The 50,473-nt window shown below is 48.0% G+C and overlaps 2 protein-coding genes across 2 annotated transcripts; both read right to left on the bottom strand.

Annotated features, from left to right (window-relative positions):
* Nucleotides 1-843: 843 nt before the first annotated feature.
* LOC116953004 (opsin-5-like) lies at nucleotides 844-25,743 on the bottom strand. The gene is made up of 5 exons (XM_032972804.2): nucleotides 25,330-25,743; nucleotides 19,952-20,242; nucleotides 6,946-7,042; nucleotides 5,161-5,395; nucleotides 844-2,191 (listed from the first exon to the last, which is right to left on the bottom strand). Exons 1-5 carry the CDS (start codon nucleotides 25,415-25,417, stop codon nucleotides 1,562-1,564), a joined length of 1,341 nt encoding a protein of 446 aa, XP_032828695.1. The 5' UTR covers nucleotides 25,418-25,743; the 3' UTR covers nucleotides 844-1,561.
* A 5,070-nt stretch (nucleotides 25,744-30,813) lies between these two features.
* SCCPDH (saccharopine dehydrogenase (putative)) lies at nucleotides 30,814-49,886 on the bottom strand. The gene is made up of 12 exons (XM_032972904.2): nucleotides 49,552-49,886; nucleotides 46,816-46,928; nucleotides 43,052-43,132; nucleotides 42,369-42,498; nucleotides 38,757-38,806; nucleotides 38,135-38,265; nucleotides 35,255-35,372; nucleotides 34,369-34,488; nucleotides 33,305-33,361; nucleotides 32,494-32,605; nucleotides 31,654-31,735; nucleotides 30,814-31,039 (listed from the first exon to the last, which is right to left on the bottom strand). The coding sequence occupies exons 1-12, from the start codon at nucleotides 49,739-49,741 to the stop codon at nucleotides 30,922-30,924; spliced, it is 1,302 nt and encodes a 433-aa protein (XP_032828795.2). The 5' UTR covers nucleotides 49,742-49,886; the 3' UTR covers nucleotides 30,814-30,921.
* Between the last annotated feature and the right edge of the window lie 587 nt (nucleotides 49,887-50,473).

Raw genomic sequence — 50,473 nt, 5'->3', positions numbered from 1 at the left:
CTGCCTTCGCTCTCAATCCTTCTCAGCCTTCCTGCCTTCGCTCTCAATGCTTCTCATCCTTCCTGTCTACGCTTCCAGTCCTTCTCAGCCTTCCTGCCTATGCTTCCAGTCCTTCTCAGCCTTCCTGCCTTCGCTCTCAGTCCTTCTCAGCCTTCCTGCCTATGCTTCCAGTCCTTCTCAGCCTTCCTGCCTTCGCTCTCAGTCCTTCTCAGCCTTCCTGCCTTCGCTTCCAGTCCTTCTCAGCCTTCCTGGCTACACTTCCAGTCCTTCTCAGCCTTCCTGCCTACACTTCCAGTCCTTCTCAGCCTTCCTGGCTACGCTTCCAGTCCTTCCCCAGCCCGGATCATGTTTAACCTTCCCCACAATGGCCACTGATCTACTTTCACAACTTCACCGGCTCCCCGCCTGCTATCGCTGTCGGCCTCAATGCATCGCTCGAGCCCGCAACTTCTCTCCGTGGTCTTGCCCCACCCAAAAATGTCGCTTCTCTCATCTCTCGACTGCTCTGTCCCATTCACGTCCTTTGAGGCCGTCCATAAATGACGTCACGCGATTTTTTACGATTTTTGACTCCCCCCCCCCCCCCTTCGTCACACGGCGTCACAAAAAGTCAGGCCCCGCCTCAAATATGACGTCACAACGCTCTGCCCCGCCCCCATCAACAAAAAACTTGCTTCAAATCGCTTTAAACTATAGTCATTGTAGTGCGTATTTAATGTGGCGCTGCACTCTGATGTTGTAAGAGAAACATGTATTCAAAAGTCTATTTAATTAAGTAGAACGTGTCGTCTATATTTATTTAAAGTTGCGAATTTTGATGTGACGTCACATTTCTAACCCCCCCCCCCCTCTCGTCACACATCGTCACAAATGTCTGACCCCGTCCCCCCCGAGGTGCGTGACGTCATTTATGGACGGCCCCTTTACGTTCCCAGTCTCTGCTGTCCCTCCCTGTGCCTCTCTCGCCCTGCTGCGCCCAGTCTCGCTCTCTCGCTCATTCTCCCTTCGTGTTTACATTTCACTGCAGTCGCCTCTCCCTGCACTTGACACAACCCCGAGGCCATCATCATCCTGCTACTGCTGTTACTCCCTGCCCGGTCCCCCAGCTGCGACCAGGCCTACCCCTACCCCCATCACTACCCCTACCCCCATCACTACCACTACCCCTACCCCCATCACTACCACTACCCCCATCACTACCCCTATCACTACCCCTATCACTACCCCTATCACTACCCCATCACTACCCCTATCACTACCCCCACCACTACCCCTATCACTACCCCAACCCTTATCACTTCCCCAACCCCTATCACTACCCCTATCACTACCCCAACCCCTATCACAACCCCTACCCATATCACTACCCCAACCCCTATCATTAACTCTTAACCGCTCCCACCTGTCCTCGCCAAAAGCTACACCACCACTTTCAACACCCCCCCCCCGCCACCACTCCTTATTATCAACAACTACACGATTATCTAAACGAACACGTGTTGTAATCGCTATAGAAACCTACGCCGACGCGAGACGCGAAATCTCGTGGCGCGGCCAGGAGCTACGTCCCTCTCTTCCCTCGCTCGCACCCCGGAGGCGCCCTCTCGAGCAGCACGCGGTGCGCGCCCTCGACGGAAGGCGGCGGCAGCAGCCCCTCCGAACTCGCGGCGGAGGAGCCGCCGCCGCCGCCGCCGTCGAAGCTGACGAGCGGGATCATCGCGGCGACGTCCTTCGGCGGGCACGGGCCGTCATCCGTCGTGCCCTCCACCGCCTCGTCGTCGGCGGCGGCGGCGGCGTCGCGAGCGGCGGCGGCGGCGGCGCTGCCGCGGAGACCCGCGCCGTCGCCCGGCGGATGGGACCCGCCCCCGGGCCTCGCCTCGGTGATGCTCCACACGCGCTGGGAGTTCCTTCGCGCGCCGCGGTGGGGCACAGGGGGCGCGCTCTCGCTGGACGTGCTCGGGCGCCGCGCCTCCAGGCAGGAGCAGGGCGTGGAGCGCAGCTCCGCGCGGAAGGAGCGGCTGAAGAGGTAGTAGATGAGGGGGTTGTAGACCGTGGAGGATTTGGCGAACAGGCAGGGCAGTAGCGACACCAGCGGGGAGATGGAGCCCGGGCTGCGGAATAGCCACCACAGGCTGACGATCGCGTACGGAGACCAACAGCCGATGAAGCCCACAGTCACCAGCACCGCCATCTGGAAGAAAGCGTGGGCACAGCTCACGTTAATGCGCAATGGTGGGGCGTCTGCAGTGTTCGTGGTCACGCAGAGATCAGCTGTCGCAGGTGGCTGTGAATCACAGGCAGCGGCTGTCCCTTCAGGGAGAACAGCGGCGCCAAATGGTTGAGACATCCCGTGACAAGCGTCTGATTTATTTTTTTGTTTTCATTCAATAATTTCACCTGAATAATCCCCTGGAGGTGGGAACGTCTCGCTCTGCTACGGTGCCCCCGTCGTCAAGCGACTCACACACACGCCAAGCAAGCTCACAATCGCGCCGACACAAACGTCTACAACGTATACATTTTACGGGTATACAATGTAAGATACATTTTTTATAATTGGTGGCTTGCACATCATACAATCTGTAAGGTCTGCCTTGGCTGCATGCATACAATGTATGTGATATTGTGTTGCTATAATGCCAGGTACATTGTATAAATACTGCCTTGTACATCGCATTAAGGCTTCGACTGCCACTCCCAACCTGCACCGCAGCCTCATCAATCGGCCCTCGCCCAGTCACGCTGTGCCCAGCCCAGGCGCGCCCTTGCTGTCCCAAAGTCGCAAAGAGCGACGTCTGATTTGGGTTTGTTCCCCCCGTTTCACGCGACCATCCCCGCCCCCCTCTCTCTCTCTCGCTGGCTCTCGGTGGAATTCCCAACACGCCACCGCCGCACGCTTCGGCTTCATTGTTCAATTGTCTTTGTCAGCGTTTCCTTATCCGGCACGGTCACCCACGTTTGTCTCGAGTAGCCACCGTTGGCTACGCACGGTGCGAAAGAAATTCGTCTTACATACGTTAGATTTTTTTTTAGGGCGGAGATCACACGAATCGAAGCACAAACATCTCTCCGCGTGTATTCCTGGGAGAGGGGGTGGGGGATATGCACTACTGCGCGCTACAAACTCCTTCTTCGGGAGGACACGCGTGTTAGTATTTATTTTGGTTCTTACAACAAGTCACCGGGCGAGAGAACACTTTGACAGGCTTCAGAACGCGAGGCTCACGCCGCTTGACGTTGACGCTCGCAGAACCCGACGTCGCTGTTACGTCAGAGAGAAAAAAACGAACGCGGCCACCACGTGAGGCCGGCGACGGTCTGGTGACGGTCGCGGGCACGTGGCACGCGAGATGCCCACGGCACCCCCACCCACCCACACCCCCTCCTCCACGACCCCCTTCCCCCCACCCCCTCCTCCATCGCCCCCCCCCCATCACCATACATACACCCCTTTCCCCAGTCATCATATTCAGCCCTTTTTTCAATCCACTGCACGCGATGTAAGTCATGGGGGTTGTTTGACCATGCTTTACCACGCCGCTCACCGCGGGTTGGTGAGGACGCAGAGCCACAGACGTGGCAGCATTTTCTTGAATAAACACATTTTGTTTGTTATTATCTGCAGATAAAATGTATCCTCAGTGCTCGCACGCAGATCGATGGCGTCGTTCAAGTAACCGATTTTTTAATTGCAAACATTTTCCTTGCGGCGTTGAGTTAGTGGCTTTAGGTGATTTAAATTCAATAATAATAATAATACCAGCCTGGTTGGACAATGGAACAAACAGTGTCCCGGATTGAGTAGGGGGACCATTGATGAGATTTTTTTAAGTTTTTATTTAGTTTTATTATTTTCTATAGTGTATGTATTCTTTGTCTCTTAACTGCGATTCTTAAATATGTTTTTTTATATATATTAGTTTAGAAACACTCAGTCTGTGCTCTCCAATTGCCTGGGTGAAACGTTGGGGCTCGGTTTTGCCCAATCCTGGCCAGGAAGTTCCACAAACTTCATCATCTGATTTTTTTTTCTCTCTCAGAATCAGACAACTTATTTATATTGGAGGAATCCGATGAATCACGAAGCTTCGTATCACAGATGCCCGGTAGTTTTACAGATCTCCAGTAACTCATTACACTGAGAGCGTACAAGTGCAGTCCGTCACAATGGATTTTGCTGGCCTGTTCCCTTGCTGCTCGTCATGCAGCGGCCGCACGCAAGCCCCCTTGCGACCTGTTCCTGCACGGTGGTCGCCCATCCACGCACTACCCAGGCTCAACACCTGCTGAGCTTCCCAGATCTGAAAGGAGTTGCAAAACAAAATGATGCCCATTGTGACGGACGTAGCTCCGCACGTCTCTTTGTGTACGGCTTCAAAACACGAAACGTGATAGTGGCAAGAGAGGGCCAATGTGGGCCCTCACCCTTCCCGTCCCCCCTCCCTATTAATATTTACCATAGAAAATACGTTTAATGTTATTCATTAATGTAGGGCCCTACATTATTTAAATAATTAGACGTTTCGGGATGGCCCCCCTCCAACCCCCCACCCTCCTCTGCCTGTGAACAAATAAAGTAATAATGACATCAAACAAAACACTGCACACAACAGTGGGGAGGCCAGGAACAGCTCAGATATTCGTCGGTGTTGCTGGCTTGTTCCACAAAAATTTATTTCATTCCACTACCCCTGGGATGGATTTCATTCCACTATCCATGACAAGGATTTCATTCTACTACCCCTGAGATGGATTTCATTCCACTACCCCTGGGATGAAATTCATTCCAATACCCATGACAAGGATTTCATTCCACTACCCCTGGGATGGATTTCATTCCACTACCCCTGGGATGGAATTCATTCCAATACCCATGACAAGGATTTCATTCTACTACCCCTGGGATGGAATTCATTCCACTACCCCTGAGATGGAATTAATTCCAATACCCCTGGGATGGAATTCATTCCACTACCTCTGGGATGGATTTCATTCCACTACCCCTGGGATGGAATTCATTCCAATACCCCTGGGATGGAATTCATTCCAATACCCATGACAAGGAATTCATTCCACTACCCCTGGGATGGATTTCATTCCACTACCCCTGGGATGGATTTCATTCCACTTCCCCCGGGGAAGGGGCAGGGGGCGAGCCACCTTGGTGAGGCGGCTCTCGACGTGCCGAGCGGTGGGCGTGCGCCGCTTGCTGCGCCCTTCTCGGTACGCGCGCCGCAGCTTGCACACGATGCCCGCGTAGCACAGGCCGATGGCGATCGCCGGCAACAGCAGGCACAGCACGAACATGGCGTACAGGAAGGCCACGCCGCCCGGCGTCAGCTGCAGCTCGGCCCAGGCCAGCGTGCAGGACACGCCGAACGGCTCCACGCCGTACCTGCTCGGCACACGCGCACAGATCACCATCCGCGCGGGCCCTGAGTGGACGGTTCACGCGTGTACGTGTGTGTGTGTATGTTGAACTTCTTGGGAGACAAAGGTGGTCGGGCGTGGTGCTGGCCACCCACCCCCTCGTGTACCGTTCCGGCCTTCATAGGTGCTCGCTAACAGCACTTGCCCCTACAGTCTGTTAAGGCTGTACGGGGGATCTTTGTCTTTGTGTATGTTGAACTTCTTTCGCACCGTACGTAGCCAACCGTGCTAATCGGAGGTGCGGGGGAAGGACGGCGGGCGAAACACAAAAAGCCAGTTCGAACAAAATAAAAAAAAATAGTTTTTCAATCTAGATGATGATTTAAAAGTGCATAGCTCGAGTGGATTCCGATTATCGGGAAGGTAGAGCATTGAGGACGGCCGCAGAAGCGCATCTGAAAGTGCGCGCGATGCGGTGACCGCCGTCTTTGTTCAATGGTCAGCCAAAAGCTTCTGCTGCTGCTGCTTCCTTTTATTCACAGCCACATGTTGGGCTCGGCTGCTCAGATGCTCCGTTGCTCTTTCTCCTGGCCAAGGCGAAGGGCCGCAGTGAGACTGCACCGGTTCTGCCCCTTCCACCGCTTGGCCAACTTGTAATTGATCAGCGCGGTGAAGTCTGGCAAAAACCACCCCCCCGTGGCTGACGTGACGTGGGGGAGCCATTGAATCCCACAGGTGAATTGTCAGTGACTGATGATGATTGCGATGGTGACGTTTAACAGAGCTCATTTGAATTCAGTGGGAATAAAATGCGTGCGAATTTGTATTTGCGATGCAGTGATGGGAAACCAGGATGTAACTCATGGGGACCTCGATAACCACAGTGCAGATGATGATCATGACTGATGATGATGATGATATGTAGATGATGAGACCAGTTGGCCGTTTCAGTGGTTACTGCACTCCGCTATCAACCCAGCCACCTGAGTTCAGATTCCCGGCCGTGGCTAACGGCCGTGGATTACGAGCAAATACCTTCGCCGATTCTGCCACTGCTGCCCACAAACTTAACCAACTCACTTGGAGAGGTTAAATATGGTCAAACGACCCCCAATTGACCGACGCGGCGTGGGGAGGCCTTCGCCCACACAGCAGTGGGTTGAAAGCGCTCTGGTGCGCATCGATGTCATAAAAAACGAAACTATAAAACTATTTATTTTATTTTACCAGGTAAGGCCCACTGTGCGTAAAGCTCTTTTTCAGAAGCGACCTGGCCACAAATGATCGCTCAACGAAGTGGGCTTATTACGTGGAAATCTAGAGCAGATACATTCTCTAAACGCGTGACGTTTCTTCTAAATGTGGAGGAAATAAACGAAGGAGCCGGAGGAAAAAAAAACTCCAAATATACAGCAGCAGGCGTCAGGGTCGCGATCAGAACCCACGACCCCCTGTACACCGGGCGAGGGAGTTAACATCTCGCCAGCGTGGCACTGTGAATGTGGCCCAAAGGGCTGTTTGTGCTATAGAGGTGGGGGATCTTTGTCTTTGGAGGAGGTAGAGACGAGAGGGCACCTGCCCCATCCCAGGAGAGGGAGGCAGGACCAGAGCAGCGCGTAGGCCCACACCGCCACGATCACCGCCAGCATCGCTCGCTTGGTGATTTGCTTCACTGCGGACGAGAAACATCGATCGAGGTTAACGACAAACCTCCGATCGGCACGGTTGGCCACGCACGGTGCGAAATAAATTCAACGTACACACACACACGCAACAATAATGATTATTATGTAAACACTTACGGGTGCACACACGCCCCCCCCCCCCACGTCCCCCGCGACCTTGTTACGAAACAAAGTTGTTGAAAGATAACAATCGGTAAAACCTGCAATTGTGTTCTGAAATTATTACCCAAGCTTCGCCCATTCTACGTTTCATTTTAAGGCCTCGGTATTATTGATGAATGCGTTGTGGGGGGGTTTTTTCCCGGTTCACAGCACTTTGTGCACCACTGCCAACGCAGCAGTTAGCAGCATCACACAATCGTTTATTTCATTGTAACAGCATCTTAGACGTGTGTGTGTGTCACTGTGTGTGTGTCACTACAATGAGGGAAAACAAGTATTTGATCCCCTGCTGATTTTGCACGTTTGCCCACTGACAAAGAAATGATCAGTCTATAATTTTAATGGTAGGTTTATTTGAACAGTGAGAGACAGAATAACAACAACAAAATCCAGAAAAACGCTTGTCAAAAATGTTATAAATTGATTTGCATTTTAATGAGGGAAATAAGTATTTGACTTCTCTGCAAAACATGACTTAGTACTTGGTGGCAAAACCCTTGTTGGCAATCACAGAGGTCAGACGTTTCTTGTAGTTGGCCACCAGGCTTGCACACATCTCAGGAGGGATTTTGTCCCACTCCTCTACACTATGTGTGTGTCACTGTGTGTGTGTGTCACTGTGTGTGTGTCGACTCAGCCTCAAATGAGTACCTGGTGCGGTGTGTAAACATTGCCACTAGGGAGACAAAGGCGGTCGGGCGTGGTGCTGGCCACCCACCCCCTCGTGTACCGTTCCGGCCTTCATTGGTGCTCGCTAACAGCACTTGCCCCTACAGTCTGTTAAGGCTATATGGGGGATCTTTGTCTTTGTTTTGTGTCACTGTGTGCGTGTGTCACTGTGTGTGTCACTGTGTGTGTGGAAGCTACCTGGTCTGTCGCTCCGCGCTAAGCTTCAGGTCTTCTCGGCCATGGTCATTCCCTCCCTTCTCTACGCTTGCGAAAACGTGGACCCCCTTAATGGAACATCTTCGCCGGTTAGAAACATTTAGGCTAGCCTGCCTACGATCCATCCTGGGTTTAACCAGGCTGGATTGTGTGAGGAGCTCACAAATCCTTGAAAGATCTGGCCAAGGTCCCCTCGGTGAGCTCCTCCGGCAGGCAAGGCTGCGTTGGCTGGGTCATGTAGCCCGCATGCCCAGCCACCGCATGCCGAAACAGCTTTTGTTCGGCCGGATCGAGGGGGCTAAACGGGCGCGGCACGGGCTAGAGAAGAGATGGAGTGATGTGGTACAGGAGGACGTGGAGCTGAGTGGACTTGCCGATAACTGGTACCAGCGGTGTCAAGATCGGCCTCTGTGGAGGAGGCTCGTGAAGGACGCTACTGGGCAGTTGGAGGCAGTCGCCCTCCAACAACAATGGAGGGCGGAGGAGCGACGCTCACAACAACGAGCGGAGCGCCGGGTGACTAAAGCACAGCAGGTTGGCACAGTAGGGGGCACAGGTGGTGCATCAGCCAGGCATCTCAGTCAGTCGACCCGTGGCACCTGGGTCTGCCCCGTGACCTCCTGCCAGCGGGCGTTCAACACTTCTCGTGGCCTCAAGGTCTGTCACAAGCGTCGTGGTGACGTCACCGCCACTTAGTGGCGAATGGCGGTTGTATCCCCAAATTGTGTGTCACTGCGTGTGTCACTGTGTGCGTGTGTCACTGAGTGTGTGTGTCACTGTGGGGAGCGGTAGTGTAGCGGTTAGCGCGCTGCGCTATGAACCTGGCGACCCGGGTTCGATTCCCGCTCACGGCCAACACCAGTGACGATGATCTGAACCGGTCCCGGGCCTCCCCTAGGTCGACTCAGCCTCAAATGAGTACCTGGTGTGGTGTGTAAACATTGCCACTGGGGAGACAAAGGCGGTCGGGCGTGGTGCTGGCCACCCACCCCTTCGTGTACCGTTCCGGCCTTCATACGTGCTCGCTAACAGCACTTGCCCCTACAGTCTGTTAAGACTATATGGGGGATCTTTGTCTTTGTTTCGTATCACTGTGTGTGTCACTGTGTGTGTCACTGTGTGTGTCACTGTGTGTATTGACTTGGGGAGCGCTAGTGTAGCGGTTAACGCTATGCTGCGCTACGAACCTGGCGATCCGGGTTCGATTACCGCTCACGGAAGACACCAGTGACGATTATTTGAACCGGTCCTGAGCCTCTCCTAGGTCGACTCAGCCTCAAATGAGTATCTGGTTGTCATGTGTAAACATCGTCCCACTCGGGAGACAAAGGCGGCCAGGCGTGGTGCCGGCCACCCACCCCGTCGTCTGCCGTGCCGATCTGCGTAGGTGCTCATGAACAGCACTTGCCCCAACAGTCTGTAAAGGCTACACGGGGGATCTTTGTTTTTGATGTTTGGTTGTCCACCAAAGGTTAAGGGGCCGTTCATAAATGACGTCACGCGATTTTGGACGATTTTTGAACCCCCCCCCCCTTCATCACACGACGTCACAAAAAGTCAGACCACCCCCTCAAATATGACGTCACAAAGCTCTGCCCCCCCCCCCAAAAAAAAACACGCTTCAAATCGCTTTAAACTATTGTCATTGTAGTGCATATTTAATGTGGCGCTGCACTCTGATGTTGTAGGAGAAAACATTTATTAAAAAGCCTATTTAATTAAGTAGAACGTGTTGTCTATATTTATTTAAAGTTTGCGCATTTTGATGTGACGTCACATTTCTCAACCCCCCCCTCCCTCGTCACACATCGTCACAAATGTCTGACCCCCCCCCCCCCCCCCCCAGGTGCGTGACATCATTTATGGACGGCCCATAATTTGACCTCGGACAGCACACGGACATGTGTTGTCATTGTCAGTTTCAAACGTAGCCTTTCGCGACCAATATTATTCATTATTAAGTGGGGGGCTTTTGGGGGTTGTATGTAAGTTGAACTTCTTTCGCACCGTACGTAGCCAATCGTGCTAATCGGAGGTGCGTTATTGTTGTCATCCCACCGCCTCCCTCGCCTGCTAAGGCATTCGACCAACAACAGAATGTGTGTCCATAATAGAGGTTTATTTGGGTGAGATCGCGTCAATAGAAATGTGTCGTTAACCCGCCACCACCCGACACATCCAACCATTAAGGTTTGTCACGTAAACAAAGCAGCCCACCGGTGTGTTGGAGAGTAAATCCACAACATTTAGAATTTGAGTTACGACGTTTCGCCGGTAATTACATCCAGCATCATTATGTTATCGTTGTCATCATCGTTATCATTGTTGTCATCATTACGATCGCTCTCATCGGGTCTATGCGAGCAGGGGTGAGATGATGGCGTGAATATTAAATAAAGAGTCCGCAATTGGCGAGGATAATTTAAAAGGACACGTGGAGACAACCCTTTCTCAACCGGTTCCATTATACCCATCGCCCGGCTCCGTCAACTCTGGCTGGATTCAATCCATTCCCCGGCTGCCCTCCAGTCCACGATTTAACTCAAGCACTCGGCTTAGATCTATAAAGGCTGTTATTGGCCACAATATCCAAATGCTGAAAAAAATGACTCTGCAAATTACTCAATTGGGATCACACGCAGTAGCAGCAGCAGCAGCAGGGGCTACATCACGTGCCTTACTGCAAAAAACGTATCATGACACCTCCTGAACGAGAGTCTTGAGACTCGGTGAGGCTTTCCTGGGTGAACAAAAGCGACGTAATAAGTAAAAAAAAAATTCCTTCAAATTACACCCAGTAAACATGTAACGTTGAGCCAACGTTGGCCTGTTTACCGGCTTCAGAGGCAATTGTGTAACACCACTTATGTGTGTGTGCATGTGCTCTTGTGGAAAATGTTCAAAGGTGAATATCTCTTCAAATCAGTGAACAGGTTCTGTCGAATCAGGGGAGCAGCGGTGAAAATCCATAGTGCCGATCCATGTGAAACGACATTCGCTTCAAGAAAATTGGTGAACCATTGGACAGCCAATTTTAGTTGTCAGTTTATGGGACATTTTCTTTGGGACAAAAAAAATCAATTTAATATATATTTATATATATAAAATAAATATTCTCGGTTGAGTTTTCGGTCACAACAATATTCTTTCAATATCTTTCTTTTTCCCAAAAAAATGCTTTTCAATAAACTGTTTGTGAATTTACAGACTGATCTTTCGCATTCATGAATTAAATATTTACACAATCGTATACTGGTGGCATTACAGCACTTATGTGGCTTGCGTCTTTAATCTCCCATGCATGAAGGAGATATGAATATCGGCTTGACTTAAAGCCGATAAAGTCACGTAGTTAGGTTGTTCTTTACGCTTTACGCACATTTACAAACTTGCGCTTTCACAGGGTCCACACGAGCCACATCGCGCCCCGACCCGTGCGTTGCGGCTCTGCGATCTCCCATCAACATGCTAATCTCTCATTAACATGCTGATCTCCCAACAACATGCTAATCTCTCATTAACATGCTGATCTCCCAACAACATGCTAATCTCTCATTAACATGCTGATCTCCCAACAACATGCTGAACTCTCATCAATATGCCAATCTCGCATTAACATGATAATCTCTCATCAACATGCTAATCTCTCATTAACATGCTGATCTCCCAACAACATGCTGATCTTTCATCAATATGCCAATCTCGCATTAACATGATAATCTCTCATCAACATGCCAATCTCGCATTAACATGCTGATCTCTCATTAACATGCTAATCTCCCAACAACATGCTAATCTCTCATTAACATGCTGATCTCCCAACAACATGCTAATCTCTCATCAATATGCCAATCTCGCATTAACATGATAATCTCTCATCAACATGCTAATCTCGCAGTAACATACAAATCTCGCATTAACATGCTAATCTTTCATTAACATACTAATCTCCCATTAACGTGCTAATCTCTTATTAACATGCTAATCGCACATTACCATACTAATCTCCTATTAACGTGCTAATCTCTCATTACCATGCTTATCTATCATCAACATGCTAATCTCTCATTAACATGATAACCTCTCATTAACATGCTAATCTCTCATCAACATACTAATCTTCCATTAACGTGCTAATCTCTTATTAACATGCTAATCTAACATTGACATGCTAATCTCTCATTAACATGCTAACCTCTCAATAACATGCTAATCTCTCATCAACATACTAATCTCTCATTAACATGCTAAACTCTCATCAACATGCTGACCTCTCATAAACATACTAATCTTCAATTAACATGCTAATCTAGCAGTAACTAGCTAATCTCTCATCAGCCTACTAATCTCTCATTAACATGCTAATATTTCATTAACATGCTAATCTCTCATTAACTTGCTACTCTCTCATTAACAGGCTAATCTCTTATTAACAGGCTAATGTCTCATTAACATACTAATCTTCCATCAACATGCTAATCTTCCATTAACAGGCTAATCTCTCATTAACATACTAAATCACTCATTAACATGCATATCTCCCATAAACGTGCTAATCTCGCATTAATATGCTAATATATCATTAACATGCTAATCTATTCATTGACATGCTGACCTCTCAATAACATGCTAATCTCACATCAACATGCTATTCTCTCATTAACAGGCTACTCTCTCATTAACAGGCTAATCTCTCATTAACATGCTAATCTCTCATTAACAGGCTAATCTTTCATTAACAGGCTAATCTCTCATCAACATGCTAATCTCTCATTAACAGGCTAATCTCTCATCAACATGCTAATCTCTCATCAACATGCTAATCTCTCATTAACAGGCTAATCTCTCAATAACATGCTAATCGCTCATTAACAAACTAATATCTCATTAGCATGATAATCTCTCATCAACATGCTAATCTTTCATTATCATGCTAATATCTTATTAACACGCTAACCTCTCATTAAAATGCAAATCTCGTATTTACATACACATCTCTTATTAACATGCTAATCTCTCATTAACTTGCTACTCTCTCATTAACAGGCTAATCTCTTATTAACAGGCTAATGTCTCATTAACATACTAATCTTCCATCAACATGCTAATCTTCCATTAACAGGCTAATCTCTCATTAACATACTAAATCACTCATTAACATGCATATCTCCCATAAACGTGCTAATCTCGCATTAATATGCTAATATATCATTAACATGCTAATCTATTCATTGACATGCTGACCTCTCAATAACATGCTAATCTCACATCAACATGCTATTCTCTCATTAACAGGCTACTCTCTCATTAACAGGCTAATCTCTCATTAACATGCTAATCTCTCATTAACAGGCTAATCTTTCATTAACAGGCTAATCTCTCATCAACATGCTAATCTCTCATTAACAGGCTAATCTCTCATCAACATGCTAATCTCTCATCAACATGCTAATCTCTCATTAACAGGCTAATCTCTCAATAACATGCTAATCGCTCATTAACAAACTAATATCTCATTAGCATGATAATCTCTCATCAACATGCTAATCTTTCATTATCATGCTAATATCTTATTAACACGCTAACCTCTCATTAAAATGCAAATCTCGTATTTACATACACATCTCTTATTAACATGTTAATCTCTCATTAACATGTTACTCTCTCAGCAACATGCGAATCTCTCTGTAACATGCTAATTTCACCTGGCAGCCCTTTGATTGGTGGAAAACCCAACAACCGTCGGGTTGGGCTGCCCAACACTCACATTATCATTGGCTGCTCACATTTGGGCTACGCCCATTTCAAACCCCGAGTTTGTCTTGGAAGCTATAACCCCCTTTTCCTGAAAACGAACGCTTGTGTTGCGATAGAAACGTCATCGTTTTTGTTATGTTTTAAATTATTTTCTTTGAACCTATCTACGTGATTTTACCGAAACACCCAAGAATATACTCATTGTTTTTTTCGGTAAAGTCACGTATGTAGAAATACAATAAAATTATATTAAAACAAAAACCAATCACGACGTTTCGATCACAACGCAAGCGATCTTCATCAGGTGTCAAGAACAAATCACGGAGGTAAATACAACACATAAAAGATGAGAGACGAGAATTCAACAAACCTGAAAAAACATTATGTGAAGCACATCCAGTCAGGCCAACAACACAGTTAGACACTTCCTGGCGGACCACGAATTTCAGAAGAGTGTTAAATTTCGTGTTCAACCTTTGGATTGCACATACCAGCATAGATAGAATGAAAAATACGAGGTACACGGTCGGTATTTTTTCATTCTATCTATGCTGGTATGTGCAATCCAAAGGTTGAACACGAAATTTAACACTCTTCTGAAATTCGTGGTGTATTGCACATACCAGCATAGATAGAATGAAAAATACGAGGTACACGGTCAGTATTTTTTCATTCTATCTATGCTGGTATGTGCAATCCAAAGGTTGAACACGAAATTTAACACTCTTATGAAATTCGTGGTCCGCCAGGAAGTGTCTAACTGTGTTGTTGGCCTGACTGGATGTGCTTCACATAATGTTTATTTCAGGTTTGTTGAATTCTCGTCTCTCATCTTTTTGTTGTATTTACCTCCGTGATTTGTTCTTGACACCTGATGAAGATCGCTTGCGTTGTGATCGAAACATCGTGATTGTTTTTTGTTTTAATAAAATTTTATTGTATTTCTACATACGTGACTTTACCGAAAAAACCAATGAGTAATTTTATGCAGTCACGAAAGCTTTAATACTTTATTACCCAAGAATATGTTTTAATGAAGTTACATTCATTATCGGAGACTTGTCTGAATGTGCAGTAATGTGGTAATTGCCCCCCCCCCCCCCCCCTCTTGCTTATTTATTGCAATCAGAAGAAGGAGACGAAGAAGATCAAAATACAACAACTGGACTCTGACAACGCCACTCGAAAGATGGAGCGAGAACTTCAGCGACTGCGATGGTCGGAACACCAAAAGCGTGACCGAGATCGAAGCAAATTGGGCACAGCAGCTGTGTGGGGGGCGGGATGAAGCCTCTCGCGGGGGAGTGGACCTGTGTGAGCGATCATAAACCTGAACCCTGGCTGACGGTGCGGGTAGGGGGGAGGGGGGGGGGGTCCCCCGGGGGAGGGGGGGTCACGGTCACAGTCGCTGAACGAACGAGAGGAGATGTGAAAGTGGATGGGAGCTGACAGAAGCGCTTTGCTTTAACACCTCCCGTGCGCAGCGGGGTGAATTGCATTTTGGGGGGGGCCGTGGGAGTGTGGGGGGAGGGGCGTTGTGGAGGGGGGGGAGCCGTGGGAGTGTGGGGGGAGGGGCGTTGTGGAGGGGGGGGAGCCGTGGGAGTGTGGGGGGAGGGGCGTTGTGGAGGGGGGGGGGCGTGGGAGTGTGGGGGGAGGGGCGTTGTGGAGGGGGGGGGGGCCTGGGAGTGTGGGGGGAGGGGCGTTGTGGAGGGGGGGGCGTTGGAGTGTGGGGGGAGGGGCGTTGTGGAGGGGGGGCGTGGGAGTGTGGGGGGAGGGGCGTTGTGGAGGGGGGGGGGGGCCGTGGGAGTGTGGGGGGAGGGACGTTGTGGAGGGGGGGCCGTGGGAGTGTGGGGGGAGGGGCGTTGTGGAGGGGGGGGGCCGTGGGAGTGTGGGGGGAGGGGCGTTGTGGAGGGGGGGGGCGTGGGAGTGTGGGGGGAGAGGCGTTGTGGAGGGGGGGGCGTGGGAGTGTGAGGGGAGGGGCGTTGTGGAGGGGGGGGCGTGGGAGTGTGGGGGGAGGGGCGTTGTGGAGAGGGGGGGGTCTGTGCTCTGCACCCCCCCCATCGCCAATTAATGCACCGAATGGCCACGAGGTTCGGATTTTTCGAGGGTGGGGGGCCGGGGGAACCCCCCCCCCCAAAAAGCCATCGCCGCGTGTGTCTCTGCTGTGGTTCGTGTAGTCCGCCGCTCTTGTATCTGATGCGAAAGAAGTTCAACATACGTGAGTACATCCTCAGACGGAGGTCACCGCATGGCGCGCTTTCACGCGCGCTTCTACGGCCGTCTGGAACGCTCCCCCCGCACCTCCGATTAGCACGGTTGGCTATGTACGGTGCGAAAGAAGCCCAACATGCGTACATTACACTGGAGGAATCCGATGTGCTATAAAGCTCTTCTTCACAGATGTTCAGTGGCGAGTGATATCAGAGTCGGTCCCAGGGGCAATCCGTCACAAACACCCTCGCTGTGCCGGTGTGGTGAAGTATGGTCAAACATCCCCCATGGCTAACACAGACGGCATGAGGAGGCACATCATCTTGCAATGTACTGACCGCTGGCTTTTGTATTCTTATTATGAATATAATCAATATTTTGGCCGACAGGCATTCAAGAAAGGCATTAGCCGAATGTTCTTCACTTATTTTCAGAGGTGGGCCACTTTCGCCGGTGAGACATCATCAGTGTGAGGGTCACCACACATTTGAAGCCATTGGGTGTTTGACAGCAGCACGATGATGATGGGGGGCGGGGGGGGGTGTTCACTCTCTGTGTCTTGGGTGATGATGCTGGGTGATGATGCTGGGTGATGATGCTGGGTGGTGATGGTGCTGTGTGATGATGCTGGGTGGTGATGCTGGGTGATGATGCTGGGTGATGATGATGGGTGATGATGATGCTGGGTGATGATGATGGGTGGTGATGATGCTGGGTGATGATGATGGGTGGTGATGCTGGGTGGTGATGCTGGGTGGTGATGATGCTGGGTGATGATGCTGGGTGGTGATGCTGGGTGATGATGCTGGGTGGTGATGATGCTGGGTGATGATGCTGGGTGGTGATGCTGGGTGGTGATGATGCTGGGTGATGATGCTGGGTGGTGATGCTGGGTGGTGATGATGCTGGGTGATGATGCTGGGTGATGTTGCTAGGTGATGATGTTGCTGGGTGGTGATGCTGGGTGATGATGCTGGGTGATGATGCTGGGTGATGATGCTGGGTGGTGATGCTGGGTGATGATGCTGGGTGATGATGCTGGGTGATGATGCTGGGTGGTGATGATGTTGTGTGATGCTGGGTGATGGTGTGATGTTGCTGTGTGATTATGCTGTGTGATGCTGGGTGATGATGCTGAGTGATGATGCTGCATTAGAGTAAAAGCACGTTGACGCCTAGGCCCCGTGCACCTCCAAGCATAGTGGGATGTGCAGCGGGTGCTATGGGGCGCACTATTCACACTATTCACACTATTCACTCTTTACCGGATAATATAAATAAATGAATGCGTATGAATGCAGGGGACTCTGTAAGAAGCTTGACATTCACGACCACTCGCCACCCCCCACCGCCCACCGGGTTAAGTTACTAAATTCGCCTCTATCGTGATTCCGAATTTGAGACATCGAGTGGGAGGGGGGGCGTGGAAACTAATCATGACATAATCTGTGTAGCCCCGACCCCCTCTCCAACGAGATTTGCTGCTCCTCATGGGGGTGCATTGGCCAGCTGACACGCAGATGGGACATTAAGCAAAATGTAACGTGACGGTAACGCACTGCCGCAGAGACCTCTGGTTTCTTTGTTGTGGCCCAGAGAGCGCGGTTTCAATCGCTCGCCCAGTGCGTCTGGCCCCAGGAAGCCTACGGGCAACGTGCGGCGACCCCGCGCGGAGCCATCGCCACGCATCCGTGAGCTCGCAGCGCGACGGACAGCACGCCGAGCGCGCGGCGGGCTCACGACCACGTTGCTCGACTCGTAGGGGTGACGATTCACGGCGTTCTGTCCGCCGCCCGCGGGATGATGACCCCCCCCCCACCCTCCTTATCCCACGCGGCGTCGTTCGTTTCGAGTGTACTTCAACGCGCCGGTCAGTGCGGTTCATGAAAATTAAAGGCGATCCACAGCAATGTGATTGTGGCCATGCAAACTCAAACTGCGGGCCATGTAGTACAGCACCGTCGTCTCCCGCTCCTTCGGCAGCAAAGGAATAGCAAAGCTTCGCGAACTCTCTTCCTGAAAATCCTCTCGCGGCGAGCAGCAGAGTCCGACAGCTGTCGCATAGCTCCTGAACACATTTGCTGCCACGCGCAACAGCAGAAGAATAGCGCAGTGCGGGTCAGCGACGTGGATGAACCAGAAGTGATTCGGACGTCACTTAACAAATGGCGTTAGCCGTGGCCGAAAATTGAACTCGGGTTTGTAGCGCAGCGTGGTGGAACCACTGTGCCACCGTGAGCTTGGGACATCGCACAAAACAAATGACGAATATCCGTTATTCAGACAAACCTCACTCAGGCTTTTAACGGTATTATTTTTGCACAAGGGTTCTGCATTATGATTGGCCATATTTAGTTATTATTATTATTATTATTGGTTCTTTCGGTAAAGTCACGTTGAAGGGAAACAATTAAATCATATTGTTTTATTTTGTATTATTTTATTGTTTCCCTTCAACGTGACTTTACCGAAAGAACCAAGAATATGAATCACTGCAGTCACGAAAGCTTTAAATCAAAATCTAGTTATTATTGTTGTTGTTTTTGTTAACGAGTTCATTGCCTGTTAGAGGACAGCGGAGGAGCCAGAGATTACCCAAGCGAGTACCCTCGCTAATTGCACAAACCGAGATTGGCCAGCAACCTTTTTTTGTTACTTGACCAGGTAAGGGCCCACTGGACCGCATCGCTCTTCTTTCAGAAGCGATCTCGCAATCACAAGGGACAGCACGACGAAGTGGCTCATCATCGCGTGGGCATTTATCGCAGCAGCCAAATACTCTGAACGCGTGACGTTGAATTATGAATGTGGAGGGTAAAAACCGGAGGACCAGGAGAAAAATCAAACGCGACCACGGAGAGACATTTAACTCAAAATATACAAGAGATAGGGTTGAGATCGAACCCACAGACCTCCTGTATACCAGGCGAGATAGTTAACACCTCACCAACGCGGCGCCCCTACTTTCCGTGCTGTCGTTCACCGCGCATTCGGAGTATCGCAGCGCACGACTTTCCCCGCGTGTTTGTTTCCAAAAAAAACCCCAAAAAATGTTGATTGGCTCTCCCAAGAACTCGCTCGGATTACACCGCGAATTTATTTGTCGCGTTGTCCATTGCGACAGCGACAAGAGGCAGTGCTGCAAGACGGCGTCTCTCCGGGTAGAGGATTTAGAGGGTGATGATGTTGATTGGCTCTCCCAAGAACTCGCTCGGATTACACCGCGAATTTATTTGTCGCGTTGTCCATTGCGACAGCGACAAGAGGCAGTGCTGCAAGACGGCGTCTCTCCGGGTAGAGGATTTAGAGGGTGATGATCTACAACTAAGCCAACGATGGATAATTGACAGCAAAAAAAAAAACCGTGTCGACCCGAAACCACCAGAGATGGGATGGGGGGTGGGGGGGGCAATCCATTTCACTTACCAAGGGCTCTGTCGTAAGAAAAAAAGGCACAGGTAAGGAAACTATTGACGTGTAAAAAGACGCATCAAAGCTTTCCAATCCATAATTACCAACACCAACGAGTGAATAAAACAGAAGTGCTCCAAGCTTAACCTCGTGGAGAGCCGTGAGAAATGTATTTATTTATCCATGAAAACTTCTGTACCTGCTGCGTTCCTTCGACCGCTGCATAGCGAACCCGGACGGGTTTACGTGCCGGACAATTAGGGCCAGCCGGAATTTCAATGGCACCTTGACCAGGCACGCACGATCTCCCCCAACCAACCGGTCCTTCGTTCGCTTTGCGTGGCCACAGTCGCGTCACTGTGACCTCGCGTCTTCGATGTTCCACCCATGAAGGAGATGCGCGCATCGGCCGTGTTGTTGACAACAACCACAAACACTGACTAAAAACAACGCGATGACCCAACTCTCACCGTGGACCTGCGTCGAGGTGCCCTTGTAACGCACCCCGGCCATGGCCGTGAGCGTCCCCATGCTCGCCGTGCCGAAGAAGAATCCCGCGAAGGCGTAGTAGGTGCACACGGGCTGCCCTCCCAGCCAGCGGTGGTTCCACGCCGAGGCCACCGCTAGGGGGTAGATGGAGGCGGCGATGCCCAGGTCGGTGAGCGCCAGGTTCACGGACAGCAGCTCGGGAGCCTTGAGCTTGGCCCAGCGGCGCGCCGCCACTCCCAGCACGGCGCCGTTGCCCGCGAGGGACAGTACCGCTACGGGGAGGGCGGGAGGGGGGGGTGCGCCACCACGATGGAACTAATTGGTTCATTCACTCATTCGTTCATTCACTCATTCGTTCATTCACTCGTTCGTTCATTCACTCATTCATTAATTCACTCATTTGTTCATTCATTGATTCATTCATTCGTTCATTCACTCATTCATTAATTCATTCATTCGTTCATTCACTAATTCATTAATTCACTCATTCGTTCATTCACTCATTCATCAATTCATTCATCCGTTCATTCACTCATTCATTAATTCATTCATTCGTTCATTCACTCATTCGTTCATTCACTCGTTCGTTCATTCACTCGTTCGTCCATTCACTCATTCGTTCATTCACTCATTCAATAATTCATTCGTTCATTCACTCATTCATTAATTCATTCGTGCATTCACTCATTCATTAATTCACTCATTCGTTCATTCACTCGTTCATTAATTCACTCATTCGTTCATTCACTCGTTCGTTCGTTCGTCACGCGTAGTCAGCGGTGGAACGTTGCGCCGAACGCGTGACCTCTTGCGACAGCGTTCGTGTAAACTGCCCTTGGCTGCCGTACACCGGCGTCCCGAGCGATGTGTTCAATCCGCGGATCACGGAGGAGGGGGTGGAATGGGGGGGGGGGGGTTGACCATGGGGGGCGGCGCCATTCCTTTGAGGGTCGCAGTCCATCTCGAACGTCGACCGCCGACTGAAGTTGCGCAATTTGCTGCAGGAGTTTGCGCATCAGGACGGAGGGCGCGAATCGCGTTCACAAAGTGACACCGCAGCCGTCTCCCTCCAACTGACCTCTCGATCGCGAGGAGACCGGTCGCGGATGCTGACGGTGACATTTCTGACGAAGTCTAACCGTAGGATGCCATGAAGGCGCATTTGGCGTCTCCGCAGGCGGAAACGCGAGAGGTCGTACATCGACATCGTCCCGCACTGCGAACTCTGCGTTGTGGCCAAGGCCCGGCTAACCGGCGCGTCTCGGGTGCACGATCCGGCAGTGGAGCTGCGACGTGACAACGGCTCACCGCGAAGGAGAGTGGACTCATCCTTTGGTTCTTTCGGTAAAGTCCGTGTAGAAAGAAAATCAATCAGATAATGGAATGCGACGTTTCGATTGCAACGCAAGCAGTCGTCATCAGGTAGAACTCAATTTGAGAGAGAGAGAGACAAAACACAGACACGGAGACACTCAGACAGACACCGAAAGAACCAAAGAGTAATTCCTGCAGTCACGAAAGCTTCAAATCGAGAGTGGACTTGCCTGGTGGCAACGTGACGTTTCAGGGTGCTGAGCTGGTGGTCCTATTTGTAGGAGCAGGTGCCACTACCTCGCCTGGTGTAGGGGAGGGCGTGGGTTCGAGCCCGACCCTGACGCCTGTAGGCTTGTAGTTTGTGTGTCTCTCTCCCCGTGGTCTCGTGGATTTTCTTCTGGGTCCTCCGTCTATTTTGCACTCCACATTTTGACACGTGCGTTTAGAGTATTTTGGATGCTGTAAATGTCCACGTGACGATAAGCCACTTCGTTGAGCTATCGTTTGTGGCCAGGTCGCTTCGGAAAATTCAGCTACATAGCTCAGTGAGGCTTATCTGGTAAAATTTTAAAAAATGTTTATGGTAGGGCCGGTGCTATGAAAGGTGCAGGGCTGGTGCCCTATGTTGTAAAGCCAGTGCTAGGTGAGTGCCGTGCTAGGCTGGTCCCCTATGTTGTTGAACCAGTGCTAGGTGGGTGCCGTGCTAGGCTGGTGCCCTATGTTGTAGAGCCAGTGCTAGGTGGGTGCCGTGCTAGGCTGGTCCCCTATGTTGTTGAACCAGTGCTAAGTGAGTGCCGTGCTAGGCTGGTGCCCTATGTTGTAGAACCAGTGCCAGGTGGGTGCCGTGCTAGGCTGGTGCCCTGCACCACCACTGTAGACCAAACTCAGCCATTCTTCTTAGTCGGCCTAAGGTCTACCAACACTGTGCAGTAGTTTAATGGAATAAAGGCCAACACCAGTACCAGATCTCGCTACAAATCAATCAATCCCTGCCACCCGAAACACAGATGCCAATTTACCGACTATCGGAGACAGAAGTGGCAACCCTGGTTCGGCGCGATGTCCGACGTTTCTCCACGTTTGCCAGGGGGATTATTTTAAAAACTGAACACGAAAACATTCGCCCCGATTTTGGAGGAATAGAAGTTCAGTTTAACAAAATAAACACGTCAGATAATAGCACCCCCTTCACCACATATCTGTTCATTCATGTAAAACAAACATTTGAACACATCACATCAGCCATGCAGCATTATGCGAATGAACAGTTGGTCACATTTCATACATTTTTAAAGAATCATGCACCTCCGATTAGCGCGGTTTGGCTATCTACGGTGCGAAAGAAGTTCAACTCTCCCCTCGGGGTGACTCAAATTGCCTGCTCTAAGTTTCTCCTTCATTGTAGAGATTCCCCAAGGTCTCCCGTCTGCATCATCATGGGTTCAAGCATCCTCGCGTGCACAAGACAAAGATCCCCCGTATAGCCTTAAGATACTGTTGGGGACAAGTGCTGTTAGCAAGTAGCACCTATGAAGGCCGGCACGGCACACGATGGGGTGGGTGGCCAGCACCACGCCCGACCGTCTTTGTCTCCACAGTGGCGATGTTACACACCTCGCCAGATAATAATTTTTGGGGCTGAGTCGACCTAGCGGAGGCCCAGGACCGGTTCGGATATTCGTCACCGGTGTTGGCCGTGAGCGGGAATCGAACTCGGTTTGCCGGGTTCACTCACACTCCGCCGTGGTGCCTTGCCCGATGTATCTTGGGGCCAGTATTTTTTTTATCGGTTCACTTTCCATTGCCAGGATTCGAACCTGCCGACCTTTCGGCTCTGGAGTCACCTCCTCGGCCCTCTGAGCGCTGTGAATCACGACCCACGGGGGGTGGTGGTGGGGGGCGCTTCTCCTGGTTGTTGCTCAGTGTTTATTCACTCATTTTCAGAGGGAGGGAGGGAGGGACACTTTCGTCGGTGAGACATCATCAGTTCGAGGGCCCACCACAGATTTGAAACCATTGGGGTGTTTGACAGCAGCACGATGATGATGGGGGGTGTTGTCACGTGTTGTGCATTGTCACGTGTTGTGCATTGTCACGTGTTGTGCATTGTCACGTGTTGTGCATTGTCACGTGTTGTGCATTGTCACGTGTTGTGCATTGTCACGTGTTGTGCATTGTCACGTGTTGTGCATTGTCACGTGTTGTGCATTGTCACGTGTTGTGCATTGTCACGTGTTGTGCATTGTCACGTGTTGTGCATTGTCACGTGTTGTGCATTGTCATTGTCACGTGTTGTGCATTGTCATTGTCACGTGTTGTGCATTGTCACGTGTTGTGCATTGTCATTGTCACGTATTGTGCATTGTCACGTGTTGTGGATTGTCATTGTCACGTGTTGTGCATTGTCACGTGTTGTGCATTGTCACGTGTTGTGCATTGTCACGTGTTGTGCATTGTCACGTGTTGTGCATTGTCACGTGTTGTGCATTGTGCATTGTCACGTATTGTGCATTGTCACGTGTTGTGCATTGTCACGTGTTGTGCATTGTCATTGTCACGTGTTGTGCATTGTCACGTGTTGTGCATTGTCACGTGTTGTGCATTGTCACGTGTTGTGCATTGTCATTGTCACGTGTTGTGCATTGTCACGTATTGTGCATTGTCACGTGTTGTGCATTGTCACGTGTTGTGCATTGTCAGGGGGCCGCACTCGAGGCCAGCAGGGGCCGACAGTGGCCACGCGGCCTTGCGATGAAGAGCACCGATATTCATAAATAAATTATTCAGTGATGCTGCTGCTGCTGCATTAGAAGCGGTGCACAAGCACAAATAACAACAGAAACCCACCTTATCACATTCGCCAATAACACTGTGGTCTCAAAAGGGGGCAAAATAAGCCGCGGTGTTATTGATGAATCTGTTGAGGTTTTTTTGTTATCGTCTCCAGTAATTTAGCGACGATTACAAGATTGACATTGGTGATTGTCTAAAGTGTGGCGATGTTCAAACCATGAAATATAAGAATATACAATCACACGTGGCAGAAAAAAAAAGTAAATAAATATACATAACGTGCATCAAGGGGCAGGAATAACAAATAAGACAGACATAAGCCGATACAGAAAGCAGAAAACAAAGGAAGGTGAATGCGCCTCGATGCGGGCTTTAAACGATAAGACATTTCACTCTGAACACGTCATCTCAGAACAAAATCTTTTTCATCACCGATGCGTGCGATTTTTCCTACGTTCAAACAAAAATCAACTCTTAGTTATTCTGAACTGCTGGACATCTGTGAAACAAGAGCTTCGCTAGCTGATCGGATTCCTCCTCCAGTATAAATAAATATTCTGATTCTGAATGACATCGGTCTGATGAAACTGTACCGCAATTACGAGACGTCGCACACCCAACGAGCGGTGTGTATCTTCGCCATATATAAGATCCCACGTTATTGGGATTTTTTTCTTGACAAAAAAATAATCGAAAATAGTATTTATCCCCAGAAAGAAGCGCTTGTCCCTGCAATCAGTAATTTGACTCAATCGCAATCTCGCCAATTGTACTTTACAAAAGCACACAAATTGAGTTCATCGCCAAACCACCAAAGCGCAAAGTTGCTGCATGATGTCCCAATCCCACAGACAACGTGTGTGTGTGTACGTGTGCGTGTGCGTGTGTATGTAGCGGTGGGGAGCGGTAGTGTAGCGGTTAGCGCGCTGCGCTATAAACCCGGCGACACGGGTTCGATTCCCGCTCACGGCCAACACCGGTGACGATTATCTGAACCGGTCCCGGGCCTCCCCTAGGTCGACTCAACCTCACATGAGTACCTGGTGCGGTGTGTAAACATCGCCACTCGGGAGACAAAGGCGGTCGGGCGTGGTGCTGGCCCACCCACCCCCTCGTGCGCCGTGCCGGCCTTCATAGGTGCTGCTCGCTAACAGCACTTGCTCCCAACAGTCTGTTAAGGCTATACCGGGGGTGGCTCTTTTTCTGCGTGAGGATTGTGCGTGCGAACATTGCGTGAGGACGAGGGACTTACTTACGGCCAGGAGGAACGTCCCTGCCGCGATGTCAGCCGTCGGAGAGAGCTTGGATCTAAACTGATCGTCCTCCCCCTGCTCTGCCATGTCCCAAGGACGCGTTGCAAACCCCAAAAGCAAAAAAAAATTGCGAGCGCGCGTGTTTTTTTTTATTCACCCAAGAAATGTATATTTAATACTGCCTGTAAATATATTAGCACAGTTATCTACGTACCGTGCGAAAGAAATTCAACATACGTACGTATATATAGACATAACCTCCTGTAATTCCCTATCAACCTGATAACCCGTCCACGTGACGTTGTTGTGCAAATACAAGCACGTGGATGCGAAGGTCCCTCGTGATGGAAGCAGGTGCGTTACGTTGTGCTGTGTGTGTGGCTGCCCGGAAGCTCAACTGATACTCCGCTCCGCTTCTGATCTCGAACGGAGAGTGGTGGGCGGGCAGAGAGAGAGAGGTGGGGGGGGGGGGCAGCTCCGCTATTGCCCCCCCTCCTCCTCCTCCTGTCATTCCTCCATGCGCACACCTCTCCCGTCCGTGCCTCTGAGCGCACTACGGAGCAGAGGAAGACTACGTGACGACGCTCAGCACCCCCACGGCACTTAGCGGGGTGACTGTTGTCGTTTCACTTTCGTGCGGTGAGCGGTGACGCGGCGCTCCGAACCCGGCCAGCCGAGTTCGACTCCCGCTCTCCTAGGTCGACTCAGCCTCAAATGAGTACCTGGTGCGGTGAGCAAGCACCGCCACTGGGGAGACAAAGGCGACCGGGCGTGGTGCTGGCCACCCACTCCCTCGTGTGCCGTGTCGGTCTTCATAGGTGCTACTCGCTGACACCACTTGCCTCAAAAGTCTATTCGGGCTATCGGGGGGATCTTTGTCTTATTTTGCACTGGTGCGCTAATTGCAGCATCGGCAGCAGGAGTTAAACATTCTGTTAAACATTCTCCTTAACACGTAGGCTGTCGCGACCAATATCATCCATAATATAGGTTATCTAAGGAACGAAACAGGAGGATTTCTCCACAAATCTGTCTGTCCGCCTGATGATGCAAGTTGTAATCACTGGCGAAACGTCGTACTCAGATTGTAAATGTTGTGGATTTGCTCTCCAAACACGCCGCTGTGCTGTACTAGTAACGAATTGGCACGATCTGTTTACGTGACAAACCTTACCAATTAGCTGTTGGGTGGTGGAGGGTTTAACGACACATTTATATATTTGCGCGATCTAACTAGAAAAAAACCTCTATTATGGATACACATTGTGTTGGTCTAATGCCTTAGCAGGCTCGGGAGGCGGTGGCATGACAACAATCACGCACCTCCGATTTAGCACGATTGACTACGTACGGTGCGATAGAAGTTCAACATATATACATGGGATAATTATTAATAATTTATTTAACACGTACAATTCATGGTGCTCCTGATGTTGAGTGCAAATCTACGGCTGTCAAGCCAAGTTTATTTCGCGTAACCAAAGTGAGAACGCGAGACACCACCACCTGTTTCATTGTCAGAAAGGGTAACACCTATTCTTATTTTTCTTCCGTTTGATACTGGCAAAAAAAAGATCGCACGAAGAAAGATTGTTGATTACAAGTTAAAGCCCCTTTTACCAGTCCAGCACAGGACGACGCCCTCCCCATAGCGTGCCGGAATGTGGTGGTTATTTGGCCATACTTCACCACGCTGGTCAGAGCCGGTTTGTTTTGAAGGTTTATATTGTAACGTTCCTTAAATACCTCGTGTTCGATGTGCAATATCCCTTAAGGACCCTGCACTCGCTCTTTTACAATACCGATGGGGTTTGATTTTATTGCGATTGCTGTTGGTGTTTGTGTGCTCACGCACCACGGATCTCCCTTGCAAAACAGCCGGGCAATTGGCTAAACGGGACCATACGTCGTTGTCGCCTTCCTCTTCTGCTTCTTTCGTACGGTTCATGTGGATGCCGAGCAACAGCTACAATGTCTCATTCAGGTGGTCAAGGAGGACAACCGCGTCAGGAGCCGCGGAGTGGTGCATCGATGCGATGTCTCCTCCTCCTCCTCCGTGTTTGTGGATCGGGGCACTGCGCTGTCAGACGTGTGGATGTGGACCATCTGCGTAACAAATTAAATTAACTTACCTGCCCAGCAGACTTCGCGCTCCAAACGGCATTTTGGACATCAACTCCCCCCCCCCCTCCAGAGATTACATGAAACGTTATTTCGTCTGTTAATGCTGAATTTTATTTGTTGTTAGTCTTGTAACAATAGTTTATTTTTCTTGAACTTTGTTTTCCTTTTGAAAATATTACTGGGGGCCTCAGTACCTGTAGCCCAGGGGGCCTACGGCTTAATCCGGCCCCGATTCGATGGTATTCATCATCGGTCACAATCCCATGGGCACGTGTATTGCCACTGCCGCTCCAGTGAACTCTGAAGTATCACCTCTTTAAATTAGAACACCACGCAACCGTTCAGAGCTCCTGCGACCAGATTGGCTTGCATCTGCCCCCCCCCCCCCCCGGGGAGTCTACGAGTGAAATGTGATAGACAGGGGTGGAGAATGTCCGGCCCGCGAGCCGTGTAAGGCCCGCAGAATCATTTGGGTCTGGCCCTGCCAAGGCAACCGCAGGCTTGGACTCGAAATTCAATAAATCTAGGTAGAGCAAACCTGGAAAAGCAGTTGCGAGTAGCAACATCATCAATACCAGCTAACATCATCACCACGCCTCGCCATCGTCAATACCAGCTAACATCATCACCATGCCTCGCCAAAGAGAAGCAGTTCCAGCCATCGCATTAGGGGCGAGTTCATTAAATGTTTGACCAAATATAACAGAACTACATGTTTAAGTTGATAATTTTGTATGGCCCGCGAATGATGTTGTAAATATCCAAATGGCCCTTGCCAGAAAAAAGGTGCCCCACCCCTGGGATGAAGTGGTCTCAGTCCAGGAATTGTCTGCGTACTCAACCCATGGCAATGGGTTTTGCTCTCGCAATCCGCACGTCCTTTGGACGTGACCATTCCGTCCTTCCCTGCAGACATCAGGTCCTGCCAGCCATAAAAACTTGTTTCTCCAATGTAGTACTTGTACACGATTCGGCCCCAACTCGGCGAGATTAAAATTAATTTTGGGGAATACTTCCTCGCAGACCACGTTAGGAGCGCCCTCTATTGTTGACACAAGTTTGACGATACTGCAGCTGGGTTGGCAGGGTGCACAAGCAAAAAAAAATACTCAGTACTTTTAAGGGCCCCATTTTCTGACGTCACTTCTAAACCAGTATTATTTTAAAGTGGTTCTTTGCCTTTACTGTATCCATACACCCCTTTGGTTCATTTGTAAAACGTATGTTAATGTTTGATGAAACAAAGTAGTTGTAAGAATAGGTTTTACCCTTTCTGTCAATAAAACAGGTGTTGAGACGCTAACACAAACAGAAACCATGTCTGCTTAACCACATATATACCTTGTTTGCATGTTCACCACAAAGGAGGTCCCATAAAGTAGTTCTTCTCTGCTCGTGCGTCGTGTTGAGGATTTACCTTCAAAAAAAAAATCTGCCCACGTCTCACACCCCCAGAAAAGTGCATATCACACCCCCAGGGGGTGCGTGTACCCCAGGTTAAGAACCACCAATGTCGGCAGCACCGTTATTGGCGAAGAACGTCGAGTCGTTCCTGTTCAACAAGATTCCAGGTCAAGTTGATCCTGGCAGTGGTGATGTCATGCAGGATCATCGTCCAAACACGTAATGCTTCGTTGAGAAAGTTCCAGAATGATGAAGATGGCAGAGTCGTTCGCCACCTCCCACACCTAACAAAAGGGTTGTATTCCTCAACTTTATTTCATCCTGGTACAACCCATTGGAGTCGGTTAGTTCCGTTATAAAGGACGACCACAGCATAAGACCGTCAGTGGCAGAAGGTACAGGGCATCGCAGTGAAGAAATGTGCAAAACGATCGTGTCCCATGTACGTCACATGACAAGTCGTATATTTAGATTGACCACCAGGCGTATATTTAGGCAGATTTATTAATTCCCAAACTAGTCAGAGCACAACAATGAGAACAGTAAAACACGTAAGAATGCAGGCTTAGCACTAAAGGCTTAATTACGCTACTCACTCGGCAGGTTATGACGCAGCATATAGCCAGATAGACTTGGAACGCTTCAAAATGATGCTTGCAGGGACACCAATTGAGTAAAAACATTTAAATGAAAAGTAAAACAAAAGTACAAATTCACCCACAACATGATTAGGGGGAATGATCCAGGCGATTTGACTTTAAAGTGTTTTCTGCCGCCGCATTACAGTGCAAGTCATCGCGATGCAACGTCCCTCGTACTTTTCACGGAGGCAATCACTTGCGTAAAAACACACGCAGAACATCGCAGGCAAAAATCGGGAATTGACCGTGGCAAAACTGGGATATTTTTTACGGTGGCTTTAGAAAATCTTATACTTCTTGTTTGTTTTCTAATGCATCTTATCTTTAAACCTATCAACCTGTACATACATAGCCAAGGTACATCCTAAGTAACAAGACAGCATTTCTTGAAGGAGCGGGCGAGATTACTGCATTTGCTGTAGTTAAGCATCCCCAGGCAATAGGCAGCTTTAGCCTACGCAGAATTAGGAGAGGCAATTGTAAAGACGGCAACATTACTGCCACAACTTAAAGGACAAACCGCAAGTGACTGGAAAATTTCAGTTACAAAAATCAGGTAGCTTTGTCCTAGTCATGCAAACTCTGGGATTGTCTCAGAACGTTGTGGGCCCAAACCACGTTCTGCTTGGGCGAGCATTGAAAGGTTTAAGGTTCTACCGACTGCCAAACTGTCATGTGTGCAAAAACCAAAAAATAAACTACATTTATCCTTGGTTCACAACCAGTGAAAGTCCCTTTCAAACCATAACTCTGTTCCCGAGACAGCACTAATTGTTGGTACATTTATTTACGACTGCCGGAGCTAACCACATGACCGGGGCAATCATGAACGCGATATAAATCAGGAACTGCAACGATGCTCGGCAAAATTACCGCGAAACATTTTAAATCGGAGCAATTCAAAAACGTGACGAGCACAATCCTCACCGATGTGTTTTTCGGGGCTCTACCCGTGCGTCGTTTTCTCACGTCGTCCGCATGCCTTGCTCCACGCATTAGCACGGGCAATGCGCCGGACAAAGAGTGAAATAAAAATAGCCCAAAACAAAAAAAAAAAACACATGGCGAGAGATACACAGCACGACTGCAATAACAAAGACCTCGAAAACCTGCAATCTTAAGCGAACCGTTTGAAGTGCGAAAAAACCGCCGCCTGAACGGCAAACAAACAAATCTGTACGCAAATCTCGAAAAGCTAGCGTGGCAACAGAGGGCTTTGCTAGCAGTGCATCCTCCATCATCCGGCATGGCGAAGAGGATTAAGCAAAACTGGGCCATCCCCCGCCCCCCCCCCCCCTCGCCCCCTCCCAGGCAGCGCCAGCGTTGCGGCTGCACGCGCCACTGGGTGGGGCGGGGGGGGGGGGGGGCCCACAAAAGCCTCCCCGGAGAGCCGGGCCAGAGCGAGGGCGACCGCTGCGGCCCTCACGCGGACTTCTTGTCGCCCGCCTCCTCGACCACCGAGAAGGCGACGCCGCACTCGCAGAGACGCTCCACCAGGCTGGTGCGGCCAAACGCCGCGGCCGGGGTGTAGACGCCGCCCCTGCAAAGTCACACGTTCACCCGCACTTACGTTGGACGTTCGGTCCTTACTCGTTGCCATGCTGGTGCTGTTAGCGAGCACCTATGAAGGCCAGCACAGCACACAAGGGCATATGGGTGACCAGCACCAAGCCCGGCCGCGCCTTCATCTCCAAAGCGGCAATGTCGACACAAAATCGCACCAGGTATTCAACGGAGGACAAGTCGAGCTAGGGAAGGGCACGGGTTAAGACACTCGTTACTGCTCTTGGCCGCAAGTGGGGTCAAATTTTGGTTTGCTGGGTTCAGTGGCATGTGTATAAACACTAAAGACAAATCCCCTCCCCCTGCATAGCCTTAGACTGTTGGAGAAAGTGCTGTTCGGGAGCACCTATGAAGCCCGGTACAGAAGGCTATGGGTGGCCAGCACCACACCCGGCCGCTTAAATCTCCAAAGTAGCAATGCTTACACATCTCACCAGGTATTCGAGTCGACCTAGGGAGGCCCAGGACCAGTTTAGATAATCATTACTGGGTATTTGCTGCGAGCAGGAATCCAACTCCAGTTCATAGCAGTGTGCCAACCCGCTATGCTACCATACACACACACACACGACTCTGTACAACGTGTGGCACCTTTTGGGCAGGGCCTTGTGCTCCTTGAGGATGGTGACCCCAGCCTGGACCAAGAGCATCGAGGTGGACACGTAGCCTGGCTCTGCAATAATGAGGAGAGAGAACCGTATACGCACCACACGAAAACAATCTCGCCGGGTCACACCGATCATAAGCACGGCTCGCTCATTAAAGCACCACATTGACCTGCTTTGCAGGCAGCATGGTACGTCTCTCGTCCAAGAGCAGCACTGGAAATCAGAGTTGCAGCCATTCTAAGAGACACGACCCCCTACGGAAACATCTGCAATTCTTACAAAGTCAGTAAGTAGAGCGGATGTTTCATTTGCATCGAACATCTTTTGCACCGTACGCATTCAACGTCAAAATAAATAAAAATCCCACAAACTATCAAATTGTCAATCATGATAGTGGCTGCAAAAACGCGTTAAGGCAATACAATTGCCATGTGGTTTGCATGGCTACCCAAATAAAATACACTTTACATGCAAGGCTGTGGCCGTTGTAGACTTATTAAAAACTTCCAGAACATGCTGGGGCTTTAAGGCTGCAAAGGTGATGGCAGAACAACCAGGAAAGTGTGTGTCTGCATCTGTGCAAACTTTTCATTAAAAGTAGACAACTTAAACATTTGCAAACTTTCAAAGTTCATTTGAAGGTCGGGGAGTGGGAACAGAGCACCAGTTTGCGAGACGGTGCATGGACACCCCCGCCATGGCCGAAATATCCACCCTGGGCTCCGTGCTAGCAACGACAAGGGCTCCTCCATTGTTCACGAGCACGAGAAGATAATTTGACGTCCACTACGTAGCAATGCGTGCCCCCTGTTGGAAAACTCACCCGGGCCACTGACTCGCGTGGTCATGCGGACATCAGGCTTCTCGCTTTGAGGGTCGCGTCCTTGGCTGTAGCCTTGTGCAAACAAGGTCATGTTGAAAGAAGTCCCCTTCATCTGTGAAAGCGACCAGCCACACAACAAACTCGGGTGCAGTCGTGGGATACTTTACTCATCTTAAAAGCGGCATCGGCAACCATCTATCATCAACTACGAAAATGTTGCGAGACATTTACTTTTCATTGATGTGCTGAAGCACATTTATTTTTTCCACAACTCGGCTTTCATTATTTGTCTGCTGTAAATGTCCACATAAGCCAAAAGTTGAGCTCTCATTTGTGGGCAGGTTTCATTTGACAAAGCTAACAGCTGTGAGCTTTATTTGGTAAAATATAAAGTCTTAGCGTATATTTTGTAATTTGCTTAATTTTACTATATTTTTCACTCCTATCGTGTTTTTGTATTGATTGTTGTTGTAAGTGTGACCCACCCCTACTGGATATCTATGACTAGGAGCTTTATAGCTCAAATTCATCCAGGTGTAAATACATATTCTGATTAGCTGGCTGCGCCTTGCGGAGAAGGGTTTAATAGGTCGCACATTATTTGCGTCAAACCCAAAACGAAACGGTAAAAGCAAAAAAAACATTCGCACAAATTGCCAGTGTGACTAAGAGTGGGTGGGTGTTCAGGTGGCAAGGGGAGCAGTGTCTGTCGTAAGTGGTACGAAGAAGCAATGGAACAAGTGGCCGAAACATTATTACGCATTTAAACCAATTTTTACTTTCGATTTACGAAACAAACTCGCACGAGTACCTGCGCTTCGGTGGGTCCTTCATGAGAAAACACACCGAGTGAAAACAACCTGGGATACTGCAAATACAAAAGGAGGAGACAAACTCATTTTATAGTGTGTTCACTGCCACAGAGGAAAAACACAGCCATGAAATGTTCAAAAACAACCTTGGGATTTATTTTAAAAGGAGCACTAACAAAAGTTCCTCACATTATGGCCACAATTACACAAAATCGGAAGGATCAAGGGCTCTCTCGCCCCCTTCACAGAATGAATTAAAAAAATGACATTACAAAAAAGAGCAGCGTATATGGTACTGTACACAGAGCCACTCTAACATTAGGGCCAGAAAAAAAACTAAGACCCTGGCAATTCTATGCACCGTATAGGCAAAGGTGCCAGATTCTCTTCTTTTAAAAATCAAATCGAGTTCCTCTTCTGAACTTGGCAAATTATATACAAAATGACAATTTATTTTTCCAATCTAAGTAACAAACACAAAAAAAAAACACACATTCCCATTGCATTTAGATGCAAGGAAGAATGACCAATATATTATTAGAGTCATCGTTATATCATCCATGGTCTCATTCACATCTATGCATGTGGATCAAGGTGAGCACAGTCATATGATGTACCTAGGGATTGTGTGATGTTCTGTTTGTATCTTTTGAAGTGCGTTTCTCCTGTACCCTTTTCAAATTTCTCCCTTTTGTTCCATTCGCATACATTTTCATCACCATTGTAGTCTACTGTACGGATTTGCCCACTCCCTCTCCTCGATGACATGCACATGTCGTTGGGTCACGAATTGGATTTGTGTCATTTCAGCATTTAAAAAGGACACCAACTACTGACGCGCCACAAACGTGCAAAAAAGGCAGTTGGTATAATTGCGTAACGTTGAACTTCTTCCGCACCGTACCTAGCCGAGGTGCGAGACGTGCGAATGTTGAAAATGGGTTGCACATTCACAAAAGCCAAGAGCAGAAGCATCATTATGGCGATGCATCTGAAAGTAGGACCACACACACACACACGAGACCCAAGGGGTCAGAACGTCACACCGCCGATAGAGCGGTACCTTTTCCAGCAACGAGCGGCCAAGTCGGAACTTGGCCAGGACGCCAAAGAAGAAACCGGCGACGATCGTGAGCAGGAGGCTGCCGAAGCCGGGCACGGTGGCGTATGCTGCGTACTGAACCTGCACGGAGCACAGGGGCGGTTGCTCGCCAGCAGCAAGCGGCATAAAAAAAAAAAAAGTCATCGGGTCGCACACATTGCACGGAAAGTGCTTGCCACAAATTAATCATATTCTGACCATCTCGTCAAGGAACAAAACCGTCACATTTACTCTGGTCATTCTCGCACCGGTTTTTTTTTTGCTCGGTACTGAATAAAAACAGTCACTGCATCGTTCGGTTTCGGATGCGCTTCTGCAGCTGTCTGGAATGCTCTTCCTTCTGATATTAGGAAGCCATGGGATCCACACACTTAAAAAATCTAGATTGAAAACTCACCTCTTTATAATTAATTTGTGTTTAGTTTGTCATCCTTCCCACACACCTCCGATTAGCATGGTTGGCAATGTACGGTGCAAAATAAATTAAAGATATAATACAATTATATGCCTTGTTATCCATCACTGACAGTTACAATAAAACACATTATCCAAAAGATGGCAGCAGCTTTGGGAGGCCTTCATGCAGTAGCAAACTGACCATGGCTGATGACGACGATCAGATTTGTACACGATACAATTGTCAAATGGTTGCCATATTAAAAAGTTGCATCACCCGCACACACACACGAAATCTTGCAACTTGCAGAGGGTGCCATCACCACGTGAAAACCAAATCTCTGCTTCGGCAGCCAGGGGGCAGGCATGAAAACACACGAATGTGCGCCCATGCACGCGTGCGCGAGCGCTCTGCACGACCTCGCGAGCTCAACCCATCATCACTGCTCACTGGACTCTCGCCGAGCTCCTCATGCAGGTAGCGCTGGCTGCGTCTGACCACCGACGCGTCGGAGCCCGGGAATGGGAAGGCCCAGCGAGAGGAGTCTTTGCTGTAAAAGACTGCGCCCCTAAAGAAGGCGAGGTGTGTGGACAACACGCAAACTGGTGTTAGACAAACCAGGAGACCAACACTCGATTAAAACTAAAAACGCAACTGCATTATTTTTATTTTACCAAGTAAGGCCGACGGAGCCCTATAGCTCAGTTTCATAACAGACCTGGCCACAAATGATAGCTCAACAAAGTGGCTTATGCCGTGTAACTTTACGAGCAGCTAAATGCACTAAACGCATGTTTTTAAAATGTGCAGGGAAAAACCGGGGAGGAAAATGCACACGGACCACGGGGAAAACATGCAAACTCCAAATATACAGGCATCATGGTCAGGATCGAACCCACAGCCTTCTGCATACCAGGCAAGGGAGGGAACGTCACTGATATGGTTAAGCGGACAAACCATCCATGCTGTAAGGCCACTGGACTGGATTTGTTCAGATGTGAAAGTAAAAAAAAAAATCGGCTCCACTTACATTTTGAACAAATGGGCGTTTGTTCATAATGTGTAGAGGCGGCATAATAACCACATCTGGCATGAGCTATTATAGCCCTTCTTCAGAAGCGGCCCAGCCAAAAATGATGCTCAACTAAATGGCTCCTCGCATGAAAATGTACAGTAGCCAAATGCCCCAAACAGAGGGAAGAACCGGTGGACCCGGAGAAAAATTCGCATGGCCACAGGGAGAAAGATATCATGCGAACTACAAATATACAGCCAGGCGTCTGGATCGAACCTACGACCTACTGTATACCAGGCGAGGTAGTTAACATCTCTAGGCAAGACTCGTCAGAAACGAAAATCCAGTAAAACCTTGGAATGCGAGCGCAATTCGTTCTGGAAACGTGTTTGTAATCCAAAGCACTCGTGATCACGTGACGCTCGGCAGACAAAGCGTATATACGTACACTGCTCGTGTTGCAAGACCCTCGCTCGTTTATCAATTAAAATTTATTTAAAATTTTTGCTCATCTTGCAAAACACCCGCAGACCAAGTTACTCGCAATCCAAGGTTTTACTGTATGGGAATGTGGCGTTAGCCAACACCAACTTCAGCTGACAGGACACAAGTGGGTGGTGTAGCCAACACCATGCCCAGCCATATTTGCATCCCAGCAGCGATATTTTGCAAATCCTATCAGCTATGCATAAAAAGGCAAGAGCTGTCCTAGGGCAGCCCCAGGACAGTTTCTGGATACGACGTCATTCATATTAGCCGTGGCCAGGAATTGAAGTCATAAGAATAATACAAATAAATGACCCCAGGAGGCACAAGGAACCAGATAAGCAGGAACGTAGCAGCCAGGCAGCGATTCAGCACCTATAATTACTCAAGCTCTGCGGTACTCTATATATTATGGTTTATTCTAATCAAAATGGACCATTTACATGCAAGAGGAAACTGCAGCTACATGCATGCCCCCCACGTGCACGAGGGGGCATGCATGTATAGTTCGCTACCACCCGTGGCCAAGCTTGGGAAATCTGATTAATGTGCCATCTCGCTACACCATTTATGGACTTGGCCACATATTTTCCAGCTGTAAGTATCAGCACAAGCCAATTCACCAACTCCTACCTCCAAACCAACCAGCCAGCACTAGTTTAACACGAAGGCCTTCACGACCATTGTCATCCATGGAGGTTTTTTGGGTTAGATAGTGTCAAAATATAAGCGTTGTTAAAACCCACCACCACACACGTTGTCACGTAAACACCAACGGTAATCCCTATTGAAGTATGCCGCCCTTTATTAGGCATGAATTTAATTAATGTATTATTTGATCAATTCGCTTTTACGCAGCATCAAGGCAGTAGCTATCAGAACGGTTACAATTATTTTTATCTCTTTCAATTTCGATAGATTATTTAATTAGTCTTGGCCAGAACTTCAACATTATCAAAAAATCAATTGAGTGTCCTTGTTGGCACACGTGTTTTCCTACTGCTGACAGTTGTATTTGGGAGAATTTAATATTTCTCTGATATTCTTTTAGTCTCGTGCTGATCATTCATTCTGTTTGCCCACATAACATTTTCCACACGTGCAGTTAATCCTGTACATACCTTCTGTTGATAGCTTCGGTAATACATCTTATGTACCAGATATTAATTTCCATATTTTATGTACCGTGCCAAATCTGACTCAGACGTTTTGTTTTTCCACACATCTGGCTAGTGTACGGTATTTTGATCGTTTTAATTACTTGTGCAGTAATTAAAAGGCAGCATACTTCAATAGGGATTACCGTTGGTACGGCTATTTTAAGACACAAAATAGACAGGAAGGACAAGTTCAAAGGGCTCGCATAATGTGTGTCGACTCAGTAATCCCCCCCCCCCCCCCCCACTTTGCGCAAGAGCGTGGTCACCACATCTACGCCTCTATATAAAGGAACCAAACAGTAAGACTTCTACACAAAACTAGCTGCCCCCTGATGAAGCTAGTTGTAATTACTGGCAAAACGTCGTACTCAGATTGTGAATGTTGTGGCTTGACTCTCGAAAAAACACACCGGTTAGTGCTGTACTAGTGACGAATTGGCACATTCTGTTTACGTGACAACCCTTACTAGTTGGCCGTGTCAGGTTTTAGTGACATTTATATATTTATGCGATCCAACCCAAAAAAGCCCTTATGGCAGCCATTACTAAAAATGGCGCTCCACCCAGCCCCATGTCCTTCAGGGCTTAGCCTGGGCCCACGTTCACATTTGTGATCGCCGTTCAGCTTCAGGGAGGTCAGATCATTTTACAGGACAACCCCTCTTTTACCTCTTTGGCAGTTTCCTGCCGACTACCGGCAGAGGCTGCTGGTTCATCTGCTTGCGAAGTTTGCGGAGTTTGTCTTGGTCGGCAAAGCCGTAGATGGCAGACTGCCACGTGGCATAGTGACCAGCACCACCCTACAAAAGACAAAGTGCACACAGTGGAGTAATTTGTTTCCAAGACCAACCGGGGGGGGGGGGGGGGGGGGGTAAAAAAATGAAAGTGGGGATTTTTTTTATAAACGTATACAAAGGATGCGGACAAACAATACAATGTAAAATAAACAGTAACTAAACAGTAATGGTCAAGCGAGCTCATGGAAGGATCTTGGCTAGTCCACGAGCAGGATTTCATTTGGCCGCACCCTGCCCAGGGCACCAATTCTAAACCGATTCTGGGCGCCTTATTAAACAATTTCTGCTGGTGAAAGATGAAGGGTGGTGTATTGGTTAATGGGAAGCTCATTTAGTATGGTCTACTATCAAATCTTTTTTTTACTACAATCATATAGCAAAGGCTTTGAAATTAATTAAAGCATTGAAAAAGTAGAATGAATTCTCAAATACAACCTTGGATTACTAAACAATAAAAAAACCACTTTTGGTAACAAACAAAATGCATTTCTTACCTGCGGACCAGTCTCAATAACAAGGTAACTTTCCACTCCTGACAGAGTGCCTGAAAGCAGACGGTACACAATGTTACATTCTTCCATGAGAACACCATGCCGAGTACAGCCACTATAAAAATGGAACTACAAATGGAAGCAATGGCTCTTGTAAGCAGACTGAGCATGCTGCGGTGGCCTAGGGAGCAATAGCCTGGCCTGCCACCGCTGCACACGGCAAGGGCGCATGTTTAATGCTAATTTAAAACGAAACCAAAAAACTGTTTTATTTTAACAGGTAAGGCCCACCGAGCTATATAGCTTTTTTCAGAAGCAACCTGGCTATCACAAATGATAGCCCCATGAAGTGGCTTATTGCATGAACATTTTGAGCAACCAAAGGACTTTGAAATGCATTTTAATCTTTAAAAATGATAAAATAAACTGGAGGACCCGGAGAAAAATCCACACGACACGCAACACTCCAAAATCTACCAGGCGTCAGGGTCGGGATCGAACCCACGACCTCATGTATGCGAGGTAGTTAACATCTCACCACCGCAGCGCCCATGTATAGCATGTGCAGCGCTGCAATTCCCTACTCTGTCACTGGTGGTGGAAGGGTCTCCACTTGTGGAAGCTCTAGAGCCCTTAAAGGACATTTTGGCAAACTTTTCCATGCTCGCCAGGTAGCTTGGAGGCAGCGGGAATACCCACACTTAAGCCCACCAAACAGAACCTGCCGTTCAAACTAACTCTGGTGTGTCCATCTGTACTGCCCGGTGGAGCGGTGTGGGTAGGTAGACTAAGAAACTTGCTTCAAACTGGGAGATCAAAGCAGGCGACCTCTGGATGGCAAATCCACGGCATAGGGTCGCCCCACTTATCAAAAAGCTAACCTCCAAAGTCCCAGGGTTCTTTAAATTTAACCATTTTATTTTACCAGGTAAGGCCCTCAGAGCTACAGCTATTTCCCCCCCCCCCCCCCCCCCGAAGCAACCTGGCCACCAATGATAGCTCAAGCGGCTTGTGGAAATTTACAGCAACCAAAAATTATTCTAAAAACGCACGTTTATAAAAGAAGAGTGAGAAACCAGAGGAGCCAGGGAGAAAAGCCGCATGACCACGAGGACAACATGAAAACTGTAAATATACAGCAGGCATCAAGGTCGGAAGCAAACCCACAATATCCTGCATACTAGGAGAGCGAGATAACAGATTACCTGGGGTGGTCTAGTGGCAATGTACATTATAAAAGTGACAACTTATAAATAAAAGGGGGGAGGGGGGGGGGGGGGTCGCAGTTTGACAGAATCACTACTACGCTGCTGTCAAAGCTAAGACCATGTACTTCAGGAAATGCTGATGGTATATTGTACTGTATATGCACAATGTCAGTGTGCTCTTCATACATTTGGCATCTAGTTTGAAGCTTTACAATTTCAGCCTGCACTATTATTGTTTTGGATGGGTTTTGCGCATCACTTACAGATTTGATTTATGCTGCACAAAGCAAATTTAGGTGTGATATAATGGCCCTGAATGTATGCAGAAATAAGCCCCATCAGTACACAATGTTCTGCTCTTGCTAACAGGGTTCCTGGGTTTATTTCAATGTTTAAAGCTTGGCATACGTGTTTGCTGGTCAGAACGCCCTTACAAGAGGGTTGGAAAATACAAACGTTAGTTTAAAACCATTTAATTTTAAAAGTCATGGTCAAAACACTTGATAATTAGAGTATTAAAAACAGGCAGCACGATATTGTGTTCCAAATTATATATGGAGGGGAATACATGGTTACAGATAGACAAAACTACATTTACGTGACAAAAAACACATGTGTTCCAAAATTGATGGCAGCTGTTTGTAGACACGGCCCAACATTAAAAAACCCATTACAGAGAATCGCAGCACGAATCCCAAAGTTTGCTTTAACAAGGAGGGAAAAAAAGGTCACCTTATAATCCAGAGAATAAGGAAAGAGCATCATGGGACAGGGAATTTTTAAAGACATTTCACCACGATCGGACCATAATTTTCCAGCAGAAAGCAGTACTTTCCATTATTTAACCATAATATTAATAGGGTTTTTCCCCTATTTTCTGGCAACAAAACTGAAACCTTTTTACAAGGATTCATGTCTGAATTATCCACAATACCTGCAGTCAAAATGCAAAAAAAAAAACTCTGATAATATATGCATTGTCCTTGAAACTGATTGGTCCACACCAAGGGACGGCTTTCTTTTGAGCCTCGACCCAATTGGTGTGCGACCAGATGACGCCTTGGCATCATCTGGCAAGGGAGGTCTAATGACATAATACTATACTTCCAGCATTTACAGCAGCTTGATACGGGGGTGGAGGAGCAGTGCAGCGGAGAGCTCAATGTGCAATTAACCCCCCCCTCCCCCACCGTGGACACAAGTTTGATGCACGGTCACCGCTAACACCAGCGCAGTACGATTACCGATCCGCTCCTGCATCACCTCTCTCGCCAACCCACACAACAACGTGGCAAGGTATCGGAAAAAGTCACCCCCAGACATTACAAAATATTTTTTTTACTTTTCCCATTCACGTGAAAAAAAACACGTAGGTTACAGGAATGAGAAAAGGTTAAAATTAATCCGGAAGAAAAAACTGAAATAACCTAACTGTTGGTATGGAGGCTCCTACAAGGCCATGCGGGAGGGGCTTGTGGCACAGTTTGGTGCTAGCTATCACAGAGTGCAGCCGTGTCGCTATGGTAGTATTTAGAGTACAAGGCTTAAAAAAACTGCTATACCTCAAAATAAAATAAGCGCCGAACCACTTTCGCGTTCCGAGATTCAGTAGTTAACAGGACCCACCCGGTCTTGGAATGGGGTAATGGTCATTTCTCCAACCGATCTCACCAAGTAGCACCTCCGATTAGCACAGTTGGCTATGTACTGTGCGAAAGAAGTTCAACATACAGCAGGTCCAAATCATGCCAGACTGGTCAAAGGGTAGAGGACACACGAAATGGACAATCCCTGGTCCTTCAAGTTGGGCATGGGGCTAATAACCCAACCTCAGAAAACAAGCATTGTTATGAAACTGCAAATAAACATTCAATAACAGACTACCAGGAGGCACCTACCCACAAAACTGGCAGGATGACCCTCTCCAAATCACAGCCCTCAGCAGGACGTTGGAAAGGTAAAAAAAGTTGGCCTTCCTGGGTCCAAAGCACAACATGAAGGTTGGAGCCTGGAACGTATCAGATGTCCAAGACGGCAAAAGTTGTCCACGAGATGCAACGCTACCAACTGAAGACCATGGTCCTGTCTTGGGGTGACGCAGAGAAAGCTGCTAAAGACCATCCCGGCATGGCATGGCTTTTTTCCCCAGCCTTATGGTCCACTGGGAGCCAAGAAGAGAAAGTAAGCATTCTCCAGGAGAGCTAGGGATGGCACCCCCAACGCCTACAGGGAGGGCGTTTCACAACATTTGTGTAATCCACCAAGAATCGCCTCCAGTGCTGGATTAACCACGCGCCACCAACGCCCAGCTAATTAATTAAATTACCTTTTGAAAAGTAAAAGAGCATCATTTAGACAAAGTCGGTGGGGTATACACCAAATGTGTTTGTGCGTGCATCTGCAATACCTGGGAACTGGTGGCGTGTGTACAGCACACCGAGGTCCGCTGGGATGGAGTCGAATCCGCAGCTTCCAACGATGTAAACGGAATTCTCCTCCGCAGCCTTGCTGTACTTGAGCTGCATCTCCTCCAGGAACTGCAACGCAAAAGCAAAAAAAAAACAAAAAACACGAGTGTCAGGCCTTGGCAACACGAGGCCACTTTGCAAGGGCTCAGTAGATTTAAACATCATTCCAAGAGACCAGGAGGCAGGGTTACAGGCCATTTTCACTGGGTCATGAATTTTGATTTTGGGCAACATTGCTAGAGGACACGTGTACGGTTCAATGACAATTAGTTTCCTTCTCTGGCTGCTGTGGACACTATAAAAAAGGGGCAGTGGAGTCATATTGTAATTTTAACATCTTGTGTTAGCAGGTACAACTTGAGTAAATTACACCTGGTTACTGGAGTGTATCGAGTCGAACAACCTCTAGGGACACAGCAACCTTGAAGCGGACGAAGATCAATATTTGACAGTGTCACGTTTATTCATTTAACAAGGCAAGAACTCCAGGAAACCAGGATTTGCGAGTCACCTGGATTAAAAAGGACAAAGGCAAAAAAATCAAGTACAGCCCATGAAGCAAATAGAAAGCAGGGCAAAAACAACTGCACGCACAAACATTACCATGTGTGCGCGTGCATACTTGCGGTTCACCACAGAGGTCCACACAACTGCAGCCATTCTCCACGCACGCCTTCACCACTGGCTCGCCATAAAACCTATACTGAAAAGAAGAATCCAAATAGAATTGTATTAAAATTGCAGAAATATTCAGACACTTAGTATACTAGGGTTGTGGAACCAAGTGTGGAGACCAGTGCAGCAAGAATCTAGGTCACTTCCACATCTATGCTACCTGCTCCAACAACCCAGAAGAGCTAGCCCGAAGTACGGTCAAATAATTCCCACGATGTGGGATGGCCCTCAAGCATCAGTGGAATTACAAAAAGGCCTGCATATGTACGTTATACAGAACTACTGGTCCCCACAAAAATGGCAATGTGGAATTTCCTCCATAAGCTCCGTGTGGTCAAGTCATGCCGTAACGTTCCTTTTTTTAACAATACCATTTAATATTCCCCCAAAACAAATTACAGTAGTTGTCTTCATTTTAAAATGAAAGTAGCACACATGCATAAAACAACAAATACTTATTGTGGATAGACTGCCGCTCTTGGAGTGGGTACACAAAGCATCCCTGGTCATCAACATTGCTTAGACAGGCCAGAATGTTCCCACCACAGAATGCAATATAGGGTTCACCCTCTGCCTTCATCAGTGTCCCATTGTCGAAACGAATCCAAAATGTATCTTGGCTCCTGTGCCACCACACTAGAGACGACAGAGCTCTCATTCCCAGCTGTACTGCGTGAATTTTTCCGCGTTACATTTTCAGTTGTGAGGACACTGGTCACTTGTGTCCAAGCATGATCGGACAAACCCAGAATGCAAGCACAGTGTAATCAAACAGTGCCACCGTTCCCAGTACACAAGATTAGCAAATTATGGCTTCCAAAAATGTTTGTAAACTGTATAGCACTGTGCCTTGGACCAAAAAAAAAAAATCACATGGAATGTGCCAAATAACATCAGATCGAAGTCCAAGCAGGTTTGAGACTTGATAGTGCTTGGAAGGTTGGCCACAATGCATAAACAAGGTCGCTGCTTGGACACATTGTCAGCAGAGGGCAGTATGGCAAAATCCCTTTTACTGCATTATGCTCATCTGTTTATGCTGCTTGTTTAACCCACGTTGAATAATGTTCTAGTCAATCCTCATGGACACAAAGAATGGACAGACCCATTGAGAAAAAGGGCCGTATATGTACATATCGCTTTACATTTGGTATTGTCCCTCTTTGGAATTAAGACTAGCCTCATGAGTGCTACACCCAAACCAAGCCTACGCAATACACCCAGGTGCGATTCAGCTTTGCACAAAGGTCACCCACGCTATCGGTGGACACTATATTAGTACCACAATTTATGGCTGCAGATGCTGCACAAATTCTGTGGGAGAGAAATTGAAAACACGTACACGACGATTTCGCTAGTTTAACGCCGCTCGAAGACTGCACACCGAAGGCAAAATATAATGTGCCAGGTAATTCTCCTTTAAAAAAAAAACGTCCTGACAATGTTTATGCAGGATACTGTACGCTGCATGTATGACATTCGTGAGTCTGAATATATACATGGAATGCGTTAAATTGTAATTCATGTTGAGAAGAGATTAAATTACTGTATATTCTTGGGTCTTTCGGTAAAGTCATGTAGATAGGTTCAAAGAAAATGGCAAAAACTACGACGTTTCGATCGCAACAAGCAAGCGTCATCAGGAGAAAAAAATAGCGGGAAAGCTGCTGAGGCAGGATGTTTTAAAGGTTTGAAATGGGTGTAGCCCTAGGGTCATAAGCGAAGTGGGCGGGGCTAGTGACGTCAAAGTGAGAAATTTGCATGTCAATGTAAGATCGCAGAGCCACCGCCACAGAGGAAAACGAGCAATGGTGGCTGTGTTAGTGAGACATTTAACCTGTTAATGTAAAACCAGCCAAAAATTTCTAACATCGGAAGGTAGGACGGAAACAGCCAATTATGACTTAAACTGGTTTATAACAATCTTGATTTGAAGCTTTCGCGACGGCAGGAATCCATATGCTTTGGTTCTTTCGGTAAAGTCACGTAGTTAGTTGTATTTTATTTCTAACTACGTGACTTTACCCAAAGAACCAAAGAGTGGTTAATAACATCCTTACAATGACTGCTCAGTTTGTACCCATCTTCTCGGTTGAAATTGTGTCCGTGTCAATATATATGGATGGCTTCATGAACGAATCTTTGTTGATTGCCAGTGGGTTTGTAAAATACATCCCATGGACACTGTCTATAGGAAAGCCACCCATATGGATGCCTACACAACTCCCACCACCATCCACCCCAGAAGAATTCCCTCATCAACTACACCATAGAGCTCTATTTCCAACCGTCATCACCTAGCCAGTGAACTGTTTGATTTAACACAGTATATAAAATTCGTGATCTGATCCCATCTGTGAAGGATGTTGATCCCTGACATGCAACACCCCAGGATCCACAAACTAAGCTGTGTCTGCAGCAGTAGTTACATTGGGGAAACTAAGCGACATGTCTTGGACCGTGTTCGTGAACATAACGCAGATCTGAAACGCGGTAGGACCAATACCTCGGCCATGGCTGATCATTGTTTTAATGCGGTGGGCTCGCACAAAATGTATTTCTCTAAGACGAAGGTACTTTGCAAGCCCACTGGCAATCAAAGATTCATTCATGAAGCCATCCATATATAGACACCCGATTTCAACCGAGAAGATGGGTACAAACTGAGCAATCATTGGAAGGATGTTATTAACCAGTTCCGATGTTAGTAGTTATTTTCGACTCTGGCTTTACATTAACAGGTTAAACGTCTCACTAACACAGCCACCGTTGCTCGTTTTCCTCAATGTTGCGGTGGCTCTGCGATCTTACATTGACATGCAAATTTCTCACTTTAACATCACTAGCCCCGCCCACTTCGCTTATGACCCTTGGGCTACACCCAGTTCAAACCTTTAAAACATCCTACCTCAGCAGCGTTCCTGCTATTTTTTTCTCCTGATGACGATTGTTTGTGTTGCAATCAAAACGTTTTAGTTTAGTTATTTTCTTTGAACCCATGCAACTTTACCGAAAAACCCAAGAATATGAATTCCTGCAGTCACGAAAGCTTTAAGAGCTTAAACTGTCCATAATTAGGTTGGGATTATAAAAAAGGAATATAACTGCACTTTTAAAATTACTATTGACATAATAGCCTATTAAAATATACCACAGATCTTCTTGAAGAGGGAAAATTGAGTGCTACAACAATAAACATGGTGATGCCACAGGGCATCATGGTCTGGCAATCCTGAGGTTGTGATATTGATTCCATCCGATAATGGAGAGTTAAAAATCTACGAGCGTTCGCAACTCAGCATATTTTTTTCAAAGACCGATACATCTTGGGCATATAAAAACGAAGTAATTTCTATCACTTTCCACCACCTTTCTACATAACGCCCAAGGATGGCCAGTGGCTCATTGGTTGTCCTGGCTGACCCAGCTGCACCGTGGCTTGTTAGCACTGCCGGTTCCGTTTGATTCGTTCCAGTCTGTACCAGTGTTACCCAACCCCACCCATGTTTTGCCCATCCTGATACCACCACCACCCCCACTGCCCTTCAGCCCCAATGGAGTTGTTTCACATTTGTACAGCACCTTTGAGATCAAGTTGGATCGAGGCATTAGGCGCATTGAAAAAAAGGCCGTTGCAGGAAGACGGGGTTATCAAATCTGCACTTTCACCCATGTTCCTTTGCAGATTAAATGGTTGTGTAAAGTACATACCGGTCCAACGCAGTTAAGGACAACCTTGGCATTCTGGCACATAGTAGCCAGAGACTCCTCATCTCCCACATCACATATGAGAAGACCAACACTGTTCTTTGCGTGTGGTTGTCCTGAAAAAGATTAACTCGTCATTAAAATCGTTGACAAACACTGCACAACTAAATAACAAAGTTAAATATCTGACCACGGAAAGCAAAGTTAGTTCGCATAAATACTGTACCTCATCTGAATTTGCACACTTGATAAGCTAGGTAAAAGTTCAAATGAGACAAGTCTCTTGTGCAAGAGACTGGAGATAAAAAAGTCTGTATGGTAACGTTAGTGCAATGTAAATAAACAATACAGAAACGATAATTTGCACAAATGCAGTATGCAAACGCGACTTTTTACCAAGTTACCAATTGCATAGCTATGAAATAAGCTCACTTTCAAGCTGCGGTGCTGATACATGGCTGTATTCAAATTGCTGAGGCGCAATTTCATTTTATGTATTTTTTATATAACATTTTAATACCATGGACAAATATTTATAATTAGATTGCAGCCTGCGATACTAAGCCTCCATGGTTACTGGCATTTTATTAAAAAACTAGAACGGTAACTTTACATAACAGAGTCATCAGAATGTTGTAAATTTACTGCTGCAACTTTACCATTGGCCCAAATGAGAGCAGCAAAGTGGAAGTTTAACTTCAGGAGTGGCATGTCAGTACACCATATTTTATAGCAAAAAAAATACAAACGTATGTATAGTTTGTTAAACTTCCTCCACACTCTACGCAGCCAACCGTGGCCAAATCAGAGGTGCGGATTCTTTTTAGTGTGCAGGAGATGCAACCAGGGCCGGATTAAGATGTTGTAGGCCCCTGGGCTACAGGTACTGTGGAGGCCCCCAGTAATATTTTCAAAAGGAAAACAAAGTTCAAGAAAAATAAAATTTATCCACAAATGAAAACTTAATATCTGGAGGTCCTCCAGCTGGAAGAGGCCCCTGGGCTGCAGCCTCTGAAGCCCATGCCTTAATCCAGCCCTGGATGCAACCTTTAATAAAGCCCAGTAAAGAGATCACGTTTCAGTAAAGCAGCGTTTTGAAGTATAATAAAGCAAAAACACGACCCGAAAAAAAGGCACAGCAAGGCCCCAAGCCAGCAGTGGTGTGACAAAGCCGCCGTACATGCATACAAGTCAAAGTACAAACATTAACAGGTGCGATCGTTTTAGCATCACGTGCCACCCCACTGGCTCCTCCAGTGAATGAGGGAGGATTATTCGACTAAATCGGATCGCATTAACAGTTGGATTAAAAAAGCCAAGCTCTGTTCGAACGTGTGACGGGGGCGGGGCTTGGAGAAGAGCTTTAGAGCTCATCGGATTTCCTCCAGTATAAATAAATATTCGGATTCTGACTTTAGGGGCATCACGCCCAAGGATGCTTGTCAGGGGTTGGGGGTGTGGTGGTTCTCGGCTTTCGAAGAGGCAACACGTGGCGGCAGTAGCCATTTTTAAAAGGAACGCGAGAAATTGATCACAAGGTAGTCGATTACAATTTGTAATCTTGCCAACAAATCTAAACAGTATATTAAAAAAGCACGTCAAGAAAACGCGCAAGCATAACAGAGTACTAAAAAAAACGACACGTTCGTGTCCCGTTGCATACTTTAAAAGTTGCACCTCCGATTAGCACCGCTGGCTACGAAGATCAATACGCATGCATAACCATGCGGTCAAGTGTGGCATTATAGCAACTCCAGTAACATCACCGCGTCGCATGCAATGTGTTGATGTCAACTCGCTGCTGTAGATACGTTAAACAATGGTTGTCAATGTTGGCGTTATATATATTTTTTTTTGGGGGGGGGGGGGAAGTTGGCCAGCGAGTATCATTTGGCAAATACATTTTAAGAAATGCACATCGCTGGCAATTCGAATGCGTTGTATATCCTGCGCAAAAATTGCGTGGGGCAGTGTTAGTTCACGACTTCGTCGCAGATGTTTTGTGTGGGGGGGGGGGGGGTCACGGCACTTTAAAACACTCGAAAACAAACCACCAACAAAATACACGCGATATTGCTATTAACCGGGTTGCACACATTCTACACACTTCATCGGTCAGTATTATCCACTGCTGGATGAAGACTTTCATCTCACATTAAAAAAAACAAACCATGTTTTATTTCCCCAGGTTAGGCCCATCGAGCTACGAAAAACTCTGTTTTCGTTCAGAAGCGGCCTGGCCCACAAACACAATTGCTCAACGAAGTGGCGCGTATCGCGTCCTGTGGAAACATTTATGGCAACCAAAAGTATCCCAAAGAACGCCGATTACAAACCGGAGGACCTGGAGAAAAATCCACGCGACCACGGGGAAGGAGAGACACGCGCGAACTTTAAATATACATCAGCAGCAGGCGTCGGGCGAACCAACAACCTCCTGTAGTCTTCGCGAGGTAGTTAACATTTCGACTACCAGGATCCAAAAATAATCGTTAACATTCCTCAATCGTGCAATGCCAGTTCCTTCCATACGCTATAAAGCCTTAAAAGAATGCTAAAAAAAAACCGTAACGTTGGACTGGATACAAATTACATTGCAATGTCACTCACTGCGTACGACATTGCCGTGCAAAGCAAGGCCTCACCCAGCCCTACGGCCTCGCCTGACGAAACCGGCCGATTGGGGCAGCACGAACCCCGCCGAGGGAGGCAACAACAACAACACACCCACGCCCTCACCTATAGTGACGCAGACTCTCTCCAACAGATCCTTGAGCTTCTCCCCGTTGCGGCCAGCCACGGCCCAAGTGAAATCGCCGTCGCGTTTCGCCGCGACTCGGCCGACCTCCTCCACCACGTACTGTCCCGTGAAGCCCGTGGCACCGAACACCACCAAATCGTAGCGAGGGGAACGCAGTCCGTCAGCCATGGCTTCCCAAGAGGACTTCGCTTAGTCTTCGTCTTCGCTTTCCCTCGCTCGCTCGCTCGCTCCCTTCGCCCTTTGTCCTTCTCTACACCCCTCTTTGCTTCGAAAGCCCCTGCGCGCTTCCAACCCAGCGACACACCTTTGGCTCAATTTAACTGCCTCCTTGCCCCCTACCCCCCACACAAGCAGACGCAGCAGCAGCAGCAGCCGGCGTTAATTACTGGGATTGAATGGGCGGGCGCTCTCTGTGCTGGGTGTGTGGGGGAGGAGCGGTGGTGCAGCGGTTAGCGCACTGCGGCCACGCCGAGTTCGATTCCCGCTCATGGTTTACCAACACCGGTGACGATTATCTGAACCGGTACCTGGCCTCCCTTAGGTCGACCCAGCCTCAAATTAATACCTGGTTGTAGCGGTTTGTAGCAAACATCGTCACTGGGGCAGACAAAGGCGGCCGGGCGTGGTGTTGCCTTCATTAGGTGCTACTCGCTAACAGCACTTGCCCCAACAGTCCGTTAAGGCTACACGGGGGATCTTTGTCTTTGTGGGGGTATGGGCATCACTGTCATGAACAGTGACCGAACGGACGTTTAGAAGTTCGCCAGATGTCGCTAGACCAGTGGTCATAATGAAAGGGGGATTTGTTGTTGTTTGGTGTTAGATCACGTAGATATAAATGTGTCGTCGTTAAACCCGCCGCCACCCGACACAGCCAATCAGTAAGGTTTGGCACGCAAA

The sequence above is a fragment of the Petromyzon marinus genome, chromosome 49 (genome assembly GCF_048934315.1).
Source record: "Petromyzon marinus isolate PM22_M1 ecotype Great Lakes invasive population chromosome 49, UKy_Petmar_22M1.pri1.0, whole genome shotgun sequence".
In the NCBI taxonomy this organism is placed as follows: Eukaryota; Metazoa; Chordata; class Hyperoartia; order Petromyzontiformes; family Petromyzontidae; genus Petromyzon; species Petromyzon marinus.
Note: the sequence above shows the minus strand (reverse complement) of the source record. Positions and strands in the feature narration are given on the sequence as shown.

Bases quoted from the DNA above. Each gene is read 5' to 3' on its own strand.
- LOC116953004 (XM_032972804.2), bottom strand. From the start codon at position 25,417: ATGGCAGAGCAGGGGGAGGACGATCAGTTTAGATCCAAGCTCTCTCCG. The intron at 20,243-25,329 runs GTAAGTCCCTCG...CCCTCCCCGTAG, and splicing joins GACGTTCCTCCTGGCCGTAA to CGGTACTGTCCCTCGCGGGC. The intron at 2,192-5,160 runs GTGGCTCGCCCC...GCTTTCTTCCAG, and splicing joins TCGAGAGCCGCCTCACCAAG to ATGGCGGTGCTGGTGACTGT.
- SCCPDH (XM_032972904.2), bottom strand. From the start codon at position 49,741: ATGGCTGACGGACTGCGTTCCCCTCGCTACGATTTGGTGGTGTTCGGT. The intron at 33,362-34,368 runs GTACCGCTCTAT...TTGTATTTGCAG, and splicing joins GCCGCTCGTTGCTGGAAAAG to TATCCCAGGTTGTTTTCACT. The intron at 31,040-31,653 runs GTGCCACACGTT...GTGACTTTGCAG, and splicing joins CACAAGGCCCTGCCCAAAAG to GGGCGGCGTCTACACCCCGG.